We start from the raw sequence: 66846 nt of genomic DNA, 5'->3' as shown, positions 1-66846 counted from the left end.
ATTCACATCATAGCATCAAAAGGTAATTTGGAGCACTCCACGCACCTGTAGCATCAATCATAATATATTAGGAGCCGATCCCTATACACTCTCTTAAATCCAACTTTGGTGCCAAGAACTCAAGCGGACTTCGCAATAAACCAAATCGAGGTCCCGGAAGAACTCAAGCCGTGACTACCCCTCGAAGGCAGGTCCCCGAAGAACTCAAGTCGTGACTACCCCGTCCTATCCATAGTCCACACCACATCACCGCATGCATAGCGCCGCTGCTTGCTCCAAATTACCACAACAACACTCATGGCACATTATGATTATCAATGCAACATAATTCGTGCCTAGAGTTTAACTACATAAATATATATGCATATAAGTGATGCATGGGCATGCTGAACATATAATAATATCGAAATTATAATTAAAATCAATATTTTACTCACAAACTTGGCGACAAATTCTGTAAATGGCGCTGGGCGGAGGAAGAAGGCATCTGTCGGCTCACGACAATTATATTACAATTATTTAATCTGATCGACTCAATACAAACAAAGAAAAAAGATCAAAATCGTCCTAAGTCGTGTAAAATCAGCAGTCTCCCTATACCTAGGACCTACCCAACCTGCAAAAGGGCTAAAGCACTTCTATATTCACAATCCATATATCAGTTCAATCATATCACAACCTCTCTGGGCCCATCAAATCAATCATCTATCACAATACAAAAATTTTAATTTAGTCCTTATTATTGATCATTTTTGCAAAACTGCCCAAACAAGCTCTAAAATTATAAAACTTTGCCCCATGATCCTTAGCAATATTACTAAGCTATTGCAAAAAGAATCGTAATTTTCTAAGCTACCACGAATATTTTATGGATTTTTAATCCTATTTAAGCACTAGAAAATTACGAAAAAGCAAGGTTGGGTTTACCTTTGCGATTCCGACTTGAGCGCTCGGGCGTCGACAATGGGGCTAGCCAAAACCTCGGTCAATTCGGAGACTTTTCCTTAGTGCATGCGGCGAAATTTGCGAACGGTCAAGCGTCAATTTCCGTGAATCGAGAATACCTACACGAAGCCCATAACACGGGGTTAGTACATAAATTTTTCAGAATTTTCTAAGCTCATTTAATGGTGAAAATACAACTGCAGTTCCGTAGGACCCAGAAAAGCGGTGTCGGAAAAATTGAAATTTATGTCGTTGAAGCTCTCGGCGAATGGAAGCGTCTTTGGTGGCCTCGGTTTCCTCGTGGGATTCACGGTTTTAGAAATCTAGCCCAAAAGTCGAAATGGGCTAAAATCTTCCCGAGCTAAAATCGGACAATCCGCTCGATGGATTTGGCGTTCTTGGTGTCTATGGAAGCTCTCGAGTAGATGATTTTGGACACAAGACCGGTCCAATCGGTGGCGGATCGGCGGTTGGCGAGGAAGCTGAAGCGCGGCGGCCTTGTGCGTGAGGAAAAACGCCGTTCGTTCCGTGGTTCGCGGCCGGCCATTGGCCAATTTGCTGGCTAGCGCTGGCTGAGGTGGCGTGGTGGCCGTGGTGGAGTGGAAGGAAAGCGAGAGAGAAAGCGGAGGGGCGGCGCGGGAGAAGAAAAAGGAAGAAGGAAAAGAGTAGGTCCGATTCGGCCGTCCGATCCGTCGATTCGATTCGGCGGTTCGATTCGAGGATACAAAATTTTAAATTTTTACTGCCTCGGACAAAGCGAGGTCAAAATTCGAAAAAATTCCATAAAACTCGAGAAAAATCGTAGACTCCAAATATATTTTTAGTTTTGCCACGTGGTCTTTAAATTAATTTTTAAAAATCATCAAAGTTTATATTTTCGGAAAATCGAACCCGATTTTTAAAATCCGAAAAATCTCAAAAAAATTCCTAAAATTTAAATAAAATTTAAATATCAAAAATACTCATAATTAATAAAATTTTGGGGTGTTACATTTCTAATCTGTTTTTGTTTTGGGTAAGGCAACAAGTTGGTAAGCACTACCACAAAATAATATTTAAGAGATAATTATTCAGAAATAAATATAATAGTTATCTATCATACTTAATTTTCTAAACAAACCTTATTTGGTTGGGGGTAGGTGAGTTAGGTAATTGTAATTTCCATAAGTGTAAAAAATTGACTTTTTTTTTTTATTGAGAATAAGTATCAACTTCTTAGAGATTGAAATGTTATCTTCTGGGTTCTTCTACTCCTTTGCTTATTGATATTTTTATTTCATTTTCTTCATAGTTACTTGTAAGGATGAACATTAGTGAGTAAATTTCCTATTTTCAAAGTTGGGTATTATAATACTTGCATAGTATTGGTACCCACTAAATTTATAACTTTAGATCTAGAGATAGAGTAAGATTATGAGAGGGTTTTTATAAGTTAATTAAAGAATCTAATGGATTTTAATTATATCAAAAGTCACGAAAGTAAAAATTAATTTAATTAAAATACACCATTGATAACGTGAAAAAGAATCTAAGAAATTTTAGATTAATCTCCTTTAAAGTCATAAATACCCATTTATTGGATAAATTGGATAAAACCTGATTAATTAAAGTGTGAAAACTCTAATTCTAGAATCATCTTTTAATTAATTGTTTAGATTATATTAGTTTTAATTAGTCCTTGCAATTGCTTTACTTTTTATTCCTCTTTTATTTATTTAGTCAATTTTCGATAGTTTAAATAATTCAAATAATTATAGTTTGATAATCAGTATGATTCTCATTAAAATAATATCTTCCTACATTATTTATACGATCTGTACACTTGTAAGTTTTGAACATCATGAATGTATTTAATAACTAATTATAATGAAGGCCATGTGAGACTCATCATCATGCATATAAGATATAGCAAAATGCTTGTGGAAAAGGTCATAAAGTTGCAATTTGATGAACTTTGAATAAAAGCTGTGCAGACTTGCTTTTTGGAGTAGAGAAAAAATAAATAAACAAAGGAAATTAAAAAGAGAGAATTGAGCCCCACAAGATTTTCGTTTTACACAATCAAAGTCGTTTTGATATTGGAATTTTGTAGGCAAGTCAAGTCATTGTCGGAAAAAAAAAAAAAAAGAAAAAAAAGGACAATGATTCTTTTATTGACTTTTTCAGAGGATTGTTTCATTTTCTATCATTTAATTTTAATTTATTATAATAAAATTACTTTAATTTATTTTATTTATTAATGTCATTAAAATATTATTTTAATAATAATAAAAATAAAAAATGGCAACTTTTCAAATATGTAAGGCTAAGAAAAGAGCATGAATTTTGCTTTTTTTTATTATTTAATCAATTTTAAACTAACATATTTACATTAACGTTGATAGTTTTAACTAATTTATATTTTAATATTAATACATTTATACAGAGGGAGGCTTCTTTTTTTTTGAAAAAAAAAATTATTATAAATTGACTTATAAATAATTTTCTTGACTTGAAAGGGTGACACGTTTATATATATATATATATATATATATATATATATATATATATATATATATATATATATTGTTCTAATTAATGTAATTTTTCTTTACATTTATTAAAATCTTAATTTTAGTGAATAATATTATTAATTTATCACTAAAATTTTCTTCTGGATTCTTTTACTCCTTTGCTTATTGATATTTTTATTTCATTTTCTTCGTAGTTACTTTTGTAAGGATGAACATTAGTGAGTAAATTTCCTATTTTCAAAGTTGGGTATTATAATACTTGCATAGTATTGGTACCTACTAAATTTATAACTTTAGATCTAAAGATAGAGTAAGATTATGAGAGGATTTTTATAGATTAATTAAAGAATTTAATGGATTTTAATTAAATCAAAAGCCACGAAAGTAAAAATTAATTTAATTAAAACACACCAATGAGACACCCGAAAAATAATCTAAGGAATTTTAGATTAATCTCTTTTAAAGTCATAGATACCCATTTATTGGATAAATTGGATAAAACCTGATTAATTGAAGTGTGAAAACTAAAATTCTAGAATCGTATTTTAATTAATTGTCTATATTATATTAGTTTTAATTAGTCCTTGCAATTGCTTTACTTTTTATTCCTCTTTTATTTATTTAGTCAATTTTTGATAGTTTAAATAATTCAAATAATTATAGTTTGATAGTTTAAATAATTCAAATAATTCAAAGGCTACCCACATTTCCTGGAGTTTGAGAAATGAAACCAGGAGGCATTTTCATATACACCTCCTCATCTAAGTCACCGTGCAAAAATGCATTTTGCACATCCATCTGATTAATTTCCTAATTTTTTGCGACTGCAACAGCAAGAAAAGTGCAGACCGTAGTCATCTTTGCTGTGGAAGCAAACGTTTCATGATAATCGATTCCTTCAACTTGCTTATTGCAGTATCACTAAGCGTGCTTTACAACGTTCTATACTCCCATCGGGTGATACTTAATTTTATAGACCCACTTGCTTCCAATTGTTTTCTTTCCAGAGGCAAGTCTTCTACGAATCCATGTACCATTGCCTTCTAGAGCTTGTATCTCTTTTCTCATTGCTTCTCTCAACATTCCTTCTTTATTGCCTCTGCATAAGTATTAGGCTCATGTCTTGCGGTGATACCACCAAAATGAATGATGTTGCAAGGAGAATTTATCATAATTCACAAAAAGTGCTATAGGATAAGAAATACACGAGGAGTTTGATTGGAGCAGCGAACTCGTTGATGGGCTTACTTGAACAATATGAGTTACATAATCCTTCAAACAAGCCAGAAGGCTGCCTTGTCCTATGTCCCCTACCAAGGTGCTCCTCTACACCATCAACCCCTTCTATGCCATCACCATCACTATCTCTATTTTCTTCATTGACAGCAATTACTTCCTCTTCCTCACTTCGCTCCTCTTGATCCTCAATAACATCAGAACCCAAATTTATATTTCTATTTTTAGTTAGCTCCATATCTACAATATTCTTTTCAGCAAAAGGAAATTCGGTTTCAACAAAAACCACATCCCTAGAAACAAAATAGTCACTTTTCTCCAAATAATACAATCTCCATCCTTTCTTCTCAAAAGGGTATCCTACGAAAACACACTTCCTGCTTCTACTTGCAAACTTATCGTTATTTTGATTCAAATTATGCGCATAGCAAAGGCACCCAAAGGTGCTAATATGCTTATAAGAAGGAGGCTCTCCAAAAAGAATTTCATATGGTGTTTTACCATCCAACACCATAGAGGGAGTTTGGTTAATTAAGTAACCAGCTGTAAGCACACACTCACCCCAAAATTCAATAGGCAAATTTACTTGGAATCGCAAAGTTCTTGCCACATTAAGAATATGGAGATGTTTTCTTTCAACTCGCCCATTTTGTTGTGGTGTATTGACGAATGATGTTTGATGCAATATACCATGTTCCTCAAAATAATTCTTCAAATAGACAAATTCACTTCCATTGTCACTTCTAAGAATTTTTACATTTTTTTCAAATTGTCTTTGAATCATCATAATAAATTTTCTAAGAACATAAGCAACCTTATCTTTCTCATTCGGCAAGTACATTCAAATAGCACGAGAACAATCATCAACTATTATTAAAAAATAAATTGCACCACAAGATGCTGGAACTCTATAATATGACACCCCTCACTCGTCTACAGTGTAGCCGAGCAAGGCATGTCACACTCGGTGCCGGAGCACCCTATCTTATCTTACTTTATCCCTTTAAAAATTTTGAATTCGTTATATTTTAAAATAAATTAAATTCATAAGAGAAACTAACAAAGTTTCCCCTAATTTGTTACCGTTTGGCGTGTCTCTGGTTGGTCTCTTCTGGATATAGGTCTGGGCCTAGGTCTCCTACTTTGATCAAAAGTCTTACTTAACTGTTCTCTAGGCCTCTTATTACTAGACTGAGCAAAATCTCTTTTCTGTTGATTGCCACTCCTATTCTGTTCCTCTTCATAGACACAAGTAATATATTTCTTTCTGAACTCTATCAAAAAGAAATCCCAAATCTATAGTTGGCGGTACTACCTTGGTTACAATATCCCACTAACGATGCGACTTCTTGTAGCAATGAAACTACACACTCCAAACTCTGTTCTAGGGTACAAAGGAGCTGCTGTATTTCAGTCCTTTCTATCCAATACTTCGCAGCTGTAGAATCATCTTCCTTTCTGCCTTTGAAATCTATAGCCCCATACTTTCTAATTTTTCCCAAAGGTGATTTCTGTTGTGATTGGGGTTGCGGAACTACCTCAGTAATCTGTTTAAAGTACTCAGTCATCTGCTCCCATCAAACTTGTTGGGGTTGTGCAAGCCCCTCTAACACTGGCACAGTAGGACCTCTCCTGTCTCCAACATCACTCTCGGTCGGGGGATGATTTTCTACTTCCTCTTCTACTGCTTTTTGTGACTCAGGGTCCATACCTTAACCTAAAATAACCAGAGAAAATAGATTTGTATTAGTGTCACCTCGACTCTTATGAATGCAATGCATGTTATGCACACAATCTTATTCTATCTATCGATGCCTAGGAATGCCTAAACCGTGCTCTGACACCAATATTGAATACATCGGGGCTAACAATGAGAAGTTCTACCCCAAGAAAATGTGGCCATTGTAACAAGTGACATAAAGGTGTATTAGCAGAAAGAATACAAGTAACGATGGAAAAGATTGTGTATATGTATCTTTGTCTTATTCTGGAGATACTACATCTATTTATACATGAGAATATGAGCTAATTTTGACAAGAATAATAATTACTATAATTATACTAAACTAATCTCCTATAATCATGCTAATTCTTTGTAATTATACTAAACAAATCTCCTATAATCATGCAAAGACAGATTTTCCTATAATTATGCTAACACCCCCTCTCAAACTCAAGGTGGTATACGGGTGCCAACTTGAGTTTGTAAGAGATCTGAAAGTGAGCGGGAGGATGCGTTTTGGTGAATATATCAGCGGTTTGGTGACACGAGGAGGTATCAAACATATAGTGCCATGAGTAACATAATGACGTACAAAATAATAATCAATTTCAATGTGTTTGGTACACTCATGAAATACATTATTATGAGAAATCTGTATGACACTTCTATTATCGCAATGAAGCATCTTGGCAGAAGAATGAATGACACCCAAATCAGTTAATAACCATCATAACCAAAGTAATTCAAATGTAGCATCAACAAGAGCACGATATTCAGTTTCTATGCTAGAACGTGCAATAATAGTTTGCTTTTTGCTACGCCAAAAGATAAGAGAATTGATGTCCCAAAATATGTCCAAGAGGGGGGTGAATTGGACTTTAAAAACAATTTTTCGATTCTTGTTCAAAACCTTTGAAAAATTATAGCTTGGTTCAACCTAATTTTATACTGTGAAATATGTGCAATACTGCTCAATTGATAAGTTGATACAAAGTTGGCTCATAAGCATTCAGTATACTGATCTAACAGGATATGTTGGCATTCAGTAAGAATTTCAGTAATCTGAATAAAATCACAACACAACAAGCGAGCGATAAGCAGAATATATTAGTTGGCGGATATAACGATAAGCAAATTATATCGGACATCAGTGATTCAACGATAAACAAATTATCTCGGTTTGCGTGAGTTAACGATGCAGTATCAATTTTCATCTCAGCAAAAACACTTCAATCAGAAAATTAGAATGCATAAATGTAAAGAGTAAGGGTTGAGAAAATTGAACACTGAATTTTTATGGTGGTTCGGCTCAACTAGCCTACATCCACTCTCTCAAAGATCCCACTTTGAGTCTTCACTCCACTAATCTTCTCTTTTAAAGGCAAGAGACAAAAGCCCTTTACAAATCTTCTCACCAAAGCTTTTACAAGTAGCTTCACACTTCTACCAAGTGTTATCCCAAACATTTTTCACAATCAAGCTTCAATAGGTGCTTGAATGACCTCTCATAAATGCTAAGAAAGTGTTTAAAACTCAATCTCACTCAATACAATAGAATCTATAAATAAGAGATGAGTAGGTAAGCCAATGATGAGCAATAAAAATAATTTGAACACTTTGAATGAAAGCTTTAATGAACTTAAAAGGTTAGAAATAGTAGAGAGACTTTCATTCAGTGCAAAATGGCCAAGAGTAAGTGTATTTATAGCTTTGGATCATTTCTGACCGTTTGAGAACTCATTTGAACGTTACAATTTCAAATTTCAAGAAAATAGCTATTATTTTGTCTTTTTCTGCGATGTTGTGCAGAGTTGAGATAGTTAGCATACCAGAACAAGTAGCAAACCAGTTAGCATACCAAAATAAGTAGCAAACCAGTTAGTATATTGGGAAAACTTTTCTGCATAAATTTGAAAATTTGAAAACTTTAAAACTTTACACCAAATCATAATCAAATACTTTTAGGCCATTGATGATATTTAAAAGAAAATAATTGAGGGATTAAAAATAAGTATCATTGGCTTCTACTCCTTAATTCTTTTCACAAGCAATCATAAAAGTTAAAACTAACTTCTATACTACATGTACCTTCAAATTTGATCTTCAATGCAGCTTTGGAAGGTAACCTTTTCTTTCTTTATCTCCTTTGATTCATCCTGTGTTATCTTAAAATGTCATTTTTTCTTTAAAAGCACAAATCCATCATGAATTCCTTGAGTCTTTGTTCTTTAAGAAGCACAACACTTAAAACAAGGTTAGTTTGATTCTAGTTGAGTTTTGTTATCATCAAAATCTATGCTCCTTTGAGCTCATGGGGTCAACAAGAATCACCCAAGAAGAAACAATAACCATTGTAGAAGCGTATGCATTAGATCATCGGCCCAATCAGCATCAGTAGCGGATAATACTAGGGAGATGTTAAAAGATAAGTGGATACCATTAAAAAGTGTGCCTTTGTTATAACGAAGGATTAGTATTGCGAGAGAAATGAGTTGAGCGGAGCGGACATAAACCGGTTGACAAGATGAACAACATATAAAATATTAGGTTGAAAGCAGTGAGATAAACAAGACTCGACAAGCTATCAATATAAAGTAGGATCATCAAGAGGAGTGCCATCAAGAGGTGTAAGTTTGCAATTGAGCCCCATCAGGGTTGATACTGTTGTGCTATCAGTGATGCAAAAACATTCAAGTAAAAAATTCATTTCATTTCCAAAAGATCATATCACATCATTTGGACGATCTTAAAAGATCTTATTACATCGGTTAGGCGAATGAGAGAGATCGAGAAATGAGAGGACTGATGCAAGAGGTAGAGATCGGAATAATAACCCTAAAAAGGGAATGGTAACAATGGGAAGATTGGAAAAGCCAGGAATGACCCGTGAGATTGGAGAACTCAGGGGTTTAAATAACTTCCGGTCAGAACTTTCAATTAACTCTCTTCATCATCAGATCCGAGTTAGTTAAAGCATTGCAGGCATGATCAGATCCTCACCACACATCTCATTTGCAAGGACGCACTCCTAGCATAAGCGCCAAAGCGATTAAAGCGACTCTGTACATCCCAATCTCCACCGTTGATCATAATCATAAGGATGGATCCAGAGCCCTCGGATCAAAAAGCAAACTACAGATTCGATGCTTTTTTTTCCCAGCTTTTGGATCCATTTCGTAAGGAGAGACCCTCGACTGTTGGATTAAGGGGAGAAAGAACAAATATTCTGAACGGAATCCCAACCCTCCATTTTGATTCTCTTTAATTCTCAGACATCAGATTATGTCCTTTTGAATCTGAGCCCTCCGTCTCCCCCTAATAAGATCCTGACCCTTCATTTTGGACACTCGTTCCCTATAAATACTTGCATGCAACACTATAGAAAGGGAGAAAAAAAGAAGGTGGTATTATCGTGGAAAGACTCTGGACTTTGATTCAGTCTTCTTGCTTGTCATTTGGAGCTTTCAAAGTGTTGAGAAACTTTAGAAACTAATTTTCTGAAGTATTTCATCCAAAGGAGCCTGAGATTTTCATTTTCAGTTCCTATGCATCACCCTGTGAAACCATCTTCACTCCGCCCCATTCCCACCGCCCTAGTATCTGTGCATTACTTTCCGAGCTCAACTTCGTCCGATCTGTTCTCATTACCTCAAGTAAGCTCAAGTTCTTGGTATCGGCTTTCATACGCAAGATTTGTGGATACAGTCGACTCACATGTCTCCTCAACTTTCCACGGTAGCGTCTAAACTGTTATTTTGTTGAATACCCTTGGTTTGTTCTCTCCAGTTTCCTTTTAAAGTTTCTTTTATACCCAGTCACATTAAGTCTCATAATAGGTTATCTAGGCCTGAAGTTATTTCATGTGCCTTCTTTTTCTATTCATTCGCAAATTCCATCTATCGTCACTTAGTTTTCATTCCCTTCTAGAGTAAACCTTCAAGTCCTAGGCGACTGGTACTTACTCTAAAGAATATTGGCTGGGGTACTTTAACATGAGAGTTTGTGGTCTAAATAAATGAAAAATTATCAAGGAAGATAGGTGTAGCACAGGGCGGCTCGGGTGGAAATAAGATTAGGTCAAATAAATAAGTTATGAGATCGAACCTTGGAATGAACTGAGTCGATAAGACAATAAATCGGGAATTAAGGTAAGTTCGGATCGAGCGGCGACTAAAAGAGATCGGATGTCGCAAATCAAAGAGTTTTGATAAAGCGATCATGTGGAAGATCGACAGGAGTTGGTCTTTCGTCCACTATCTAGTTATAAGGTCATATAGGCTAGGAAAAGCTTTACGGTTTCTTGCGCCTTGGTACTTCATTCCCATATAAAATGGGTCAAGAAGGACCCTTTACGAGAATCCTTAGTTTAAAGTTCTTATAAACGCCATTCTAATAAACACATTAAGAGATCGGGAGAGTTCTTACTCGAACTCGATTTAATTTTAAAGCAACACATTAAGAGATCGGGGAGAGTTCTTGCAGAACTCGATCTAATTTTTAATGCAGCACATTAAGAGATCGGGGGAAAGTTCTTACCAGAACTCAGTCTAATTTTTTTTAACGCAACACATTAAGAGATCGGGGGAGAGTTCTTACCTGAACTCAGTCTAATCTTTAACGGAATGCACTAAGAGATCGGGGAAGAGTTCTTACCCGAGTTCTCAACTTTAATTCTTAACACTAAGAGATCGGGGGAGAGTTCTTGCAGTTCTCAATTTAAATTCTTAATACTAAGAGATTGGGGAGAGTTCTTGCAGAGTTCTCAATTTAAGTTCTTAATACACTAAGAGATCGGGGAGAGTTGAGTTCTTGCAGAGTTCTTAACAAATTCTTAACACTAAGAGATCGGGAGAGTTCTTGCAGAGTTCTCAACTTAAATTCTTACTACTAAGAGATCATGGGAGAGTTGTAACACCCACGATTTTTATATATTATTATTGGGCTTCGTGTAGGTATCTTCAATTCGGAAATTCGGCGGTTGTCGGATCGTGAATTTCCGTCGAACAGACCGACTCTGGAAAAGTCTCCGAATTGGATAGAGGTGTTGACTACCCCACCATTGTCAGACGTCCCGAGAGCGTTCCCGAAGACGGACTTGGCAAAGGTAAACCCGAACCTTGCTTTTTCGTAATTTTCTAGTGCTTAAATAGGATTAAAACTCCATAAAATATTAATGGTAGCTTAGAAAATTATGATTCTTTTTGCAATAGCTTAATAATATTGCTAAGGACCGCGGGGCAAAGTTTTAGAATTTTTAGAGCTTATTTGGGCAGTTTTTGCAAAAATGGTCAATTATAAGGACTAAATTGAAATTTTACATGTTGTGATGGATGATTGAATTGGTGGGCCCAGGAGAGCTGTGTGATGTGATTGAGTTGTGGACATATGGATTTTGAATATAGAAGTGTGTTTTGAGCCCTTTGCGAGTTGGGTAGGTCCTAGGTATAGGGAGACTCTGCGGATTTTAACACGACTTAGGACGTATTGATCTTTTTCTTTGTTTGTATTGAGTCAAATTTATTAAATGATTGTAATAAAATTGTCAGGTGAGCCGGGACAGCCTTCTTCCTCCACCCAGCCGCCACAGTGATTGTCGTCAAGTCTGTGAGTAGAATATTAATTTTAATTGTAATTTCGATATTATTATATGTTCAAGCATGCCCATGCATCACTTATATGCATATATTTATGTAATTAAACTCTAGGCACGATTTATGTTGCATTCATAACTGTTGATGTGCCATGGATGTTGTTGTGGTAATTTGGAGCAGTGTGCGTGCGTTGGCGTGCGTGTGATGTGGTGTGGACTATGGATAGGACGGGGTAGTCACGGCTTGAGTAATTCGCTGGGACCAGATCCTTAGATTGGTAGTCACGGCTTGAGTAATTATCTGGGACCCTCTATTTGGTTATTAAGTGTAATTCCGAGCTTGAGTAATTGGCACGGGTTGGATTTAAGAGAGCTGTATAGGGGATCAGCTCCCATATGTTATGATTGATACTACAGGGTGTGTGAGTGCTCCAAATTACCTTTTTGATGCTATGATGTGAATTTATTGCTGATGTTGCACTTCATTCCACAGGTTGCATTAGTTTTAGATAGTTATAGAGATTATGGTTAAAATTGATATTTTACTCTCTGAGTCGAACGCTCACTCCTGTTCAAAAATTTTTACAGGCCACAGGAGGATATTTTGTTCTGGGTTAACCTGCTTTTCTACCTCGCAGGTTGTTTATCAATATTGTGTAATTTTAATTACTCCTAGAATTTCCGCATGTGTTAGCAGTAATTATTTGAATTTGGTCTGTAATATTATTATCATGATGGACCTGTAAACTTAATATCCTATGTCTGTTTTGATGGATTGGATGAGGGAGCTGAGCTCCCGTTTATTATTATGTTGATGAGTATGTGGAGGGTGAGCTGAACTCCCCAATTGACTATATATTGTGTTTACAGGTCGGGTGAGTCGATAACTCCCCGTTGGGAAGTCCATTTTATGGCCGGACTCTGTCCGTTTGTTTTCTTGATATTGGGCCCAAATGGGCCTTAGAGTTGGGTTAATGAATAGTTAAGGCTTACTACGGGCCTCGGGGGCTTTAGGGCGCCAGTGTCCTAGTCTTGGTCGGCCCATAGGTTGGGTCGTGACAAATGTGGTATCAGAGCTTAGGCTCCAGATTCTTAGGGAATGTTTGTCTAAAATATCGGGAAGAGTCTACTAGGAGTCACATGCGGAGTATAGGATTCTGTTTCGTCTTTTCCTGTAATTCTTTGTTTCTAGATTCTACGTTATACCTCGGGAAATATAAGATTACCTCAGTTAGTGTCTTGATTTTCGTGGAGTACACAGAAATGTGAAATAAAGTTAGTAGACATGTGAGGTCTATCATGAGGATACCACTACTGGCAGTCATCAGTAGATGACCCAGTCAGAATAAGTTTGTGATAATAGAAGATTCAGGAGAGATAAGAAATTAGGAGACCTAGTCTGTCAGGACGTATCGTAGTAACTATACAATATTCTCGATGTCTGCTCTGTAAGCTGCAGATCTGATGCAACATGAGATTATTGTGTAAGCTGCGTGCATCCGTGGTGCTCCATAATGAGGGTGTTTGAGATAGCTTGTTTTAGTACGATTATGCGAGCGAGTTCTATATTTGCAGAGGAGTTGGGAACTCCTGGCTAAGAGTCTAGAGTTAGAATATTGAAAGGTCACAGTTGGGTGATAACTAGAGTCAGTGACTCAGTTACCCCAGCATGAGCTAGAGTTACATCAAGAGTTGCCATCAGACCAGAGGTTTCGGACTAGTTGCAAAGTAAAGGTGACACTTATAGAGTGAGAATAGTATACCTTGTGTGTATCAGTATGGAATAAAGTACAACTCTACTACCTAGAGAAGGTCGAAACTATGAATTGATGATTTATAGAGCTATGATATGATAAAAGAGTCATTAACTTGACATGGTTCTGGCAAGGTGGTAGATGTAGTACCTTTGTTGCAGCAAGTTAGGATATAGTCCTATCTTTTCAGAATGGATCGAAGGTTATTACTGATAATGATGACTTATGGAATAGTGTCCCAGATGGGACTGTAGAGTGTGGTAGAGAGTAGTTGGCTCGGGTATCCTGGAGAGGATACAAGTTCCATTATAGGAATCATATATAATCAGATCACGATGGATGTAAATCCTTTGAATTGGATGACGGGTTTGGGTGCCCGAAATCTTAAGTTTTGGAATTGAGTAAACATGGAAAATAATAATAATAATAAAATAATAATAAACAAAATTACTGCAGAATCAGTTCTCGAGGTAGTAAGGGTATTATGTAAGCTAAAGGATAAGAATAGAGATCATACAATAAAAGTATGACTGTAATTTGCTGAGTTTCTTTCTAATTTCAAATTATTCAAAACAATAGTATAATCTAATTATAATAGTGTTAAGAGTAATAAATTAGCGAAGATAAATCACAGAAGGCCAATGGATAAAGAAAGTGCAGAATGAAAGTTTGGGCAATTGATTGCAGATGCAATATAATCTAAATGCTAGTGGAAGTACTAGCTAGAGTGGTCAAAGGACCAAATCTGAGTAGCACAGATATATGATAACGCGATAGAGACTCTGAAAGATATAGTTAGCAAATGCTGCTTTTATGTTAGGAAGAAGAATGGAACCAGGGATAGAATAGTCAAGTTCTATTTTGGATAAGACAAAGGAAATAAATGAAAGGACAACCTAAAGAGCGCATAATAAAAGGAACAAAGTTAAGATATAGGATAGGCTAAGTGTTATTCTTGGCAAGGAGAATGACAAGGATGGAAAACCCAAAATGGGACCACATTAGTGAGAAAAGTGATGGAGGCATGGAATACAATAATAATGAGTAAATGTTAGAAGGTGTGCGATGGTATTGCGGACTACCTAAATAGGTAGAGAAAGAGAAGTTAGTAAGCAGTAAGTTGAATAAAAGTCAGTCTAAGGGATCAAATAGGTATGATGAGAGGAAAAGAATGATAGATAATGACACATAGGTTTTAAGTTAGACTTTTGAGATAGTGAGAAGGTAGTTAGAGGTTCGTTATGAATGTCAGGCAAACATTTTTAGTATGATCAACAGAATCACTTTGTAGTGAAGCAATAACGACAGGACAATAGTAGGGGTAGAACGAAAAGTGACAAGTCTGGATGGTTATAAATCACTAGAAAGTTCAAGGATCAAATTAATGACCCTAGATAAGGGTGGAATTAGTGTTGGAAGAATTTATTAGTGAGAGAAATCTTTCAGGAATCAACAAAAGTTAAGGGCACAATAAAAACGATGATAGATATGAATCATAGGTCGAGTATAAGTAAAGTTAATGAATAGTTAAGGCTTACTACGGGCCTCGGGGGCTTTAGGCTGGCCCAGGTCCTAGTGCCGGTCCGGCCCATAGGTTGGGTCGTGACAAATGTGGGAGTTCCAGCTTCCATAATATCGGCAGAGGGCCCATTCACTTCTCGTTTTGGAGAAAGTTGCGGGAGGCACTTGACACACGATTGAACTTGATGCGGCTTTCCACCCTCAGACAGACGGACAGTCCGAAAGGACAATCCAAACACTGGAAGACATGCTTCGCATGAGTGTTTTGGATTTTGGAGGTCGATGGGATGATCAACTAGCTTTGGTGGAGTTTGCCTACAACAACAGTTACCATTCCAGCATAGGAGTAGCACCCTATGAGGCACTATATGGAAGAAAGTGTAGGTCTCCTCTGTGTTGGACAGAAATGGGAGAAGCGAGGGTGCATGATGTAGACCTAGTGTAGTACACTTCAGAGATAGTTCCTTTAATCAGGGAACGATTGAAAACAGCTTTCAGTAGGCCAAAGAGTTCTGCAGACCCCAGACGGAGGATGTGGAGTTTGCGATGGCGACTATGTATTCCTGAAGGTTTCTCCAATGAAGGGAGTCATGATATTTGGAAAGAAGGGCAAGTTGGCACCTCGGTATATTGGACCTTTTGAGGTTACTGATAGAGTTGGAGCAGTTGCCTACCGGTTGGAACTACCACCCAACCTTTCTCACGTTCATCCCGTATTTCACATCTCCCTGCTCAGGAAGTACATCCTAGATCCTCCCCATGTACTACGGCAGGATGTAATAGAGCTAAAAGAGAACTTGACCTTTGAGGAGCAACCTGTAGCCATAGTGGACTACCAAGTGAGACAGCTAAGATCAAAACTGATCCCTATGGTTAAGGTTTTGTAGAGGAGTCAGTCAGTGGAAGAGTGCACCTGGGAGTCAGAACGGGACATGCGTAGCAAGTACCCTTATCTGTTCAATGTGTGATCATGTACTTTATTCTGCCTTGTGTAAAATTCGAGGACGAATTTTCTGTAAGGGGGGAAGAATGTAACACCCCTGATTTTTTATATATTATTATTGGGCTTCGTGTAGGTATCTTCAATTCGCGGAAATTCGACAGTTGTCCGGATCTGTGAATTTCCGTCCAGACAGACCAGCTACCGGAAAAGTCTCCGAATTGGATCGAGGTTTTGACTACCCCACCATTGTCAGACGTCCCGAGCGCGTTCCCGAAGTCGGAATTGGCAAAGGTAAACCCGAACCTTGCTTTTTCGTAATTTTCTAGTGCTTAAATAGGATTAAAACTCCATAAAATATTAATGGTAGCTTAGAAAATTATGATTCTTTTTGCAATAGCTTAATAATATTGCTAAGGACCATGGGCAAAGTTTTAGAATTTTTAGAGCTTATTTGGGCAGTTTTTGCAAAAATGGTCAATTATAAGGACTAAATTGAAATTTTACATGTTGTGATGGATGATTGAATTGGTGGGCCCAGGAGGGGCTGTGTGATGTGATTGAGTTGTGGACATATGGATTTTGAATATAGAAGTGTGTTTTGAGCCCTTTTGCAGGTTGGGTAGGTCCTAGGTATAGGGGAGACTCTGCCGGATTTTCGGCACGACTTAGGACGTATTGATCTTTTTCTTTGTTTGTATTGAGTCAAATTTATTAAATGATTGTAATAAAATTGTCAGGTGAGCCGGGACAGCCTTCTTCCTCCACCCAGCCGCCACAGTGATTGTCGTCAAGTCTGTGAGTAGAATATTAATTTTAATTGTAATTTCGATATTATTATATGTTCAAGCATGCCCATGCATCACTTATATGCATATATTTATGTAATTAAACTCTAGGCACGATTTATGTTGCATTCATAACTGTTGATGTGCCATGGATGTTGTTGTGGTAATTTGGAGCAGTGTGCGTGCGTTGGCGTGCGTGTGATGTGGTGTGGACTATGGATAGGACGGGGTAGTCACGGCTTGAGTAATTCGCTGGGACCCGATCCTTCGAGGGGTAGTCACGGCTTGAGTAATTCGCTGGGACCCTCGATTTGGTTATTAAGTGGAAGTCCGAGCTTGAGTAATTGGCACGGGTTGGATTTAAGAGAGTCAGATAGGATCAGCTCCCATATGTTATGATTGATACTACAGGGTGTGTGAGTGCTCCAAATTACCTTTTTGATGCTATGATGTGAATTTATTGCTGATGTTGCACTTCATTCCACAGGTTGCATTAGTTTTAGATAGTTATAGAGATTATGGTTAAAATTGATATTTTACTCTCTGAGTCGAACGCTCACTCCTGTTCAAAAATTTTTACAGGCCACAGGAGGATATTTTGTTCTGGGTTAACCTGCTTTTCTACCTCGCAGGTTGTTTATCAATATTGTGTAATTTTAATTACTCCTAGAATTTCCGCATGTGTTAGCAGTAATTATTTGAATTTGGTCTGTAATATTATTATCATGATGGACCTGTAAACTTAATATCCTATGTCTGTTTTGATGGATTGGATGAGGGAGCTGAGCTCCCGTTTATTATTATGTTGATGAGTATGTGGAGGGTGAGCTGAACTCCCCAATTGACTATATATTGTGTTTACAGGTCGGGTGAGTCGATAACTCCCCGTTGGGAAGTCCATTTTATGGCCGGACTCTGTCCGTTTGTTTTCTTGATATTGGGCCCAAATGGGCCTTAGAGTTGGGTTAATGAATAGTTAAGGCTTACTACGGGCCTCGGGGGCTTTAGGCTGGCCCAGGTCCTAGTGCCGGTCCGGCCCATAGGTTGGGTCGTGACAAGAGTTCTTACCCGAGTTCTCGACTTAAATTCTTAAATACACTAAGAGATCGGGGGAGAGTTCTTACCCGAATTCTCGGTCAAAATCTTAATAAAATATGTGGAGATCGGAGGAGAATTCTTACCTGAAATCTTCCGCTTAAATTTTAACAGAATATATTAAGAGATCGGGAGAGAGTTCTTACCCGAATTCCCTTAGCTTAAATCCAAACTAAAATATCACAACTACAATATTCGAATTAACCCCCAACAAAAATCCATTACACAACACCTATTCACTGAAAGGTCATCTCATGTACTCGTGTTCTTGGGCAGCCCTAAATAGTGAAATATCAAATATTCCTTTTATCCGCACAAAGGATTAACATCATCATTCTACCCCCTAAATTATCAATTTATAAAAAGCACAACATTAAATCTGCTTACCCTCGTTGAGGGACGAGGTGGGGTGCCTAACACCTTCCCGCCGTATACGGACCCCGAATCTAGAATCTTTGTTTTCAAAGTGTATATTAATTTTTAAAAAAATAGTTTGCTTTAATTTCCCTCAAAATTAAAGTGGCGACTCCTCATTTTTCACATTTAGGTGAGAATTCTTCCGGCGACCTCAAAACCCTTGCGACAGGCGAGTTGTTGTCTGTTAAAGGATTGGAGCTTGAAGACCTAAATGAGTTGTTGTGCAGATATGTAATTACTACAACTTTACAGCTCGACAATAAAAGTAATCCTCTGATGTCTTGGTTCCCAAAGGTACTTGGAATATGAAGTGTATAATTTTTTAATCATGATTTTTAATTTGACTTGGATTGGAGCTTGAGCTTAAAACTTTATAGTCGTAAAGATGATTTAATAGCATTGAATCAGAGCTCATCGGTTTTAAAGCATGATTACTAATTCACTTTCCTAATTAAATGCAGGAATGGAAATTTCCTAAAGTGCATGATGCAAAATTGTATGAGATGCTCATTGATTGGTCTAAATATCTGAACAAGAATCTGTGTATGCGATTCAAAAATCAGCAAATTACTGAGATCCTAGAGCACTGCAGCATTGGTTATGCAAGTTATGTGGAGCTATATTCAATACACAAAACCCCCTTTTCCTAGCGTGCCCAAATGATCCTAATAGGTTTTATCCTAATCATGGTACGCTTGCACTGCTTTTGATTGCTTAACTGACATTTTTTTGTTACTGTTTCTTTCTTTCTTCTTAATCTTGACAAAATCAATTCGCTAATCTGTCGTAATGCTTTGTATATAAATTTGGATTATGATTCAAAAATAAAATCTGGAACTTGCAAGCAATTTGATTTTATAAGACAACTCAATACCACTTGGCTTTACCTATTTCCCCAAACTACTAAAGCGAAGAATTCTTAAGAGAATATGAGTTTCCCATGAAAAAGAAGAAGGAGAAAATCATAAAGCCTTTTTTTATTTGTACTTTTCATAAGCTAGACAATCTTATTAAATTAAAATGAGAAATCAGGAGAAACTTGGCATGCAACACAAATTAAGACCCAGCTAACAGATTTCCCCATTCACTCAATTTATGCATCACATGCTAAGTGAATAAAACCTAGCAAAGAAGTAAAAGATAGCTCAAGTTGCAAGAACAAAAACAAGAGGAGTGTCTTCAAAATTAACTCTACAGAATGTGAATTGATTGAATATCCTTGCTTTCATTATCTTGAAACTTCTTGATCTAGTTTTTTGTAATTGTAATTTATGATACAACTCAACTCAACTAAGCCTTTATCTCAAAAAATTTAGAGTCGGCTATATAGATTCGTTTTCTCCACTCTAAAAGATTTTGGGTTAAATCCTTAGAAATATATAATGCTTTTAGGTCATGTTGTACTACTCTCCTTCAAGTCAATTTAAGTCTACTTCTTTTTTTCTTTCTATCCTCTAACCTAATGTGCTCTACTTGTCTAACTGGAGCTTCTGTATGTCTATGCTTCACAATTGTAATTTATGATAAGATAAATTTTTTTGTAGTTGGGCTTATGAGGATGACAATTTTTTTATGATTGAAAATTGTGGGCAAAAATTATTCATAAATGTGTTGGTTTATTTTATATGGCTGGTGTTCAGCTTCTGCTGCTTAACCATCAGTAATGTCCATATTACTGTTGGTAGGTGTTTTATATGATTGATATCAGGCAAATTACTGAAAAATAATGACACACTTAACACTGCTGATAAGCTTATGCGCGTGGATTGGCTTCATGAATCACATATGCAGGTATGTTGGTGCATATATATTATTGAGTTTTCTCTCCCATTTATGTATCTACTCTGTTTATTTCCGTGTCCATAAATTTATATTACATTAAAAAATATAAATTTTTACTTAAAACACAAATATAAAACCATATTCTTTAGTTTCAAATATGCCATCTAAATAGATGGTAAAGGGCAACCCAGTGTAAAATACTCCACTATCTCTTCTAGAGTGAGAAGTGATTCTTAATAAAGAAAACTAATAAATTAAAAAATGCACAGAAGGGGATGCTTTACTTGTTACCAAAGAATGCCAGTGGAAGGAGATCATGTTATGGGAGTAGGTACGTTGTAAAGTTGCAATTTGATGAACTCTTTTGGGGTGATAGAAAGTTTTAAAGCAGTCCTTGACCAATTCTGCTTACATTTACTTTTTCTTTTTTTTTTTCTTTTTTTTTTTTAAAGCAGTCCTTGACCAATTCTGCAATTTTTTAAACTAAACACTTACCCATGCGTTGATGTAGATATTTTTTATTTTTTAAAAAATTATTAATGGAATAAATAATAAAAATGTAATATTTAAATTCAAAAAATATTAAAAATATGAAAAAAAAAATCTTACCTTGCAAATATTTATGAAAATCTTATTGACCATCTCAAGGTGCTTTGTTTTTTTTTTAACTTAGATATAATGATAGAGGTTTATAGTGATTTTATATTTTTATAGAATTTTTTTGGCTATTAAAATTAATAGAATTATATTTTTTATAGCTATTTTACTTGGTACTCATTCATGATTATGTATACTCATGACTGTGGCTTTTTATATGCCCTATTATATTCATTAATTATTTTTTATTTTACTTGTTATTATCCTATTTATATTTATATCAAAAATCAGTGACCTTATTTTATATCATAATTCCATTCTTTGCAATTATGATTCATATATATTAATTTTATTTAATTTTTATGTCAAGCATTAAAACTAAAAAGTCATACATTAATTGATATTAATAAGACTAATGAACTTCATTTAATATATATATATATATATATATATATATATATAAAATGTTTGTGTGTGAACTGAAAAGTTATATGTAACTGTTTAAAATTTTAAATATTTATAAATTATAATTATAACTGATTTTATAAGTTAAGGTCCAAACTCAAACATACTTTATTTAAATTTTTCTTTGAAAAGTTTTATTTGAACGAATAAATATATTTTTTCTTTAAAAATAAAACACATGTATTTATAGATTGATGACAAAAATAAATTACTATTAACTTAAAACATAAATATATAAAATCATGTTCATCAGTTTCCAATATGCCGTCTGAATAGATGATTATAAAAGAGATTTTTTCCTTTTTTTTTTGGCAAATAAATTTTTCCGTTTGAACATGCTCTTGGAAAACCACGCCGGTTTCTTTTTTCCGTTTGAGTATGACCGAGTCAAAGGGAAACATATTCAGAGTCGAGTACAACCCATTTTGGGTGAAATGGCAATAGTCTAAATCGAATTGAATTGTTTTAGTTTGGTAATTTAATTTAATTTTTAAAATAATTTAATTTAATTTTATTTGATTTTATATTTTAATATTTTTAATTATTTAAGTTAAGTTCAATTTTAGAGAGAAAAAATAATTGAATCAAATCGAATTAAATAATTTTATTAATTTTTGAATTAATTTATTTTTATGAGAAATTTATGAATTATATGTAATTTTTTATATATAAATTATTTAATTTTTTTGATTAACCGCTATTAAGTTTAAATTAATATCAAAATTAGACTAAATAACTTAAAAATTAAATCTAAATTAAAAAATATATAAACCTCAAAACCGATCAATTTAAAATGAATTAAACTGAAATAGAGTGCTTTAATTCAGTTCGATTTAATTTGAATTGAATGCTCACTCCTACTTTCAATTTGTGATACTCATAGGAATAGCGTAGGTATTGACAATTTCAACCTCTTGAAAACCCTTGTGAATTATTTTTTGTTAATTTATTTTTTAAAATATTTAAAATATTAAAAAATAGAAAAAAAAACATTTTTAAGGAAATAAATAAAATTTTAATTTAATTTTAATTTCTTATCAAAATTTAAATCTAATTGAAAAATCAAAGTTAAAATTAAATTTGTATATATTTTAGTATCACAAAAAAGAAATGATCTAAGTATATAAGAAAATGTAATAAATTTTAAGATTTTTTTTATCTTATACTAGTTTGTAATTATTATTAATTTTAATTAGTATTAAGTTTTCATCCTAAAATTAGAAAGGGAATAAAAACTTGCATTATATTTTAACACTAGAAGTATAATTAGTATTAAGTATTCATTTTATTGAATATTATTAAATTTTCAGAACATGATTTATTTTATTAACACTGATGACAGTAGAAACTATAGTCAATTTTCAAACCTATTAAGAGGCAGCTAAGATTTGACTCATTTATAATATCATTATATAAAAGGGATTTGACTTTAATATAATGGTTGTACCTACTCTTCTCTCTATTTTTATTTTCTCTTTTAGATTTTTTTAGGATTATCGGTATTTTTTTTGGTAGCTATTTTAGATTGATTTTTCTCTCATTTTATTTTTTTTTTAATAAACTCTTAGATCTGTATCCATTCTGAATAGATTTGATTTTCTCTCTTCAAATTTGTATCCTTTAATAATAGATCTGATATTCTCTTTCTAATATTTGAGTCATATTTCTCCTTATTATCAATATCTTATTTTCTTCTTATTATTAGAGATTTGTTTTCCTTCTTTAGCAGGATTTTTTTTATTTTGCAATTTGAAATATAATGTGAATTATTGATTTTTTTATTTTTTTTTAGAGATTCAAATATGGATAATAATTTTTTATTAATGGAGCTTAATAGTTAGCTATGGCAACGAGTCGGATTTTTGTGGGTACCCAATTCAATCGAATCCTAATAGAATAGGTTTAGATAGTATATAATCGGGTTTAAAATGGGTTCGGGTTTAAAATTTAATACTCGTGACGGGTTCGGGTCGGGTTCGAATTTTATATGTTAGGTATCCATTACCCGAACCCGTTTATATAAATATTTAATTAAATATAAAATATATGTTTTTTTAGTAATATTTATAAATTTTTATATATTTTATTTTATATAAAATAAATTTGAAAATTTTATGAAATTATTAAAATTTTAAAATATAAATTATTAATACAAATAATATTTTATAAAGATTATTACTTAAATATATAAAATTAAACGGATTCAGGTATTTTTCGAATAATAACAATCGAGTTTGGGACGGGTTCGGATTTTGAGAATATTAATTGAATTCGGATTCGGATAGGGTGATTTTTATGGATACTCTATTCGTTGCCATTCCTATTCATAGTGAAGCATATTACTGCGTTGACGTTTATAGTTTAATATCTTCTATAGGATCACTGAGGTAACAAGTTCCCATAAGGGACAATATAGAAGATTTTTCGGTTGATCCAAAATCAAAAAAGATATTTCCTATTCAGAAGTATTATATTCTATCTAAATATAATATTTTAATTATTTATATTTGTATTTTTTTCCTCTTGTAAGAATATTATATGATGCTCATTTTATTATTTTGATTAGTGAATTGTCAAATTTTATTTTAAAAAAAAAAAAATTTACTTTAATAATTATTAATTATTTTACTTTAAAATAATTTATAATTAAATATCTTATATTTAACCACATAACTTTAAGCAATTTCTTCTACTTTTCCCCATCGTCGATTCAAACCACAGCATAAAAGACGACCACATTTGAAAATAATGAATTTTATTTAATAAATAAGGAATAGATGATTGGCAAGGTCTATCTATTTCTTATTTATTAAATAATATTCTTGGCATCAACGTACATGGCACATTTGAAACTAATGAATATGGTTTTATATTTTTATAGAGATCAATTTTTATTTTTTCATGTTTATAAAGAATTGAACTGATGATTTTATATATATAAAAAAAAAACAAATATTTTAAGAATACATAATAATTCTTCGATCAATTTTGTTTTACATTTACTTTTTTTTTAATTACAAATTTTCAAATATATAAGACCTAAGGGAAAAAAATGAATTATGCATTTTTTTTTAATTTATCAATTTTAAACTTACATATTAACGTTAATATTGATAGTTCTATCAAATTTACATACTATCTTAAATTTAATATATATTTTCAGAAGGAAATTAATAAAAATATATTAATTATGTTTATCAAAATTTAATTAAAGTTGCTTGTAGACTTGCTTTTTATTATTTAAAAAAAAAAAAAAAACATAGAGATTGACTTTTAAGTTGTAAAAGAAAGAAACGGAATATTGAAGGGTATTGACTTTGACTGATTCAGTATACAGAACATAAAGCTTCCTTCCTAGCTAAGGCCATTCTCTCTACTCCTCTGAAAGCCGATCAAAGAATTGGTATCACCATTCCTTTGATCCACAGCGGATGGCAGAAGCTGATTCCAAACCTATCAGCATCTTCGTCGTCGTGATGATGGACGGTGGTCCATCCAGGTGGATTTCAGCAAATTCTAATGATACCATAAAATCTGTCCATTACCAAATTCGAGAGGTTTTCGGAATTCCGCTTACCCTACAGAAAATATATTGCTTTGGGAAGAGGCTAGAGTGGTGCCAGACACTTAAGGAGTGCTCAATTAAAAACTATGCTCGTCTCCAGGTAGTGCTTCGAAAGGATGGTGTAACTCGCCAGAATTCTTCTGAGGCTTTAAATTTGGTTTCGCAGATACGTGCTATGTGCCAGAGGAAATCGGTCGCCTTTGATTATGGATGCATAAGCAACAAAATAAGAGACCTTTTCTCCATTTTGAGGCAGCAGACGATGTTTCTTCTAGTTACTCTCCCTAGGTCTTTTGTTACGCTTTATGAAAATATCGAAGAGATTGGTGATGCGGTAATCAGATTTTTCTTGGATTCATTATTGAAGATGATGTTAGCAAAAGGTTGGCTTGATAAATGTGCATCTATACTTACACGATTATGCGTCGATCTTGGGTCGTATCATGGTGATGGTAGCCACCTGTATCTCTTATGCCGCACTCATCTAACAGAGTTGTTTGAAAAAGGTAATTATAAAATCAATTTCGAGTATCTTGAAGACCCAATAACAAGTATTCTTATCATTTTTAGAGAATTGGCAGAAAGCTTGTCTAGAGATTTGGATCGCAGGGCCACTCCATCCTCAGGCATCCAATATGTTCGTGACTTTAAGGCATTTTCACTCGTTTTATGTAATACCATTCATTTGCGAGTGGATTCCGCTTTACAATACTATCTGCGTTTTGAACGTACATTTTCTGACTTGCTTTCAAAGACGGAAGCGTACCTTGCTAATTTTGAACATTTCTCGTACATGGAATCTGCATATTGTGGATATTCTCAATATCTTACCATTCTGAAGGCATTGCATGTGATATCTAAACTCTGCAAGAGTAGTGAAGAACGCTTTTGGAATGTATTAAGAAACAAAAGGCTTTCACTGTTAGAACTAATAGCTAAAAGCACTGATAGAACCAATGATCACTTGTGGCTACTCGAGCGAAAGGATGTGATGGATAGTAAATCTAGGATGCATTTAGCCATGATGATGATGACTGTGAAAAGAATACATGATGTGGAGTTATATGAGATGCTCGTTTGGTCTGAAAACTGGACGCCAATCTGTATATGGCATTCAAAAATCAGCAAATTACAAATCGTGAAGTACAACAGTATTGGTTACGCCAGTTATGTGGAGCTATATTCAATCCTCAAAAGTCCCTTTTTCTGGCGTGCCCAAATGATCCTAAGAGGTTCTATCCTAATCCTGGTAAGCTTTCACTTCCTAAATTATTTGATTGACATTAACAAGTCAATGTTTGTTGCTTCCTCTCAAGTCTTGACATAATAAATTTACTAATCTCTTGCAATATTTTGTATATAATTTCAGAATATGATTCAAACATTAATTCTGTAACTTGCAAACAATTTGATTTTAGAAGTTGGTATGTGCTATGATCATTGTGTATATATAGTATCTTGGTTCACAACATCAAGAAGTGTGTGTGTGTATATATTAAAGAGCCATAAATTGGGAATGTATGTAGTATTTATTTATTTATTTTTTTACATACGCAGCAATTGAGCCCAAAGCCTTAGACCTCGAGTGCTTTAAATTCGTTGGGAAGTTGGTTGCGATAGCTTTAATGTCTGAAATACAAATTGGTGTTGCCTTTGCCCATGTGTTTCTTATGCAACTGGCCGGAAGGAGGAAAATTTCACTAGAAGATGTAAGGGATCTAGATCCCTCCTTGCATAGTTGGTGCAAGGAGATCATAGATGGTGAGTTCATTGACTCTGAAGTTCTAGAATTCCCTGAAGCTTTGTTGGGGTGCCAATGGAGGACAGAACTGAGCTATGTGAATAGCAAAAGTAGCAGGGAGGCTTATGTTGATCATCTAATTCAACACCGTTTTGTCGCATCTATCTCTGAGCAAGTATCATTTTTCATACAAGGATTTGATAGTGTTTTTGGTACATCAATCGCAAGTTGTTGTCTGTTAAAGGACTGGAGCTTGAAGACCTTAATGAGTCGCTGTGCGGATACGTAATTACTACAACTTTACAGCTCGACAATAAAAGTAATCCCCTGATGTCTCGGTTCCCAAAGGTATTTGGAATACGAAGTGCATAAGTTTTGAATCATGATTTTTAATTTGACTTGGATTGGAGCTTGAACTTAAAACTTTATAGTCGTAAAGATGATTTAATAGCACTGAATTAGAGCTCATCCGTTTTGAAGCATGATTACTAATTCACTTTCCTAATTAAATGCAGGCATGGCAATTTCCTAAAATACATGATGCAAAATTATATGAGATGCTCATTGTTTGGTCTAAAAATCTGAGCAAGAATCTGTATATGCAATTCAAAAATCAGCAAGTTACAGATCCTGGAGTACTGCAGCATTGGTTATGCAAGTTATGTGGAGCTATATTCAATCCACAAAACCCCCTTTTCCTAGCGTGCCCAAATGATCCTAATAGGTTTTATCCTAATCATGGTACGCTTGCACTGCCTTTGATTACTTAACTGACATTTATTTGTTACTGTTTGTTTCTACCTTCTCAATCTTGACATAATCAATTCACTAATCTGTTGTAATGCTTTGTTATATAATTTTGGATTATGATTCAAACATTAAATCTGGAACTTGCAAGCAATTTGATTTCAAAAGTTGGTTTGAGCTATGATCACTATGTATATATATTAGTATCCCGGTTCATGACATCAAGAATAGCGTATGTACGTAGTATTTATTTATTTTTTATTTAAATACACAGCAATTGAGCTCGAACCCTTCCACTTCGATTGCTTGGAATTTGTTGGGAAGTTGGTTGCATTAGCTTTGATGTACGAAGTACAAGTGGGTGTTGCCTTCGCCCATTTGTTTCTTTTGCAACTGGCTGGAAGAAGGAAAATTTCACTAGAAGATGTAAAAGAGGTAGATCCTTACTTATATAGTTGGTGCAACAAGGTCATAGATGCTGAGCTCATTGACTCTGAAGTTCTAGAATTCGCTGAAGCTGAATTGGGGCGCCAATGGAGCACAGAACTAAGCCACGTGAATAGCAAACGTAGCAGGGAGTCTTATGTTGATCGTCTAATTCAACATCGCTTTGTCAAATCTATTTCTAATCAGCTATTATTTTTCAGAAAAGGATTTGATAATGTTTTTGGTACATCAATCGACCAGTTGTTCTCTTTTAACGGACGGGTCTTAAAGACTTTAATGAGTCACTATGCGGATGCACAATTAGTGGGACTTCACAACTCAACAAGAGAAAATTTTTGAACAATGACTGCAATAAAAGTGATACCTTGATGCATCGGTTCCAAAAGGTATGCGGAATAGGAAGTCCATAATTTCTGAAGCATGATTTTTCCTTTTAGTTTATTTGAATTCAATCGGTGATTGAACTTAGACTTCACAATTGTGGAGATTACTCTAAAACTATTAAGCTAAAGCTCATTGGCCTTGAACCATAATTACTAGTTCACTTTCCTAGTAAAATGCATACATGCTGTGAATTTTCTAAAACCAACTCATAGAAGCAATTTTACTTGGCAGGTAAGAAGACAGGGTCGCAAAATTACAAATTGGCGGAGGGGTGTGCGACTGGGGAGCGGGTCATTTGGATCAGTCTATGAAGGATTTGCGGCTGATGGATTCTTCTTTGCTGTGAGGGAACTTCTATTGCCAGATGGAGGGATTATTGACCTACTTGAGAAAGAGGTTGATTTATTATGTCAGCTCACCCATCCAAATATAGTTAAATACTTTGGCACAAGTAAGGATGAATCGAAGCTCTATGTTTTCCTCGAGCTTGTAAGTAAGGGCTCCCTTGAAAAGGTTTATAAAGAATTTCCGCTGCAGGATTCCCATGTGTCTGTGTACACGAAACAGATATTGAAAGGCTTGAATTATCTCCATGAGCGAAATGTTGTTTACAGGGACATCAAATGTGCCAATGTATTGGTGGATGAAAATGGATGTGTGAAAATTGCAGATTTTGGATTAGCAAAAGTAACCAACTTCAATGCAATCATTAAGTCCTGTAAAGGGACTGCATGCTGGATGGCTCCTGAGTTTTTTAATAGCAAGATAGCAGGAGGGTATGGGTTTCAAGCTGATATATGGAGCGTTGGGTGCACTGTATTGAGATGTTAACCGGAAAACCTCCATACTCTGATTTGGGTTTGGAAAAAGGTCAATTAATTTATCGGATTGGAAAAGGCCACCGACCTTCTCTTCCTGATTCTCTGTCAGATGATTCGCGAGACTTTATCCAGCAATGCCTACAAGTTAATCCAAAGGATCGTCCCACTGCTGCTGAGCTTTTAGAACATCCATTTGTAAATAAATAGGTGAATGCTTGCAGGCTGCAGCGACTCTCGTTCTTGACAAATTTGTATTAATTTCAGCTTAAATTGTGGCAGCTGAAACGTGATCAGCTGTGAGGAATTTTTTTTTTTCCAAGTTCTTTTATTAATATAGAAATCCTGGATTTCTAGGTCAGTTCTTTTTTTCTGTTTCATTTGTTCAATTGAGACTCAACTATGGAGACAGACTCTTCTAAATCAGCTCTTGTTATCAAACTTTTGCAAACTTGCATATTTTGTACTGGATCATAAATCCAAAGGGAGCAACATGCATAATTTACTAAACAAATCATGTTATTGAAGAATGTTTTTGTTTATTTTTTTAAGTTTGCTTATTTAATTTGTATAACTAATCTATCTATGCATATATAATAATATAATATAATAAAGCTAGTCTCAAAATAAATTTTACCAAAAAGTGATAAATGACACTCCATTAATTTTTTTTCATATTTTTTCATTTTACCTTTATTCTCCTAATAATTTTAAAATATAATTAGATGATAAATGTGACACCCCTTACCGGTCTACAGTGTAGCCGAGTAAGATATGTCACACAGTGTACCGGAATACCATATTTTATCTAAATTACTTTTAACCTTCCTTAATGTATTTCTTTATGGTGATGAAATGCAATTTATGAAATTTGACTCATTTAAGTCATTCATTGAAATTATAAATTCATTTGAGGTTCCGAAAATTTTATAGAAAATCTGGCAGAGTACCGGCTAAAAATGGATAAAACAGCTTTTTCTAACTCGTGAAAACACTTCTAATATATTTCCCATCATTCTCAAACTTCATTATTTCAATATAATCTTAATATTTCTCAAAACTTCTTCTATTTGACATTCATTCATTTCACATGTTAATTATGTACAAATCAAAAATAAATACTAAATTTTCATTTATAAACACAAATTACAAATATTTGTATTAGTACCAAAATATATTACATGAGTTTTAACTATACATGATAAAATAAAGGTTTAATTACAAAATACAAACAATACAAAATACCAAAATGGGACCTAGTGTCCTACCAATGCACTGAAGTCTGTGAGGTGACACGGACACTATGTAGAACTGTGGACGGCCTCACCCAGTCTGTGGTCTACTAGGCTCTCGTCAGCCTCCAGAACCTACACGTGGCAAAAAGCAACGCGCTAAGCAATGATACTTAGTGGTGACAATAATAAAATAAAAAGAACTAAAAGAAAATAAATATGCAGTGTATGGGTTAATTTCTCATACGGACAAATTATTGGTAATCATTTGTAGTATTATTTATTTGGTACTTGTTATATCCATTATTTAATTAAATTTATCAACTTGCATTTTTGGTTGCCCAAGTAACCTATAATCGGATCGATAAATGGGTAACCGCACTGGTACCAAGTACTCGGCCGTCACACCATAGGTCATAATGCGCCTCCTTGTACAACAAAACAAATAATAAGTCAGAATAAACATTGGGCACAATACCAATTATCACACTGATATCATATTGGCTAAAAGCCATAAAATCACAAAATGGTATAATCTTATATGCAGTACTGCTAACTGAACACTATTGTAATGCAAACCTATCCAAACCAATCTTACTCGGTGTACTCGAGTACAAGACAAAGTTATTGATTAAATTTTCATGTTTTACATGTAAGGTTACTATTCATTTTACTATTTAGGTCAAATTATTGACTTTCCGATGCATAATAGCTACATGAGTCCTAATCACATAAATTTATCATATTTTGGTTCTCAAAAGTGTTGGCATTAGTTGCCATCCATACTTCTAACCCATGGAGAATTAAACAAAATTTCAGTTTTTGTTTATTAGAGTTCACTTTTCCATTATGCCATTCTACTGTGAGAATTTGACCATGTTTTCTTTAACAAAGTTGTTCTTTTTTGTTATTAGTTTCTTTTTACTTTTGAATCACCTCATTTGGAGTTTTCTAGCTCAAGTTATGGCTATTGCACCATAACTGGTTGGATTGCCTTTACCCAGAATTTCTGGGCAATTTTTGGTTCTGTCAGATTTGGTAGTCCAACTTTGGCTTAGCAATTTCATTTAGTTAAGTCCAGAATTTGAGTTTGTGTTCTACATAAAAGTTGTTCTAAATTGCCTCAGCTTTCCATTGATATAAATTTCAGGTCAATTGAACCTTTCTACACTGAGTTATGACCAAATGAAGGAATACTGTTCATTTGGTCATTTTGCCTAGGCAGAATTAGTGCTACCCGGATTTGGTCAATTTTTAGAGCATCCTAAGTTTAGTTTCTAAACAGAGTTCCTTCATCAAAGTTGTGCCATTATGTGTATAATTTAATGTCCAATTAACCTTGCACTAATTTAACCTACACAACTAAAGTTATAGCTACCCAAACGTACTGGATTCACATCCAGACCTGCAGGGCACTCAAGGCAGTACACCCAACCTCAAATCTCAAGCTACCATTCACTTCAATTCCTCATTATACTCAGCTAAATGGTTACTAATTGACCATTAGAACTTCCATTCACCAACACATGAACAAAATCCCAAGTTTTCCCTCAAACCCTAACTTCATATACATGCAATCTATGAGTTAAGGCATCAAGTTCATGTTCAATGGCAGCCATGTACAACTATAATTCATTCAAATTAAAAAAAAAACCCCTAATGTACCCTAAGGCTGCCGAAATTTGGTGACATTCAACCATGCAAAATTTATTTAAATTAGCTTAATTTCACACTCAATTCATGTTCTCCATGATGTATATACAAAGTAATTAAGATTAATTGGCACTAACCTTGATTTAGCTAATTCCAAAAGCTTGAGAACTCCTCTTTTTCTCTTTCTTTTTGCTGCCCAAGACTTGTTTTAGGTGTAAGGATAAATTTTTGTAAAGGGAAGCTAGGGTTTTGGGGTAATTTAGTGGGTGAACTCAAGCTTGATCAAAGCTTCCATGGAGGTTTTCTTTCCTCTCTCTCTCTCTCTCTCTCTATATGGTTCAAGTTGCCCAAGGTTGAAGCTGACTTTTTTTTTTCCTTTTCTTATCCCTCTTTAAGTCTTCTTAAGTGTATTTGTTGAAGTCCAATTGGTGGACAATTTTTATTTCACATTTATGACATCATCTAGGTGATGTCATAACTCCATTTTCCATTTCAAATTTTTTTTCCATTTTCAATCTCCTTTTCTTCACTCATTTTTAATTTAATTTTTAAGCAATATTTATTCATATTTTATGTATTATATTTTATTTACTTAATTGGATAAGTTTATCAAAAATCATCTTTAAAGACGAAAATGACCAAAATGTCCTCCGTTTGGCTTAAGAAGCCAAAACTGTCTATACCGATCTTAAAAATTCTCCTAACATTTTCTTGGCATTCTAATGCTACTTAGGTGTCGAACTCTTCTCTGCATCCCAGAAATTATTTCACAGAGTTCCTTAGGTTTAGAGCTTCTAGTCACAAGACCAAACTTCCCACCTGGATTACTCATTCCGGGCACCTACCATTTAACTTGGTTGTATTTTATTTCTAAAATTTTTCTAACATTTTGTTTTGTTAATATTTGAGTTAATTATGGCTCCTCACTTTAGTCTAAATATTTTTTCAAGTTCTAACTGGCCTGCATCGACACCACACCAACAAGAGAATGTACGGAATTGTTACAGTAAGGGTGTTACAATAAATCTATGTATAAGACATTTAATAATAAAAAAACTTATGATAATAGTTATAATTTAATTAATAACAGGAAAACTAATAATAATAATAATGATAATAATAATAATAATAATAATAATAATAATAATAAAACTATAATAGTTATAAATAATTAATGTTAGGAAAACTAAGATTCATAGTTATAAATTATATAAACAAAAGCCACCTTTTTATTGTCCACATAATCGTGTATTTAATTTTTTTTTAATAAAAAAATTATAGCAATGGTTATAATTTAATTAATATTAAAAAATTAAAAATCATATTTATAAATTATATAAATTAAAATTACAAATTAAAAATTAAATTAGTCTTTCGTCTAATGCAATAGAGAATATAATGTCTAATCAAGATTTTTTTTCTCAAACTTGTCAAATGATATTTTAGTAATTAAGACATTAAAAGAATATGAAAAACAATATAAACAAATATCACTACGGTAATCTTGATCAGAATTTAATTATATATAATCTTATTATTTATTTTTAATTTACATTTATTTTTTATATCTATTTGCAAATTTATTAAGTTGTTCTTAAAATATTTTAAATAAGTTAAATATAAATATATTCAAAAGAATTATATAATTATATTTTTATTTAATTAAATAATATATTAATAATAATTACGCCCATGCGAGTGCAAAATTCTAATCATAATATAAACGTAAAATGCAGTTAAATTAAGGTGGACATGAGCACGATTTGACATGCTTGTTAAGAAAAATATATATTAAAGACCAAAGTTCTGGGCTCAAGCTCGATTTTGGTCTGAAAGATTTGAACCCAACCCATGCCTTCTACAAACACCCTTCTATTCAAAGAATCAAAATTAAAATCAATTATATATATAATTTTTTAATATCTTTTATATACATTATAAAATTTTAATATAAATAATTAATATTATATATATATATATATATATATTTATATTTCTTATTCCCTTTAACTTTTTTTAATAATTTAAAATTATAAATATATTGAATCTATTAAATTATAATTATATTTTATTAGATCTTTAATTCGTTTCGATTTGTCCTATTTTTATCCTCTATTTTCATATATTATGATCTGAAATTTTTTGCAAAAATATTAAGGAATTATTTTTAGGATTTTTTTTTTTATGCAATTTGCTTGCTTCTCGGATTTCAATGATTGTTACTGTTGTTCACGACTTTGAATTTTGTAGATGAATGAATAAGATTTGATTTATTTCAGATTAAAAAAAAATTAAATTAAATTGAATTTCAATTAAATTGAATTTCAGTTATTTTTTTAATTGCAATCAAAATCAAAATAACTTAGAAAGTTTGAATTAAATTTAATTTTTTTTTCAATTATTTTATTTAAGTTTCGTTTGTTTCATGTAAAATAACTTATATATAAAAGGTAAATTTTTAATAAATAAAAATATCTCTAATATAATTATAAAATTACTATTATTTAATTATTTATCTATTTAAATTATAATAAAACCTAAGGTAGACTACTAAAAGTAGAAGTTTATGCAAAATCAAAAAATATTAAAATTTAAAAAATTATGAATATAATAACAATAAATATTATAAATACTAAGTAAATATACAATTTGACTAATAAACATACATTATTAAATTTATATATTTACAAAAGGTTTAAAATTATAAATATTTAAATTTAATTTTAGTTATAATTTACTTATGGGAAAGTAAAAATCCTACATTTAGTGCCATTATTTTCTCATTTATTTATGAAAATAAATTAAAAAATAAAATAAAATTCAACTGGATATATGTAATAAATAACATTCGTATATGTTTATTTTAATTTTTCTATTTAGCTTTTTAATTTAATTAATTGAGGTTGTTAAAAATTATACATTATTTTTTTACAGTAATTTCTTATATAATTAATTTTAATTTATAAAGTCTCAATATGTTTTTATTTTAAATATGATATATTAACATGTAGAATTTTAGTATAACATTTCCTTTCTAAATGTGTTTACAATTAATTGCTTAAATTTATATATATATATATATATATATATATATATATATATATATATATATACCCACAATAGTTAAAATTTATATAATTTAAGATAATTAAAAAAATATATTATATGATATGTTATATATTAACAACTAACTTTAGAATTTAAAACTTAAATAATAATGTATAAATATCATAATAATAATTGCATAAAATTATTTCTATAATTGAAATCTGAATTGAAATCTAATCAAATTGAACAAGAATTTATGTCTAAAAAAAAGAATAAATTAAAATTAAAATATTAAAGAATCAAACTAAAATATGATTTGGGCTCCATTATTAACTACGAAATCGAAATTAAAGCCACACATCTTTATGGCTTATGATCACTTACAAAGTTCAACTAAGCATGTCCATAATATTATTAAAATTTAAAATTAAACTAAAATTGATTGTCATTATTTGACATTCACTCAATTATATTTTTTTATCATAGTTTTTATATTTTAGGGAACCAATATCATTACTAATGGTACATATAATTAAATCATTTGGCACTAACTACATTAATATATATGAAAATTTGGAGTTATTACTCACACAAAATATAGTTTTCAAGTATAATGAAATTAGCATATTTCAAGAAAATTTATCTTATGAAAAAAAATTGATAATAGTAAAATATAGATATGAAAAAAATTTAAATTCTTATATATTATATTACATGCATTAATTAAATGTTAATATTAATTATTTTAATATTTTTATTTAAATAATTGAATCGTATATTTAATTATTATATATAAATAAAATAATTATATATCATAAATTATTTGATGCACATGTAATGTTACATGCTTCAAATGTACTCGCATAAATAAAAGCATGAAAATTATGTAGATGCTTGGTGTGTTAGCATTTAAAGACTATTTTAGTTATGCTACTTACTTTTAATTCTTCACTTAAAATATTTTTGTTTTTAATTTTAAGTCAAATTAAAATAAGTAGTTAATTATTTAGTAAAATTATTTAAAAATAACTTTTAAATAATTTAGGTATTTAGTTAGAAAATGACTACAAGTAATTTAATTAGTTAAAATTATCAAAAAAAATATATAATCAAGTGTTATAGCGATTAAAATAGGATAATATAGATGTTTTTAAAAATTATTAAGATAATATAGTCTTTCATTTGATTAAAAATAGTTTTAAAATAAATAGTTAAGTCATAAATAACTTTACTTATAATTTTTGACTTATTTTAAGTAGATTTTTTTTAATTTATAAGTCAAACTAAATACTAATATATATATATATATATATATATATATATGATTTTTTACTTAAATAGGTTTAACTGATTTATAAACCAAGCCAAATATTCACTTAATAGGAAAAAAAAATTTTTAACTTGATTATTTACTTTCAACTTATAAGTTTAATTTAAAAATAAATAAATAATTATTTAATAAAATTATTTTAAATTAACTTTTAAATAATTTAAATATTTAATTAAAAGACACTTAAAAAATTTAATTTGTTAAAATATAACTAAAATAGATATATAATTGAGTTTTATGATTATTAAAATAAAAATATTATTAATATTTTTTAAAAATTATTAGAATAATATAACCTTTACTTGATTAATAAATTTTTTAAAAATAAATATATAATTTTATTTTACTTTTAATTTTTAATTTATTTTAAATAATATTTTAATTTATAAATTAAACTGAATATTAATCTAAATAAATATGACTAACTGGTGAGCCATATCAAGGAACCAGGCGGTGCATCTAGAATCTGCCATAGGATATGTAAACCACAATGTGGCAATGGCCCGGAGAGCGGCAAAAGCCTTTACCATTGAAACTTCAAATACAGAGCCTTCTATCTGAATCATTTCACTTCCCTTTAGCAGTTTGCCTCTGCTGCAGATGAGATGAAAACGGCGTCGTTTGGGGCGGTTAACAGAGCCGCGGCTGGAGCTGCAGGTGCGAGCTCTGGCGGTAAGACGGTAATGATCACCGGAGTGAGCAAAGGACTAGGCAGAGCCTTAGCTCTAGAACTAGCCAAGAGAGGTCACACCATCATCGGTTGCTCTCGTGCTCAGGATAAGCTCAATTCCCTCCAATCTGAACTCTCCTCCGACCATAACAACCACCACCTACTCCTCATCGCCGACGTGGTATTTCCCCCCATTCTACATTTTCTTGATCAATTTTTTATCTTTCTTTCATTATTTTGGTTTTTAATTGTTTAATTTCAATGGCCGGCGATTGTTAGAGGTCTAATAGTAGCGTCGAAGAGCTGGCAAGAGCTGTAATAGAAAAGAAGGGTGTTCCAGATATCATAGGTGAATTTTCATATACAAAATTTTCCCTTTTCTTTTTAAATTTTAATATTCTTCTTAAAAAAAAAAAAAAAAGAAAATTCCTTTACTTGTTAATTTTATTAAACAGTGAACAATGCGGGTACCATTAACAGAAACAACAAGATATGGGAAGTTCCAGAGGAAGAGTTTGACGCTGTAATTGATACGAATGTGAAAGGAATAGCTAATGTTTTGCGTCACTTCATCCCTCTAATGTTACCCAAGAAGCAAGGAATTATTGTTAACTTCTCTTCTGGATGGGGAAGATCCGGTGCTGCCCTGGTAAGATGAATTTCCCCAAAATTGATTTTCTGTAGCTATGCTCTAATGTTTCCTTTTAATTGATTGTAAAATCAGTATAAAAATGTGGGATTTAGCTCATTCAACAAATGCTAGTTTTTATTTGTGATGTCTGCTGGTGGAGTGTCAACGCTTATGGTAGTAGGATTTTGTGCTAAATGTTTATCCTCTGCTTTATGTTGGTTCTTCCTTTCAAGTTCACTTTCCAGATTTTCATCTGATTATATTTTAACAGGTTGCGCCTTATTGTGCATCTAAATGGGCTGTTGAGGGTTTGACCAGATCAGTTGCAAAAGAGTTGCCTGATGGGATGGCAGTTATTGCACTTAATCCGGGAGTGATACACACTGAAATGCTCCAGTCATGCTTTGGCACTTCAGCTTCAATTTACCAGGCACCCGATGCATGGTAATTAGTTTTCCTTTAATTAGATTATATATATGCTTACTTATATATATTTTAAAAAAATTGTCTGCACATTGTTCCCATTTTAACAGTCTGTGCATGTAATTATGTTACTTCCATTGAAGAAAAACTTGCAAATGATCATTGAATTGAGCTGTTGCTTCTGTAAAAACACGAGTATAAATCTTATCCTGTGTATAAACTTTTACTGAAAATTACAGTTTGCAGAACTTATTTGTTACATGTCCTTTGTTAGTGTCTACTTTGTTTCTCAAAATCTTCTTGAACCAGAAACTCCCAGAGATAGAGCAATTATATCACCATAGGAAATGGAGCTAAGTTGCAATGTTAACATGTGAAGTCAGAGACATGATGAAATTGTTTATGGATCTGCTTATTGTGTGTTAAATGCCAAGAAGCTTGTCTTAGTTATGAAGTAATGTAACCCTCCAAACTTGAGCCAAAGCCTTGATGCCTCACTCTAACTTATTTTATTTCTTTATAAATATGATAGGCAATGAACTTCATTGACGTGGGGAAAAAAAAATGAAATGGACATAATAATTTGTAGATTTAATTTATATAATTTCTCTCTCATTCATATTCTACACAGAAGAACCTTCTTATCCTCTTACCACTATTTTATACCAATAAGTTACCACTATTTTATACCAATAAGTTGTATTTATTGGTCTCATGCTGCTGTTGGCCAATTTATACGACATGGCTTCCATGTGCAGACAGGTCTCTTTGTGAGTTGTGACGCATGTGTATCAGGTCTAGTAACCAACTTGTGCAGTTGTGCCACCAACTTAGGTTTATACTATATGTATATTTCACTGACTTTGTGTTGATATTGCTTGTTAATATATATTAAATAACTTCTACTCCATTTCCTAATTGTGAAAATCCTGGAGGCTTTTCTAATTTTCACTTAACCTGTTGCTCATGAATCATCAGGGGCCCAAAGGCAGCTACAATGATACTCAATCTAACAGGAGCTGATAATGGTGCATCTCTTACAGTGTGATGAAATTTTCTGAGGCTGTAATGATGCTCAAAGAGAAGCATATGGTAGCACCTCTCTCACTGTGACGAGAGTTCATCATCACCATTTGGGCATTTATTCATTATGAACAGTATCATGCCTTTCAAACAAAAAATTCTTCACCAGTCAATACCAAAATTGAATTACAACGAATTCCATATTTTTTACTGAAAATAGTCTTTAGGTAGAGGAGGAACTTACCATGTTCATTGTTTATATGCGCTGGTTGGCTGAGGCAAAAGAATGTAGCGTCTAACCTGTAAGGTCTGATGGTTGTGATATAAGGATTGAGCTTTTGATCATGAAATTACCTATAATCAATGAGCAGTTGGGGGTATGTCATTAATCTTTTTATCATGAAATTAACTATAATTGTTCGTGTAGTGAAAATATATTGCTATCCAACCATTTTACTTGTCATGAGCATGCTAAAAATTGGATTTCTCTTTCTTGTTAAATTTGTATGTTAATTTCTTCTCAGTTTTAGTATTTGTCAATGTATATTGAAGATAATAAATATCTGGCATTATTCGGCTGCAGTAATGGTGCACTCTTATGATAAATTATAATACGGCAAACGGTTTCCAAGCTTTCTTGCCACCGTTATATTTGCACAAAACTATGGATGGCCTGGAAAAGTAAAGATGCTGGGGAGATGAATATACTTCTAGGAAGCTTGTATAAAAGCAAAACTGCCTGATAAACATCGCCTGTATTAGCAAAAATTCTATTTATTTAAAATATTATATATAAAAATTTATAAATATTACTATAACAAATATATATTTTATATTTAATTAATTAATTATATAAATAGATTTGAATAATCAGTAGTTAATATATAAAATCTGAATTTGACTCAAATTCGATACGGATATTATTTTTCAAATTCGAATTTATTTTAAATTTTATTATATGTTATATTAAAATTTGATTGAATCAAGTACCTGCAAATATTCGATTCGTTACTATTTCTAAGTTCACTTCTTACAATTTCCCACAAAAATTAATTGAGTTTGAATTAAATGATATGAGGTAACTCTCTCCTTTCTAACCCACATTAAATCAATTGGAATTCAAACATTGGAGTTTGTATTAATTATTTCTTGTAAGCTGTTGGCCCCAGATTATAATCTTAGGATACACCACCATGCATGCCAAAAGCTAAAATGGGGAAGAAGGAAAGAAAGAGAAATTTTTTTAGCATTCTTTCACTTTTTTGGGCATTTTAAGTTTTTAAAGAAAGGAGAGAAAATTTAAAAAAAAAAAATAATAAAACACACACAAGGTAACGGTAGAAATAAACCGTTATTAAAATTATAGTAATTTTAATAGTTTTTTCTATGTAACCTACACATGCACACTCCACATCCAATATGAGATCTCAAAAGACCAATATCTTGGCACGTCCAATTGACTCATGGACCTCAACCATAGTGATTCTTTTTTTATTTCCTTTCTATTAAGTTGGTGTTGATTATATGTTTACTCCCTTTTAAAAGTTTTTTTTTTAATTTTTTAATATAATTAATTTTGATTATGTTTTAAATTCAAAATCTCATGACTACTGAGTTAAAGTTGATTCGTTTAAATTCATTAGTTTAAATGTGGCTTATATTATAATTTTCCTCTCTTCTCTCTATTATTTAAATACAATGAAAACATCTCTCTCCCGCTTTACTAAAAATGAGTTTTAACTTGCTAACCACGATAAGTTGAATGATTTCTCCTCCCTCTCCCTCTTCGCCTCGGCCACGCATAATATTTTGAACTTCCGGGTTAGTGAAGTTGACAACGAATCATGGGATGATCATTATTGAAGTTTCAATGCATTTCTTAAATGCCCTTACGCATTTTTTGAATGGTTAGGCCATAAATTTGAGTAAAACCAGGAACAGCAATGGAGTTGATGATACTTGGAACAAAGGTTAACAACGCTAGGATTCTAAATCAAAAGGGTAACATCCTTAATTAAAGCTTAGGGAATTAAAATCTGCAGCTGATAATATGTATCTTTTTCTGGTCCATATCAAATGTACACACAAACACAACATTGCTGTCAAAGGTTATGAATTCCAGTGGCATATCGTTCAATTCCTTGTATGCAAACTTGCAAGTCCATGGTCTCCCACATTGATTGGTTCTAGTTGGTTCTGATTCCAGTAGGTCGTGGAGGGAGGTCAAGATACCATAGAATCACATGTATTTTAGTTTAATAAGGTAAGATACTAATAAGGTTCCGGGAAGAGAAAATTTCAGGCCAGTTGCATGCAGCATTAACACATTGATGGCAGAAGGAAACTTTGAAGCTTTGTTTGGCACTATAAACAACAAATTTTACAACCGAGTTTGTATTTATTGGGTGAAAATGCAAGTGCATGGCTAACTATTCTAAACAACAATCTTCACTCTTCTTGCACAAGCACCTACAGTAATGAAAGAAATGATAGATTTGATTTATTTGGGATGCCAAACTTCAAATCCAATTTAGCAATCTCACTGTATACATGAAGAAGCTGCATTATGTTGAGCTTTTTTCTTTTCTATTGCTTCCTTGAGCTTCCTCCCAAGAACAATTGCCAAAGGAGGAGGAATAGCGTTTTCGATCTGCCTATGCTTGTGATGAATATTTCCTACAAACTTATAGCTATCTGGGAATCCCTACATGCACAAAAAAGTGAGAATCTTGAAGGTCAAGCGCTGACAATAGCTGCTGAAATGTCTGGCAACTTCAGTAATTTTCATATCACTAAGTGGTCATCAAATAATTAGCAAACCATTGAAGAACATCCAGTCGTTGTAGATATAGTGGCTCTCAATATGACAGCAACTTTCAATGAAAGCAGTCCCCAACAGATCTATTTCCTCATGATACTTATATTTTCAGCATTCCATGTTTTTTCTTTCACAAAATTTTAATTCCCAGAAACCCAAATAACCATACAGCTTTAAAATCCAAGCACATAATGAAAATTGCTTACAAAGAGAAATAGCTTACTTGGGATCGAGCACATTCACGGACTGTGACTATTCTATCCTGTTCAGGGTGAAAGCACATCCCAACCTTACCCATTGGTTGAGGGTCAGTAACAGAAGTAGGGAAGTTTCCTTCCCAATCCAACCTTCCAAATAGTCCTTTCCATTGATTGTGCCTCTTGGCTGTGTTTGGCAGGCACCATGGTACTAAATCAACCACTTCACCTGTGGACAACTTAACCTGCAGGAGAGGAAATTGCAAAACAAGTTAAACAACTTCATAATTCCAGCAACTTGTTATGGTGGCTAACTTTCTGGAGCCAGAAATTTCCTCTGGTAGACGAGCACCATATAATCAGAACAAATACGCATATTCAGAAAAGGAAAAGTAAATACTTGTTCATTTGGGAGGTCACGCCAATCAGCACCTGGTCACTTCAGAATTCTTTTACAACGAATGAGAGTGAGCTCCTACATTTCTTTTGAAATATGATCAGTTAAGACCAGCATGTCTCGTCGAATTGTCTTTTGAAACCAAGAGACAGGTTCATTCTCATACTGGAAAGTAAAACAAAGGTAAAAGAAATAAGCCATTGAGTAGATAAGTACGTGTGTAAGGTAATGAGTATCAAAAGAAGAAAGTCCTACTTTCATAGTTGTCACCAAAGCCCCATTCCCTATATATGGGAGATCCCCAATTGTATCTTTAACGGTTATTGCTCGGAAAGGAGCACCATTTGCCGTACTTTTCACTGCAGCATATTGGGAATTTCCTGATAAGGTAACCCTGAGCTCTGAGCCAGCAAACACATGCATTGGCTCAGGCCATTCGGGGAGCATTTCCTCTGGAGAAGCAGCCCAGATGAACGCACGCTTGCGAAATTGCGAAACACCATAAGCTCCAGCTTCCAAAACTCCAAACCTCACCTACAATAATTAAAATAAATCAATAAGCTAGTTCTCTTAGTTCCTTCTTAATCATATGAAGGTAGAGATTACATCAGACTATGGAGTTATGCTGATAAAAATGGATTATGATTTCCTAGAAAATGACAATGGCACACCATAAAGCTCTAAGATATTCCCTTCCCCATTAAACAGAAATGCTTGAAAAAATTGGAGTATTTTTTTATAGAATAAAGGGAAAAACGTATGTTTACCTGATAGCCCATCTCAAGGAGTGAAGCTGGAGTCAGACGAAATGTTTGCCCTTTGTTAAATGATACAAAGTTCCTAACATTTTATAGAAGGAAGAACTTAGGGCGGAAGTAATCAGCAAAAGACAAGAAGGCTAAGATCATCTCACACTGGACCTTACTCCAAGAGCCATGATTAAACCGATTCATTCCAGAAAATCCATGTAGATTAAGAAAATGAAAAATATAAAAATATTTTTTGTACATACAAGAGGGGAAAAAAAGGAAGAAGAAGAAGAAAGAAAGAAGTTAATAGCCTTAAACTATGGATAGATACTCAAATTGTCTAAGAAACAAAAAATATTGCGTGTAAAGCAAGAAGTTTTACACGCCTGGCAAGGAGGCCCTCCACAGATAAATTCAACTTCCCCAGGCCGAGGAAGACTATTAATCTCCTTCTCATCAAGTTTTGCTGCCAACTCAGAAGCTTCAGAAATACATATACAATCATCTGCATCCCCACAAGCAGACATGATAGCCCTGCATATTAATCCAATAATTGGCATTGGTATAAGCTTGAAAGAACATAAAAACAGATACGTTATTTCACTAACTGGATAAAAATATATCCCAGAAAATTCAATGCCAGCCAACCAAATATAAATATGTAACATAGCAGCGCAGTGCAGTACAGCAATCATTTACAACAACTTAAACATCTGCTAAAACAAAGGGGTGAAAAACACCATAACTAAAATCCACTTCATAGAAAGCAAGGGTCCACCTTAGGATCATGTTGCAGTTATTAATGAAGACCAATGCCTCTGGATGATTAGATTTAAATGCTTCCCCAGCACGTTCTTCATATTCAATTGCACATTTTGTCACAGACATTCCTAAAGGTAGTTAATAGGAATAGATGAGTTTAGCTATGGACAAAATAATAAAAATGAGTTAAATTTGGCGTCTCATGAGTAGAGCAATTGTGAAAATGGATACCTGCACTCTCTAAACCTTTAGAAAAGCCTCCGCAAACAGCAAAGATATCTAGGGTGGCCAGCCGATTTTTAGATAATGCTTTTGATAATTTGTCAATATTATTAAAACCATTTTCCCCTTCTTTAAACTTGCTCTTTTTCTTTTGATACGTAAAATCATCGATCATCCTTTCTTTTGAAGAGCTAAGCTTTATGTGAACGGGCAACTGGCAGCAGAAAAATGATCATAGTCATTCAGGTAAAAAAGAGGAAACCATGGTTCAATGAACACAATTTCCACCGCACAAGCAGACAAATGTAGATTGTACAAGAAAAATGACCATTGGAACTAATAACAAGGTGATTTCATAAATATCACACAACAAGGAAAGAAAATCACCTGGTTGATATCTCCATTTATACGTGTTCACAGAAGATTATATGCTCAAAGATGGCACGGCTGTCCAAAGGGGGAAGATCATGCTTCTTCCTAACTTCACACTTGCCTTGTATTGCCACAATAGGAACTGTCACTAAATATTCACTATAGTATACCTGAAAAATCAATTACAAAACACTTTCATATCAGGTCAGGTCTGCAATAATCTTATGTTACAAAAACAATATAAATAAAGTTAGTTAAGTGCACAATATTTCAACAAACTGAAAAACTGAAGATTTTTAAATTTATTGTTTTCTACAGATGTCTCGGACATAAATACAATAATCTTGAATAAGAAATAATATTTGAGAAGCAGAAATGAGCCATGAAATTGCATTAGCTTCCCGATAACTATTCTATTGGTGATTTTGTCTAGCTAGCTCATTTTTAAATTTATTGTTTTCTACAGATGGCTCATGGCAAACAATTGCATTAGCTTCTCAATAACTAATTTACACAGAAATTGCCAGCTTTAAAAACCGGGTAAGATTTGTGAAATTTAAGAAACTAGCACAAATAAAGAAGCAGGTGAAATTCATTGAAACCTGATGAATCAATTGCAAGGGGAAAATAAAACTTCAATTAATGAGACTGAAAGGAAAAATATAACACTAATAGTACCATCATACTAACAAGTTAACATAAGCCTACATGTACAAACCAGGACAAATCTGTTCGAATTGATATCGAAATAATTGATGATCCAAATTCAATCTTCCATTCCTTAATCACTTAAATATATTGGAAGTCCAATTCCATTTTCTACTTCAACACAAGCTGATGAAGACTGGTTAGAACTATCATCAAGACAATATTCGCTTCCATCCGCATCCTGAATAACATTACCTGACCCAAATATCATCATATTGATATCAGCACACCCCATAGGAAGGAGCTCCAAAGAAATTAATCAAGCATCAGAGTTGTAAAGTGTCCAATTATGAAGCATGTTTTCAGGAAGTTCATTACTGCCATCATTGCAAATGGCAAGAAACTCATCAATTTCTTCAACAGAGGTCTTGTAGTATGTATGAAGAGGATAGTCATTTGCAATTTCATTCTCATTGATCTTGATATAGAATTTTGATGGAGGAACTGAAGATTGTCGATTATTTTGCTTCATTGACAGCCAGTTCTCCTCTTCTTGTAGCAACCTGGCCAATTTCATATCCTCATCTTCTTCAGTCCCACAAGTGGTTGAAGTAGACTGATCAGCTGACTCTTCAACAACTTTTAGACTTGTATTCCCCACTATACCCGAGGTTGCGGCTTCTGAAGTCAAGAAACTCTCAAATTTCTTCTTTTCTTCCCTAAGGGCCACAAGCACAGGCAAACCTGTAAACATCTTATCATTTTTTTTTGCTGTTGCATCCAAACCAATAAGTTGATTATGAATAAATTCACCCTACGAAATAAAAAAGTCCTTGATGGACATGCCTTGAGGAAAATTCTTACTAATACTCATTGCACGTGCAACACCTGCAATCAGTTCATCAACACCTATATTGGAATTTCCACCATATGTCCTTGATAATTTCCTGTACACCTCCACGCATGCATGGGCCTTTTCAAAGAAAAGATTGTAGAATCTTCTGTATTTATAAGAAGGTTTAATACAATCATAATATGCTAATCCAGTTGACACCCAAATAACAGGTGATCCTTCTTCATAACCAGAAATTACCCATGATTCAATCCTTCCAAAACCATTACATCTTACTCCTTTTTCTTTATCAATACTCTCTTCCAGGGGCAAGATGAGACCTGAAATTTGAACATATCTTGTCACATATTCCATTTAAATTCAATTTTTATTTTTGAGATTTTGTTGGCACATATATATAATATTATTTTCCCTATAGGATTTAATGTTATTTTGTTTGCCATTTCATTAACTGAATTTTATAGGTTAAATTGCTTAAATTGATTACTGCGATCTAAGTGAGAGATTGTTGGATTATTTATTTGTATCTGGATATGGATTAACAATAATTAATTGTTAGGATTAAATAATAATACCAAATAATAAGTTTAGTAATTAGCAATATCTAAATGGATTAGGTCATGTGATTGGGCAAGCTTGTAATGGGTCAGGCTGTCCATAAGCCACTAAGGAAGAGGCTCCAACGTCCTATATATATATATATATATATATGACCCCATTTAATATTAGATAGAATTCTAATAGAATTTGAATGTTGTGGATATTGAGAGTTGTGAACCTATCCTTTCGCTTTGGTTCGTGATTGTTCATAGAAAATCATGGACATAAGCGTATTTTCAAGTACACATATTTTCTAATCATGTAATCTATAACAATTTAATTTATATTTATAACAATTGCTTAATTTATATTTGTTACAAGAATGACCTTAATTCACAAAATGACAAGCAACCAAACCCAAAATCACAAATCCTCTTGTGGACAATGTTGTACTAATCCAGTTTCTCTTTCACATCTCAAACAACAGATTCTGGAAATGAAATTTGATGCAAGTATAAAAAAATGTCAAATACGTAACTATTGGGTTTGCACTTGATAGGGGATTTGAAATCTAAAAATTTATGTTAGATTGTTGGTTTCAAGTTGTATAATTTCGAGTTTTACCAGATTGAGGTCCGAACTCCAAACTCTAAACTAGGTGATTGTATCCTTTGGTTGAACATACTCCATTTTGTTAAATATGGACCCTTCATTTTAATCTTTCTTTGAAAGTTTTATTGGGATGAATAAATATTTGAAATAACTGGATATTTAAAATTATATTACATTAATATTTATAAATATATTGGCTACTTATATTTAACTTTTGATTTAAAATATTTATTTTAATTTATAAATTTATTTAAAAATAAATAATTAATTATTTAATAAAATTACTTAAAATTTATTTTTAAATAGTTTAAATGTTTTCTTAAAAGGTGTTTAAAATAATTTAGTTTATCAAAATGACTTAAAACGAATGTTATAATTGTTAAAATAAGTTAGTATTGATATTTTTAAAAATTATTAAGATATAAATAAATAAATTATAAGTAAGAGATCTCTTATTAATAATTTTTAATTTATTTTAATTAATTTTTTTATTTATAAATTAAATTAAATATTAATTTTATTTATAATTTTTAATTATAAATAAATTTAATAAATTTATAAGCTAATAAAATAAATACACTCTTAAAACATAAATATAAAATCAAATTCATTAGTTTGAAGTATTCCATATATTATTTAATAAAAGAGAAATAGAGCGCGTCAATCGGGGTGAACGTCGTCTTCTCGGTGGTTTGAATGGAAGAAGATGGTCCCATTTTCAATGAAATTTTCGTTAATCTTATTTGAGCCCCACAAGATTTTCGTTTTACACAATCAAAGTCGTTTTTTTTTTTTTTTTTATCAGAACAATCAAAGTAGTTTTGATATTGGAATTTTGTAGGCAAGCCAAGTCATTGCCGGAAAAAAAAAGAAAAAAAGGGCAATGATTCTTTTCTTGACTTTTTCAGAGGATTGTTTCATTTTCTATCATTTAATTTTAATTTATTATAATAAAAATACTTTAATTTATTTTATTTATTAATGTCATTAAAATATTATTTTAATAATAATAATAATAATAATAAAATGCCAACTTTTCAAATATGTAAGGCTAAGAAAAGAACATGAATTTTGCTTTTTTTTATTATTTAATCAATTTTAAACTAACATATTAACATTAACATTGATAGTTTTAACTAATTTATATTTTAATATTAATACATTTATACAGAGGGAGGCTTCTTTTTTTTTGAAAAAAAAATTATTATAAATTGACTTATAAATAATTTTCATGACTTGAAAGGGTGACACGTTTATATATATATATATTGTTCTAATTAATGTAATTTTTCTTTTACATTTATTAAAATCTTAATTTTAGTGAATAATATTATTAATTTATCACTAAAATTTTCTTTTGGGTTTTTTTACTCCTTTGCTTATTGATATTTTTATTTCATTTTCTTCATAGTTACTTTTGTAAGGATGAACATTAGTGAGTAAATTTCCTATTTTCAAAGTTGGGTATTATAATACTTGCATAGTATTGGCACCCACTAAATTTATAACTTTAGATCTAGAGATAGAGTAAGATTATGAGAGGGTTTTTATAGGTTAATTAAAAAATCTAATGTATTTTAATTATATCAAAAGCTACGAAAGTAAAAATTAATTTAATTAAAACACACCATTGATAACGTGAAAAAGAATCTAAGGAATTTTCGATTAATCTCTTTTAAAGTCATAGATACCCATTTGTTGGATAAACTGGATAAAACCTGATTAATCGAAGTGTGAAAACTCTAATTTTAGAATCATCTTTTAATTAATTGTCTATATTATATTAGTTTTAATTAGTCCTTGCAATTGCTTTACTTTTTATTCCTCTTTTATTTATTTAGTCAATTTTTGATAGTTTAAATAATTCAAATAATTATAGTTTGATAATCAATATGATTCTCATTAAAATAATATCTTCCTACATTATTTATACGATCTGTAAACTTGTAAGTTTTGGACATCATGAATGTATTTAATAACTAATTATAATAAAGGCCATGTGAGACTCATCATCATGCATATAAGATATAGCAAAATGCTTGTGGAAAAGGTCATAAAGTTGCAATTTGATGAACTTTGAATAAAAGCTGTGCAGACTTGCTTTCTGGAGCAGAGAAAAAATAAATAAACAAAGGAAATGAAAAAGAGAGAATTGGGTGCCATTTTTAAAAGAAAGAAATGATTGTCATTTTTAAATTGTAAAAGATGAAATAAATGGAATATTCAAGGGGATTGACTGATTCATTGAGGACTGATTATGTAAACAGAAAACGAAGCTTCCTTCCTAGCTAAAGCCATTCTCTGTACTCCTCTTAAAGTCTATAAAAAAAAATAGGCGTCACGATACCTTTGATCCAATTTACTTTGAATGTTTTTGTTGAGATTATAATTCATACATTAGGAAAGTATAAATATAAAAAGGATAAATATAAGGAGTTAGATTATAATATTGACTTGGTTAATCATTTTGATATATAAAGTAATCTAATCACTTATATAAGTCCAAATTAAAATGAATTAATAAGTAATTTGACTAGCACTCTCTTCGAATTTAATATAGCATCTGAGTTCGGACTGAGTTGTAGGTTTCAACCACTCATAAGACTCTTAAGGAGGGAGTGTTTAGATTATAAATTTCACACATTAACTTGTTTAGTCATTTTGATGTATAAAACAATCTAATCACTTATATATGTCCGAATTAAAATGACTTAATACGTAATTTGATCAACACTCTCAAAATTTACTTCAATTATTGTTCTAATTGAATGTTTCACTTAACTTTGTTCTATTTTAATTTTTTTTTCCCAATTTTCGTTCCGATTGAATGTTTTGGTCCTATTTTGTTAAATAAAAAAAATATAATTTATATCTTTAACCTTTTATTGTTTATAATAAAACTTGCAACTATGATCATACTCTCTCTCTCTCTCTCTCTCTCTCTCTCTCTCTCTCTCTCTCTCTCTCTCTCTATATATATATATATATATATATAAACTATGATCTTACCCACTAAGGAAGAGGCTCCAACTCTCAGTCCTATATATATATATATATATATGTATTCTGATGACCCCATTTAATATCCAGATAGAATTTGAATGCTGTAGATATTGGAAGTTGTAAACTTACCATTTCGATTCCGTTCTTGATTATTCATAGAAAATCATATATGTCACAACCCAACCTACGGGTCGGACCAGCACTAGGACCTGGGCCAGCCTAAAGCCCCCGAGGCCCGTAGTAAACCTAACTATTCCTTAACCCAACTCTAAGTTCCAGTTGGGCTCAATTTTAAAAATTCAACCTGACAGAGTCCGGCTATAAAATGGACCTTTCAACGGGGAGTTTTTGACTCATCTGACCTGTAAACACAATATATAATCACTTGGGGAGCTCAACTCACCCTCCACATACTCATAACAACATAAAAATAAATGGGAGCTCAGCTCCCTCATCCAGCCCAACACACATGCATAAAATAATAAGTTTACAAGTCCAAAATGACAATTTATATTACAGACCCAATACAAATAAATATTTCTAATACATGCGAAAATTCTAAGAGTTAACAGGTTTATACAAACATTAATAAACGACCTGCGAAGGAGAAAAGCAGGTTAACCTCGAAAATATCCTCCTGTGGCCTAAAAAAAATATTGAACAGGAGTGAGCGTTCGACTCAGAGAGTAAAATATCAATTTTAACCATAATCTCTATAACTATCTAAAGCTCATGCACCCTGTAGAGTGAAACGCAACATCAGCAATATTTTCACATCATAACAGCAAAAAGGTAATTTGGAGCACTCACACACCCAGTAATGTCAAATTATAAATATATGGAAGCTGATCCCCTATACAGCTCTCTTAAATCCAACCTATGCCAGCGAAGAACTCAAGCTGGGCTTTCACCTAATAAACCAAATCGGAGTCCCAGCGAAGAACTCAAGCCGTGTCTACCCCGAAGGACCGGTCCCGATGAAGATCTCAAGCCGTGTCTACCCGTTCTATCCATAGCCAACACCACATCATACGCACGCCAACGCACGCACACTGCTCCAAATTACCACAACAACATCCATGGCACTTTAACAGTTGTGAATGCAACATAAAACGTGCCTAGAGTTTAACTACATAGATATATGCATATAAGTGATTCATGGGCATGCTTGAACATATAATAATATCGAAATTACAATTAAAATTAATATTTTACTCACAACTTGACAGCAGTCACTGTGGCGACTGGGCGGAGGAAGAAGGTTGTCCCGGCTCACCTAATAATTTTATTACAATTGTTTAATACAATTGACTCAATACAAACTAAGAAAAGACCAAATACATCCTAAGTCGTGCCGAAAATCCTGCAGAGTCTCCCCTATACCTAGGACCTACCCAACCTGCAAATGATTTTAAAACACACTTCTATATCCACCAACCATACACCCACAACTCAATCATATCACACAGTCCCTCCTGGGCCCATCCAAACAGTCATCAATCACAAAATGTAAAATTACAGTTTAGTCCTTATAATTGACCCTTTTTGCAAAAACTATCCAAATAAGCTCTAAAAATTCTAAAACTTTGCCCCGCGATCCTTAGCAATATTACTAGGCTAATGCAAAAAGAATCATAATTTTCTGAGCTACTACGAATATTTTATAGATTTTTAATCACATTTAAGCACTAGAAAATTACGAAAAAGCAAGGTTTGGGTTTACCTATGCCAATTTCGATCTCGGAAACGCACTGGGGGCGTCTGACAACGGTGGGGTAGCCAAAATTCCGATCTAATTCCAAGACTTTTTCGGTAGCCGATCTGTCTGGCCTGAAATTCACAGACCTGGACAACTATCGAATTTCTGCAAATTGAAGGTACCTACACGAAGTCCACAACACGGGGGTAAGTATAAAATTTTTATGAAATTTTCTAAGCTCATTTAATGCTCGAAAAAATACTGCGAAGTTCCGTGGGACCCACCGAAAAACGGTATCGGAAAATTTTGAAATTTATATTGCCGCAAAGCTCTCGACGAGTGGAGCGCTTTGGTACTCTCGGTTTTCTCATGGGGTTAACGGTTTGCGAGAAATCTTGCCCAAAACTCAAAATGGGCTAAAACTTCCTGGACAAAAATTGGACAAACCGTTCTATGGATTTTGGTGTTCTTAGTGTCTATGGAAAGCTCTCGAGGTGTAAATGGTGTTTGACACAAGACCCGGCCCAATTGGTGGCCGGATCGGCCGGATTTTGGCCGGGAAGCCGAAACGTTGTGCGGTACCCGTCGCGCGGCTTCGTGCGCGTTTTCCAGGAGTTCTAGGTAGCAGCCGGCGATGGGGGGAGGCTGGGGTGGCGCGTCGGCGAGGTGGGGAGGGCTGGGTGGCGGCGGCGCAGCCTGGGGAGGAGGGAGGAGAGAGAAAATAGGAGAGAGAGGAAGGATGGTAGGGATGCGCGGGGAAGAGAAGAAGAAGAAAAGAAAGGCCGGTCCGATCCGGTCTAGTTCAATTCGGCTGGTTCGATTCAGGATACAAAAATTTAAATTTTTTCTCTGCCTTGGGACTGAAAACGAAGCCCAAAAATTCCGAAAAAATTCTAGAAAACTCAGAAAAATTCGTAGACTCCAAATATATTTTTAGTTTTACCACGTAGTCTTTAAATTAATTTTAAAAAATCATCAAAGTTTTATATTTTTGGGAAATCAAACCCGATTTCGAAAATTTGAAAAAATTTAAATAATTTCCTAAAATTTAAATAAAAATTAAAATATTAATATTACTCACAAAATAATAAATTTAAAAATTTGGGGTGTTACATTCTTCCCCCCTTACAGAAAATTCGTCTTCGAATTTTTACACAAGGCAGAATAAAGTATAGGATTACACATTGAACAGATAAGGGTACTTGCTACGCATGTCTCACTCTGACTCCCAAGTGCACTCTTTCACTGACTGGTGTCAATACCATATTTTGGCCGATCACCGAGGTCAATGAACTTTGAAAATTGACCCCAATCGCCATTCTTCGGTTACAAGTGACTCGATCAGGAAATAAACCGATCTCGCATCTAGTCAAACGCCTTCCGATCTCTCGACAAAAGAGACCACACCAATATTAAGTTTCCCTGCCATCCAATCTCATTTCCAATCTCTTGTCAAAAAAGAGATCAAACCAATATCAGGTCTCCGTGTCATCCAGTCTTATTTCTGATCTCTCCTTCATAAATATTGTGGAAAATCGTTTAAAAAAGTTAAGGTTTCAGTCCGACTTAATGGTGTTTCCGATCTTAAGTGTTCAAATCAAGTTTTCAATTTTAATGATCTAAAGTTCTACCCGATGTTTAGTCCAGGCTTAGGTCGATCTCATGCTTACAATATACTTAGATTAATAATCGCTTTTAAGCTTAAGGTTCTAATATGTTCAAACAATCAAGCACTCATACAATTAGGACGCTTTCCGATCTCATCAAGAAAATTGAACAAAAGAGAGAACTTCATTTCATTTCGAAATAAAATTTACAATTCATTCGGCTGGAGGATCTCCCCCAGCCTGTTCTACAGGTACATTGTCATTTTGGTCAGTCTCTCTCTCTCCCTCGGTTTCCTCCTCGCTCTCCTCTTCATCTTGAGGAGCCAGATCCACCATCCACGAGAAGTCTTCCCTGGGGTAACGCCTCTTAAGCTCAGCCTGAAGATCGCTGTGGGCATTCACATAGGCACCAGCTTCCCTCATTACAGCCTCTTTTTCTTTCGCTCTGATCTCTTCGGTAAGGCGAGCAACGTCAACAGTTCGAAGCGCCCGAGTTTCCCCAAGTTCACGAGCCTGATCGGCCAACTTATCCTCATAGGACTTCATCCGACCTTCGAGTTCGGCAATATAATCTTAGGTGGATGAAATTTGAGCTTGGGCAGAGGATGTGTACTTGACAGCTTTTAGAATTTCCTTCCTCAGAAGATGAGCTTTTTCCCTGATTATATGTTTACCAAGCTTTCTACGCTCAAACTCATCGTCTGGGCTAGGAGATCGTCAATGCTACCCGGGGTCAGCCTATTCTGATCCTCCTGGAGGCAGATGGAAGCTCCTAGAACCTTGGCCAAGCCCAGATTCTCCCGAACTGATCGGTTCTTCTCTAAGGAATGAATAAGGACCTGGGCACCTCGAGACAGGGTCCTCACGGTAGGTTGGGAAGGCCCGCCTTCCGCACTAGAAGGAACATGTGGAGGTGGTGGCTCTTCTTGTCGAGGGGGAGAAGGAGCCACTTCTACTTCTGAGATCGATTGCCTCGAAGGTCGGGATGAGTCTCCCGACACTTCTTCTGAATCCCGCCCACCCTTGCGTTTGTGATGCCGCGGCGATCTTCATTTCTCGTACCTTCCGAGAGACTTCTCTTTTCCGCTTCTGGCTCTCCTTTGCGCCTTCGCCTCCAGCAATTTCTGCATAGAAAAATAGTTAGTGAGATTACCTAAACTAGGAGTCTAAAGATTTAGGTTATACCGGTCTCGGGTCCGAGGTCAGAGAGCTACAGTTCATAGTTTTCATTGGCGACCATCCGCATCAGCCACCATCTCAGTTCGGCCATAATAGCGTATAGGCATGAGTACTTTTGAGTGGTTCCATTACCATGGCACCTTCGTCCCTACTTAGGGCGATCTTCTTTGGAATTGATGGGCCCAGATGCTGCCAGCTATGTGAGAAACCCTCAAAACCGTTCGAAATCTTACTCCTCAACATAAAGAAGCGATTTTTCCAATTTTTCAGTGAAGAGGGGAGATCGGTAAAAAGCCCACAATGCGGTTTGGCTTGGAAAAACCAATACTCGTCGTCCTTTCAACGAGTAAGTCTATACAGCTTGGCAAAAACCTTTACTGTGGGCTCGAGCTTCTTGGCTCGACATAAGCCTCTGAAAGCCACCAGAATTCGCCATGAGTTCAGATGTACTTGGGCTATACATACGTGGTGGAATTTCAGAACGTCCTTGAAGAAGTTGTCAAGAGGAAACCGGAGCCCGGCTTTTAGTTGCTCTTCATATATCATGATCGCATCATTTTCTTCAAAGAAGTGATCGGCTTGGAGATCGCCATGGCATCTGATAAGCTCGTATGAGTCGGTCCAAAAGTTGTACTCTTGGCTAATCGACTGCAAATCGATTTCTTGGAGGATTGACGGCAACTCATCCACGGGAAGATTTTCTCTCCCTAAGGAATGTGTTCGTCTTGATGGTGCCACTTGACCACGGGCTGAAACAGAGGTCGTAGGAGGCTCAGTGTGCCCACTCGACCTAATCACCTCGACTTCATCCGATGACCACGAGACATGGACGGAAGGAGGGCTCGCCACTCTTTGACCCTCGGCACCGCTCATTTTCAAAGAAATGAAAGAAGTTTAACTAAGGGAAAGATCAAAACCCTTACCGGAATATGATCAGCGTCAGAAGAACTTGAAAAAATGAGAGAATTTTGGAATCGCTCGCGAAGTGCTGAAAATAACATAAGGGAGCAACTGACTGACCCTTCCCCTATTTATACCCGTCTGAGCATTCAATGCTCACAGTGCCCCAAGTGACGCATCGGTTAGCGGAATCCACCCGCTTTTTTGACACGTCGCAGGAAGATTCCAGAAACACCATAAATAAAATAAGAGGAGATCGGCTGGCTAAGATCGTCGGATTAAGGCAGATGTTCAGAGTTACAAATCGGCTAAGGGTGATTTAGTTAGGAACCATATCGGATATGCACATCAGAGATCGAAAAATAACCAATGCAATAATTAAATGACAACTATCAAATAAAATTTCATTTCATTTCCAAAAGGTCAGATTACATCATTTGGGTGATCTCAAGAGATCGGATTACGTCGTTAGGAACCTTCAAAGAATAGATTACATCATTTGGGCGATCTTTAAAGATCGGCACTACATCCTACCTAGTAAGGACCTATGTCAAAGCCTAGTCTTGTGACTAAATCAAAAGATGTGATGTGCAGCTCAAATGGAGTGACTATGACTCTCATGATGATGGGAGGAGTCATCGTCGATGTCATCTACTAGAACCGAGCTGCAGTCAGGACGCCCAATGTGGTAAGGAGCCAAATGAACTTCAAGAGGCGGCCATCGATATTTAGAGGGAAATTAGCAGTCTTCTCGCCTAAAATCAGTTCACCAATTATATAGGTAGACCGACTCAAGATTGACACGATCGATATTTTCGATCTTGATCGGTAAATTAGTCCGGTTCTCTCACTGTCATCAGATGTGGTTATCATGATTCTCCGATCACCGGGATCGTAAATTTTCAGTCAAGGAACAAAGAGAACAGTCAGAAAAAGATCAAAAGCGCTCACCATGGCCGAGATTGTTACCAAAGAAACTAGAACAGGAGAAGTGAGAAATGGAAAAAGGAGAAATGGAATGTGGGAGAGATTCCCCACTGAGGCATATATATAGGGGGCCTGAGCATTTATTACTTACGAAAACCGAAGCGGATGCATCGGTAACCGAAGAATTAAATGCTTTGACTGAGGTAGCTCGGATGTAGGGGAAGGTTCTAGAATGGGAGAGATCGGGAAAGGGGCCCGATATGAGAGATCGGAAAAGGGTTATAATAGAGAGATCGGAAGGAACGGGAGATCGAAAAGCAAGGAGAGGATGGGACAATTTCCAATAACCCTCTACATAATCAGAGCTGAGGTAGTTAAAGCGTTGCAGGCGTGATCAAATCTTCACCGCACGCCTCATTTGCAGAATCACCCACATTGCTGATAGGCGCCAAAAACAGTTATGACAGTTCTGTACATCGCAATCCTCACCATTGATCACACTTGCAAGGACAAACTCGGAGCCCTTGGATCAAAAACAGATGACAGGTCCGGCGCCTTTTATTCCCAGCCCTCGGATCCTTCTTGTAAGAAAGGATCCTGAACCGTTGGATTAGGAAGAAAAAGGACAGATATTCTGGATGAGATCTCAGCCGTCCATTTTGATTCTCTTTAATTCTCAGGCATCGGATTATGTCCTTTTAAATCCAAACCTTCCGTCTCCCCAAGGGGAGATCCTAACCCTTCATTGGGAGCACCCGTTCCCTATAAATACCTGCATGCAATACTGTAAAAGGGACGAAAAAAAAAGTGGTGGTCATTATAGTGGAAAGACTCTGAAACTTAATTCAGTCTTGCTGCTTTGCCATTCTAAGCTTGCATTAAAAACTGAGAAACTTCAGGAACTGGTTTTCTCGAGTGTCTCCATTGATAGAGTTATCGAACCCTGAAATCCTTCATTTTCAGTTGTTCATCACTCTGCCATACCATTCTCATTCAGTCTTGTCTTCATCACCCCATCATTTACATATTCTTCTCAGTTTCAACCTGGTTCTCGCAAACTCAAAGTTAGCATTAGTCTCGGAACCGTCAGCCTTCAACGTAACAATATTTGTGGCCTCCAAAGTTAGTTCGATAATCTCGACCTCACACAGGTAAGTGTCTAGACTGTCACTTTGCTGAACGCTCACGCTTTATTTTCCTTGCTTTTATTCTCATAATTTTCATTAAGTTCAGTTATCCTAACGAGCCCCACGTAGATCTTTCAGGCCGACAGTTATTCTTTTGAGTTTATTTTTTGTTCTTAGCCTTTATTTCCTTCGAATATAGGTATTCCGGTTACGGGTAACTTGTAGACTATTTAATAAAAATGTCAGTAGTAGTATCTCAATAGGAGAATTTCTTTGAATAAATGAAAATAATCAAAAGGCGAACATGAAATTTGAGGAAAAGTTATGAGGTCGGGTGGCTAAATGAGTCTAGAAAATAGCATGATAGGGCGGGAACCGAGATAAGATCGGACCCCAGACTGGTAACCACGAGAGATTGGATGTAACTAGCCAAAGGATTCGGATAAGGTAGTTACATGCGAGATCGGTGAAAAGCTCGGTCTTAAGCCAAATATTCAAATAAAGAGCACGGAGATCGGAGGAGAGTTCCTCTCCGAGCTCCTTCGTTAAGATCTCAAACCGAATATTTTAAGAGGTCGGGGGAGAGTTCTTACCTGACCCTCACTCAAACAAAGAACACAGAGATCGGAGGAGAGTTCTTATCCGAGATCCTTTATTAAAATTTTAAACCGAATACTTTAAGAGGTCGGGGGAGAGTTCTTACCTGATCCTCATTCAAACAAAAACGAGGAGATCGGAGGAGAGTTCTTATCCGAGATCCTTCATTAAAATTTTAAACCGAATACTCTAAGAGGTCAGGGGAGGGTTCTTACCCGATCCTCATTCAAACAAAAACATAGAGATCAGAGGAGAGTTCTTATCCAAGATCCTTCATCAGATTTTAAACCAAACACTTTAAGAGATCGGGGGAGAATTCTTACCTGATGCTCGTTTAAATCTAATATGAGGAGACCGGAGGAGAGTTCTTATCCAAAATCTCCAGCTTAAAATTTTTAAAACATACCTAGGCATCGGGAAACGCTCCACCCCGGGCTCTCTTAACAAAATTCAAATTAAGCAACACAACTACAATACATAAGGCTATTTTAATTCGAACACTTATTCACTAAAGGGCCATCTCATGAACTCGTGTTCTTGGGCAACCTATAACGAGTGAAATATCAAATATTCCTTATTTTTGCACAAAGAATTAACATTATCACTATCCCAATCCCCTAATTACCCTTTTAATTTATGAAAGTGCACAACACTAAATCTGTTTACCCTCATTAAGGGACGAGGTGGGGTGCCTAACACCTTTCTCTCTCGTATATGGACCCCGAATCTAGAATCTCTGTTTTCGAAGTGATTTCTTTTAATTTATTTTCACAAATGGTTTTCTTTAATTTCCCTCAAAATTAAAGTGGCGACTCCTCACTTTTTCCACTTCAGTGAAGTGCTTTCGTCCAGGCGGCTGCAAAATACATTGCGACAACTGGCTCCTCCATAAAACCTTAACCATAGGGATCTGTTTTGATCTTAACTGCCTCACTTGGTAGTCCACTATGGCTACAGGTTGCTCCTCAAACGTCAAGTTTTCTTTTAGCTCTATTACATCCGGCTGTAGCACATGAGAAGGATCAGGAATGTATTTCCTGAGCATGGAGATGTGGAATACAGGATGAATGTGGGAAAGGTTGGGTGGTAGCTCCAACCGGTAGGCAACTGCTCCAACTCTATCAGTAACCTCAAAAGGTCCAATATACCGAGGTGCCAACTTGCCCTTCTTTCCAAATCTCATAACTCCCTTCATCGGAGAAACTTTCAGGAATATGTAGTCGCCTACTGCAAACTTTACATCCCTCTGTCTGGGGTCTGCATAACTCTTCTGCCCACTGAAACCTGTTTTCAATCGTTCCCTAATCAAAGAAACTATCTCTGAAGTGTACTGCACTAGGTCTACATCATGCACCTTCGCTTCTCCCATTTCCGTCCAACACAAAGGAGACCTACACTTTCTTCCATATAGTGCCTCATAGGGTGCCATCCCTATGCTGGAATGGTAACTGTTGTTGTAGGCAAACTCCACCAAAGCTAGCCGATCATCCCATTGACCTCCAAAATCCAAAACACTCATGCGAAGCATGTCTTCCAGTGTTTGGATTGTCCTTTCGGACTGTCCGTCTGTCTGAGGGTGGAAAGCAGTACTAAAGTTCAATTGTGTGCCAAGTGCCTCCTGCAACTTTCTCCAAAACCGAGAAGTGAACTGGGGCCCTCTGTCAGATATTATGGAAGCAGGAACTCCATGCAATATGACTATTTCTCGAATGTAGAGTCAGGCGTACTATACCACAGAATATGTAGTCTTCATAGGCAAGAAATGAGCTGATTTAGTTAGGCGGTCTACAATTACCCATATCGAATCATATCCTTGCATGGTACGAGGCAACCCAGTCACAAAATCCATAGTAATCATTTCCCACTTCCATTCTGGGGTAGGGAGCTCTTGCAGCTTCCCTGATGGTCTCTGGTGTTCAAACTTCACCTTCTGACAAGTCAAGCACTTGGACACAAAGTCTGCTATGTCTCTCTTCATGCCATTCCACCAATAGCTATCTTTCACATCATGGTACATCTTAGTGGAGCCTGGGTGGACATTGTACAGTGTACAGTGTGCCTCTCGCATGATTTCATTTCTGAGATTGTCCACATCGGGCACACATATCCTAGAACCTTGCATAAGGGCGCCATCATTGGCAAATCTAAACTCACCACCTTTACCTTGCTGTACTCTTTCTATGATCTTCATCAATTGTTGGTCTCTGTGCTGGGTAACTCTAACTCTGTCTCGCAAGTCTGGCCTCACTGAAAAATGAGCCAACATTACCCCCTCATCTGAAAGATCTAGGATTAAACCTTGATCCATCAATTCATGTACTTCCTGAATCAACGGTCTCTTCTCTGCTGAAATGTGTGCCAAGTTGTCAGAAGATTTTCTGCTCAAAGCATCAGCTACTACATTGGACTTCCCAGGGTGGTACTGGATGGTGCAATCATAGTCCTTTAGAAGCTCCATCCATCTCCTTTGTCTCAAGTTTAAATCCCTCTGTTGGAAGATGTACTTCAAACTCTTGTGGTCGGTGTATATCTCGCACACTTCACCATACAGGTAGTGTTTCCAGATTTTTAGTACAAAGACTACAGCCACCATTTCCAAATCATGGGTTCTGCTCATGCCTCTTCAGCTGCCTTAAAGTATAAGCCACTACTTTTCCATTCTGCATCAAAACATACCCTAAGCCAACTCTGGAGGCGTCACAGTATATGGTATATCCTTCACCACTCATCGGTAGTGTCAACTCCGGGGCGGTGGTTAGACACTCCTTAAGCTTCTGGAAACTCTCCTCACAGTCATCTGTCCAAATGAATGGAACATTCTTCTGAGTTAACTTAGTTAGGGGCGTCGCTATCCTGCAAAAGTCCTGCACAAAACGCCTATAGTAGCCAGCTAGACCCAGAAAACTTCGCACCTCAGTAACTATTGTAAGCCTAAGCCAATTAGTTACACTTTAATTTTCTTGGGATCTACTTGAATGCCTTCACTAGAAACCACGTGTCCCAAGAATGAGATGCTTTCTAGCCAAAATTCACATTTTGAAAATTTGGCATATAGCTGGTGCTCTCTCAAAGTCTGCAACACCATCCTCAAGATAGTCATCTGTCCAAATGAATGGAACATTCTTCTGAGTTAACTTAGTTAGGGGTGCCGCTATCCTGGAAAAGTCCTGCACAAAACGCCTATAGTAGCCAGCTAGACCCAGAAAACTTCGCACCTCAGTAACTATTGTAAGCCTAAGCCAATTAGTTACACTTTAATTTTCTTGGGATCTACTTGAATGCCTTCACTAGAAACCACGTGTCCCAAGAATGAGATGCTTTCTAGCCAAAATTCACATTTTGAAAATTTGGCATATAGCTGGTGCTCTCTCAAAGTCTGCAACACCATCCTCAAGTGCCACACGTGCTCTTCATCGGTCCGAGAGTATACCAAAATGTCATATATGAATACGATGACAAAACGGTCCAGGAATGGCCTAAACACCCTGTTCATTAAGTCCATGAAGGCTGCTGGTGCATTAGTGGGTCCAAAAGACATCAGCAAGAACTCATAATGACCATATCTTGTCCTAAATGCTGTTTTGGACACATCCTCATTCTTGATTCTCAACTGATGGTAGCCTGATTGCAGGTCTATCTTGGAAAAGAATCTAGCCCCTTGGAGCTGATCAAACAGATCATCGATCCGAGGAAGTGGATACTTGTTCTTCACAGTCACCTTGTTCAGCTGTCTATAGTCAATACACAACCTCAATGACCCATCTTTCTTTCTCACAAATAGAACAGGAGCGCCCCAGGGTGAAGTGCTTGGACGTATAAAACCCTTGTCCAAAAGCTCCTGTAGTTGCTCCTTTAGCTCTTTCAATTCTGCTGGTGCCATCCTGTAAGGCGGCATTGATATGGGGTTTGTACCCGACACAACATCAATGCAGAACTCTATTTCCCTTCCTGGTGGCAACCCTGGAAGCTCCTCATGGAAGACATCCATGAATTCTCTAACAACAGGAACATTTTTCATGTTGACACCTTCTACAGATGTATCTCTCACCAAAGCCAAATACCCTTGACATCTATGCCTCAACGTTTTTCTAGCACTAATTGCTGACACCAAATTATATGGAGCCATGCTCCTATCACCATCAAAGCTAAATTTTTTCACACCAAGTATGTGGAAATACACCTTTTTGTTCCTGCAGTCTAAAGTGGCATAATGAGTTGCCAACCAATCCATTCCCAAGATTACATCGAAATCCATTACTGGTAGAGGAACCAAGTCTACTAGGAGGATCTTTCCATCCACTACTACTAGACTACCCGGAAAAACCATGTCTACATCTATGTTGTCACTAAGTGGGGTAGCTACAGACAAAGGGCATTCTAAAGTTGTAGGGTTTCTACCCAATCTTATGGAAAACATAGGGGAGACAAATGAGTGTGTAGCACTCGGATCTATCAAAACATGAGCCTCATAGGAACAAACTAGAAGAATACCTGCCACAACTGCATTGGAAGCCTGAGCATCCTGGTGGGTCAGGGTGAAAACCCGAGCTTGACCCCTACCCTGAGTGGCAGAACCCTGATACTGACTTCTACCTCCTGATCTGCCTCTAAATCCATATCCCCCTTGTCCTCGGCCCTGTTGGCCACTAAACCAACCGCCTGCCATTCTGGAAGCACCAGGATAAAATTGACGAGGAATATTTGCAACAGAACCCTGTGACCCCATATGTGGCTCGCTGAACACAGGGTATTCCCTAGCAAAGTGACCTTGTTGGCCACATCTGAAGCATACTCCTGAACCCATCATACAAGGTCCTGAATGTCCTCTTCCACACTGTGCACAAGGTGCCAAGGAGGATCCTGAACCAAACCCAGAACTGCTGTGTCCTGAACTATGACCATTGCTGGATCCGTACCCTGGCCTGAACCCTCGAGGTTTGTGTCTAAAACCACTCTTCTTGTTCCTACTTCTTCCTCTGTAATTACTTTGGCCACCACTATCCGGAGCACCCATGTGGGGAACACCTGAAGAACTCTCTGCTCTATTTTTCTTTGCCCTTTCGCTGTCATCCACAGCATAGCTAATCTCAATCTGTCTAGCTCGATCAACCACCACATCAAAAGACTGATCTAACATCATGGCCAGGTTTGCATACCTCCTGTCAAGCCCCTTCAGGAACCTCTTCACCTTCATAGTTTCTGTAGCTACTGCTGTAGGGACATACCTGCTCAATTCGAATTGCAGAGCATATTCATCTCTGGACACGCCATTCTGCCTTAAGGCCTCAAAGGCCCACTGCTTTTGATCTCTGAAACTTTCTGGTACAAACCGGTTGATGAACAGTTCCACAAACTGAGTCCACGACAAACCCTCCATCCGAGGTAATATGTAGTCATTCATCCATTGTCTAGGCATAGGCCCAATGACATGCTGCATACACTCTATAAGTCTTCTATCACCAATCGCAATTACATTTCTGCTGCTGCAGGAATCCAAAAACCGATATGCATCGTCTGACATATCATAAGTACCAGGTACCAACTTCTTGAAATTGATTATCTGTTTGTAAGGTTCCTCTCTTGGTGTGGTAGACTGCTGCTGCTGGGGAGGGTGGACCATATACTGTGCCATCATATCGATGGTTCTCTGTAAACCAGCTAGAGTAGCTGCCATTGGGTCCATGGGACCCTGTGCCATAAAAGACTGATCCTGAACTGGTGGCAGCTGCTCTTCTACTTGAGCAGCTCTAGGCCTCCTACCCCGCCTCCTCGGGGCAGACGCCTCATTCTATGCCAACACCTCGTCAAGCACATCTGATTCTGGTGCAGTGGCAGCTCTCCTGCTTCTATGCATTTTCTTGGAATTTAGCAGCATTAGCCCACAATATTCAAAATAGCATGTTACACAGCTCTATAGACTCATATTTATACATAATTATATGAAGCAGAAACTAGAAGCAAAGATGACAATGCAAGACGAATGTGGATCCTATTTTTCGCATGTGACTCCTAGTAGACTCTTCTCAACACTTTAGACAATTATTCCCTATGAATCTGGAGCCTAAGCTCTGATACCACATTTGTCACGACCCAACCTACAGGCCGGACCGGCACTAGGACCTGGGCCAGCCTAAAGCCCAGTTGGGCCCAATTTCAAGAATTCAATCGGACAGAGTCCGGCCATAAAATGGACCTTTCAACGGGGAGTTTTTGACTCACCCGACCTGTAAACACAATATATAATCACTTGGGGAGCTCAGCTCACCCTCCACATACTCATAACAACATAAAAATAAATGGGAGCTCAGCTCCCTCATCCAGCCCAACACACATGCATAAAATAATAAGTTTACAGGTCCAAAATGACAATTTATATTACAAAACCAATTCAAATAAATATTTCTAACACATGCGAAAATTCTAAGAGTTAACAGGTTTATACAAACATTAATAAACGACCTACGAGGGAGAAAAATAAGTTAACCTCAAAAATATCCTCCTGTAGCCTGAAAAAAATATTGAACAGGAGTGAGCGTTCGACTCAGAGAGTAAAATATCAATTTTAACCATAATCTCGATAACTATCTAAAGCTAATGCACCCTGTAGAGTGAAATGCAACATCAGCAATATTTTCACATCATAACAGCAAAAAGGTAATTTGGAGTACTCACACACCCAGTAATGTCAAATTATAAATATATGGGAGCTGATCTCCTATACAGCTTTCTTAAATCCAACCTATGCCAGCGAAGAACTCAAGTCGGACTTTCGCTTAATAAACCAAATCGGGGTCCCAGCGAAGAACTCAAGCCGTGTCTACCCAGAAGGACCGGGTCCCAGCGAAGATCTCAAGCCGTGTCTACCTGTCCTATCCATAGCCAGCACCACATCACACGCACACCAACGCACGCACACTGCTCCAAATTACCACAACAACATCCATGGCACTTTAACAGTTGTGAACGCAACATAAAACGTGCCTAGAGTTTAACTACACAGATATATGCATATAAGTGATGCATGGGCATGCATGAACATATAATAATATCGTAATTACAATTAAAATTAATATTTTACTCACAGACTTGACAGGAGTCACTGTGGCGGCTGGGCAGAGGAAGAAGGCTGTCCCGGCTCACCTGACAATTTTATTACAATTGTTTAATACAATTGACTCAATACAAACTAAGAAAAGACCAAATACGTCCTGAGTCGTGCCGAAAATCTGGCAAAGTCTCCCCTATACCTAGGACCTACCCAACCTGCAAATGGTTTTAAAACACACTTCTATATCCACCAACCATACACCCACAACTCAATCATATCACACAGCCCCTCCTGGCCCATCCAAATAGTCATCAATCACAATATGTAAAATTACAGTTTAGTCCTTATAATTGACCCTTTTTGCAAAAACTATCCAAATAAGCTCTAAAATTTCTAAATCTTTGCCCAGCGGTCCTTAGCAATATTACTAGGCTAATGCAAAAAGAATCATAATTTTCTGAGCTACCACGAATATTTTATGGATTTTTAATCCCATTTAAGGACTAGAAAATTACGAAAAAGTAAGGTTCGGGTTTACCTATGCCGATTCCGATCTCGGGAACGCACTCGGGGCGTCTGACATCAGTGGGGTAGCTAAAATCCTGATCCAATTCTAAGACTTTTTCGGTAGCTGGTCTGTCTAGGCGGAAATTCACAGATCCGGACAACTGTCGAATTTCCACGAATTGAAGGTACCTACACGAAGCTCACAACACGGGGGTTAGTATAAAAATTTTACTGAATTTTCTAAGCTCATTTAATGCTCGGAAAAACACTGCGAAGTTTCGTGGAACCCACCAAAAAACGGTGTCAAAAAATTTTGAAATTTATATTGCCGCGAAGCTCTCGACGAGTGGAGCGCTCTGGTACTCTCGGTTTTCTCGTGGGGTTCACGGTTTGCGAGAAATCTAGCCCAAAACTCAAAATGGGCTAAAACTTTTCGGACAAAAATTGGACAAACAGCTCAATGGATTTTGGTGTTCTTGGTGTCTATGGAAAGCTCTCGAAGTGTAAATGGTGTTTGACACAAGACCTGGCCCAATTGGTGGCCGAATCGGCTGAATTTTGGCCGGGAAGCCAAAACATCGCGTGGCTTCGCGCGCGTTTTCCAGGCGTTCTAGGTGGCGGCCGGTGATGGGGGGAGGCTGGAGTGGCGCGCCGGCGAGGTGGGGAGGGCTGGGTAGCGGCGGCGCGGCCTGGGGAGGAGGGAGGAGAGAGAAAATGGGAGAGAGAGGAAGGATGGTCGGGACGCGCGGGGAAGAGAAGAAGAAGAAAAGAAAGGCCGGTCCAATTCGATCGGTCCGATCCGGTCCAGTTCGATTCGGCTGGTTCGATTCAGAATATAAAATTTTAAATTTTTACTCTGCCTTGGGACCGAAAACGAGGCCCAAAATTTCTGAAAAAATTCTAGAAAACTCAAAAAAATTCGTAGACTCTAAATATATTTTTAATTTTGCCACGTGGTTTTTAAATTAATTTTTAAAAATCATCAAAGTTTTATATTTTCAGGA

General features: G+C 35.0%; 1 protein-coding gene, 1 long non-coding RNA gene and 2 pseudogenes across 3 annotated transcripts; 3 read left to right on the top strand and 1 right to left on the bottom strand.

Moving 5' to 3' along the window:
• Positions 1-15837: 15837 nt before the first annotated feature.
• Positions 15838-17725, top strand: LOC131182474 (uncharacterized). The gene is made up of 3 exons (XR_009150785.1): positions 15838-16516; positions 16963-17020; positions 17593-17725. It is a non-coding gene; the product is annotated as an uncharacterized LOC131182474 (long non-coding RNA).
• Positions 17726-24797: 7072 nt separating this feature from the next.
• LOC131182002 (E3 ubiquitin-protein ligase UPL5-like) lies at positions 24798-29429 on the top strand (annotated as a pseudogene).
• Positions 29430-36787: 7358 nt separating this feature from the next.
• LOC131182251 (NADPH-dependent pterin aldehyde reductase-like) lies at positions 36788-39463 on the top strand. Of its 2 annotated transcripts, none has more exons than XM_058151190.1 (5): positions 36788-37182; positions 37281-37350; positions 37457-37650; positions 37904-38076; positions 39099-39463. In XM_058151190.1, exons 1-5 carry the CDS (start codon positions 36937-36939, stop codon positions 39166-39168), a joined length of 753 nt encoding a protein of 250 aa, XP_058007173.1. In that variant the 5' UTR covers positions 36788-36936; the 3' UTR covers positions 39169-39463. The 2 variants fall into 2 exon arrangements, with proteins under 2 accessions (XP_058007173.1, XP_058007172.1); XM_058151189.1 differs by having other exon boundaries at positions 39034-39463.
• Positions 39464-41409: 1946 nt separating this feature from the next.
• On the bottom strand, positions 41410-46450 carry LOC131169029 (DNA (cytosine-5)-methyltransferase 1B-like; annotated as a pseudogene).
• Between the last annotated feature and the right edge of the window lie 20396 nt (positions 46451-66846).

The sequence above is a fragment of the Hevea brasiliensis genome, chromosome 8, assembly GCF_030052815.1.
Source record: "Hevea brasiliensis isolate MT/VB/25A 57/8 chromosome 8, ASM3005281v1, whole genome shotgun sequence".
NCBI classification, from domain to species: domain Eukaryota; kingdom Viridiplantae; phylum Streptophyta; class Magnoliopsida; order Malpighiales; family Euphorbiaceae; genus Hevea; species Hevea brasiliensis.
The sequence above is the reverse complement of the archived record's forward strand: the minus strand, read 5'-3'. Positions and strand labels throughout refer to the sequence as shown.

Coding starts and splice junctions, on each gene's coding strand:
- LOC131182251 (XM_058151190.1), top strand. CDS start 36,937: ATGAAAACGGCGTCGTTTGGGGCGGTTAACAGAGCCGCGGCTGGAGCT. Junction 37,183..37,280: donor TACTCCTCATCGCCGACGTG/GTATTTCCCCCC, acceptor GGCGATTGTTAG/AGGTCTAATAGTAGCGTCGA. Junction 37,651..37,903: donor GAAGATCCGGTGCTGCCCTG/GTAAGATGAATT, acceptor ATATTTTAACAG/GTTGCGCCTTATTGTGCATC.